The sequence below is a fragment of the Juglans regia genome, chromosome 8, assembly GCF_001411555.2.
Source record: "Juglans regia cultivar Chandler chromosome 8, Walnut 2.0, whole genome shotgun sequence".
In the NCBI taxonomy this organism is placed as follows: domain Eukaryota; kingdom Viridiplantae; phylum Streptophyta; class Magnoliopsida; order Fagales; family Juglandaceae; genus Juglans; species Juglans regia.
In genome coordinates this window covers 23,959,743-24,031,831 of record NC_049908.1, presented here as the reverse complement: position 1 = coordinate 24,031,831, position 72,089 = coordinate 23,959,743, and the positions used below count along the sequence as shown (strand labels likewise).

The window sequence follows — 72,089 nt, the reverse complement described above, 5'->3', positions numbered from 1 at the left end:
GAGGGGCCGAGGGGTGTGTGAAGGATAAGAAATTAAAATTCTGGAAATGGAAATCCTTTCTATAAGATTGTGAGAACTGCCCAATTAGTGGTGATGTCCTTCACATGGTGGAAGATTCTCCATTCGATGGTGATGTGGCTGTGCTAAATGGTCATGATTACATCAAGTGAATCGTCTTCAAGATGATGTTGCCGATCGGATCTCCTTCGAGGATGATGATGTTGATTAGTGGCTAATATCCTCCTCCCTCGTCTACATCTAGCAAGATCTTATTTGGGCAAGCCTTAAGGGCAAATGACAAGGTAAACATACCTCAGCCAAATGGGTACTACATAAACCTCGTCCAACTTTTAAGGTATGGCAGCATTATTCTCCCAAAAGCTGGCATTCCATGATGACAATAATGGTGCTGAGACCCAGTGATAAGGTGGAGTATCTGTCATAGGAATCTCATATATGACTTTCCTGGTCGTCAGGACCATGTAATCCTCCAGAACCAAATACTGCAGTAAATGAATTATGAAATACTTTAAGCAGCCATGTATCGTTATCAGACTACAGTGTGAAGCATTTCAACATACAATATAGTGAGTAGATAGAGATGTGCTGAGATCAGACTATGCCTTACCGATTCAAACCTTCTTCCTCTTTTCTTCTTCTTTTGCCTTCAAAGACAATGTCAACACCCTGATTATCCATCCTTGGCATCAAGAAAGCAATTTTTTTGACTGGTCTACTAATCAATCTTAAGACTTTTTTAGCAGGTCAACAAACGGGTGTTTGACTAATTCAACAATAGACATTTAAAAGTGCAATCAACTTTAAATACACCCCTACCATCTCTTCCTACAATATTTGACCAAATGGACATTTCATTCAGCTAGGTTTGCTAATTCAAGGAGCAAAGGCTGGAGATCCAAAAGGCATATGAAAGTGAAAAAGAAAGTTGAGATTCAAGAACTCACCCTAGGTAGGATGATGCCCAAATGCCTCAACTTGGTCATATTGCAGAGTTTGGACATTCTACCAGACATTACAGCAAAATTATTATTCAGAAATATCATATTATTAAAAGTATATTTAACAAAATAATAGACAAGTAAATTTGTTGATAAAGATCAACCATCTTCACCCATCTATAAAACTTATTAGGAAGTAATCATCTTGCAGAAGAATCTATTTCGGCTTTTATCATCCTATGAGATAAATACCAATGCCCGAAATCAAAACTTTGAAAACAATCAACATCATCTCCAAAAGATGCCACCCACAATACTAGTGATAACCTAATGCTTTTTTATGTTACAATTCAGCTCAACATATATCTTGATGATATGTTCACTTTTTCTGATCATAAAGTAACATGCCTCCTCATTGATGCAACCATGAGAATTGAGACACGAATTGACAAGTCTCCTTTAAAAGAAAGATTGATGCACCATTCATCCACAATTTGAGTTGGGATTTGTTGTCAGACCACCATATGGGAAAGCCTTGCTTAGCCCCACAAGTGCAGACAGAGAGGACGATAGTTTGCAGGTTCTATACATGCAGCTTACATAATTGAAACTAAAGTGGAACCATATGCTTTACAGAACTGAACTACCACGTGAAGCTCAATCTTGGCAGCTGATAGAGCTAACCAAACACATCACAAGAGCTCTGAGAGTTCTCTCTCGTTATAACTAAGATATATCAAACTCTATGTAGAATGAAATAATTCCATACAAGATGATGGTGACATATTCATAATTCATCTTCCCAATGGACCAAGTCTAGTACCCCACCATCCGCATCCATTACCTTACAATTCTCATCCATTTTGTTTTTAGTTAGGAGAATTCTAAGGATACATTCCCTATGAAATATGCAAACTTCATTAAAAAAAAAATAAAAAGTAAAAATATATAATTGTGCTTAGTCAATTAAAGTAGTCACAAGGATATACAATCAATAATAAGAAAATAATTTCTTATGTGATGATATGCAGAAATTGATCAAAGCCATTGAAGCAGCCTTGAAATAGCTCTTAAGCTCTAATACTAAACCCTCATATAATGTAAGCGGGGGAAATCTACAGCTCAGAGCAAAACGTGGCATTGATACATGAAGAACCTGCAGAAAACAGCATATCGATAGTCAAATTGTGGGGAAAGAAGTCAGTAGAGTAACATGTGAACAGTAGATAAGATCAATGACATGTTTATATTATTTATTCTAGCAGTCTCTGTCATCGGCTCAAAATGTTTTAATGTCACTGTAAAAGTTGGACGAGGTTCATAGTGACTGATTAATCCCTCTCAAAGAAAGAAATTACAATTTAAATATCCATCTTTCACTCTAATCTGGCTTTTCCGTATGTCTTTTGGTGGCATTCTACAATCAGTACATAACTCGCTTAATTTGAGAGATTAATTCTTGGCTAATAAAGTGGAAGAAGGCAGACAGTGAAGCTGTCTGCATATATGTAACAAGAGACGTTAAAACCCCACGTTTCACTTGGGAAATTGAACTTTACATGCTTAAAAGCTTGTCAGCAAAGTTGGGAAGTACAAATTCGAACATGGAACTGCTCCTAGTACACTGGATTCCAAAGAGTCTGACCTCATCAAGAAGTCAATCTTCTTATAAAGGAATTAATATCAGATTAAACTATGGAAAGAAGTGATTCTAAGTATACATTGAAGAGGAGAGAGAGAGAGAGAGAGAGAGAGAGAGAGCCTCAACTGTATAAATTGCAAGATGTCCGTCGTAAGTGAAATCAAAATCCTCCACTATTTAAGTTCTAACATTCTGCTACAACCAAATTGTTACAGACATGAATGTTATACCTACAACTGCAGAATCCTAAAGAGCCTGTGCAAATTTCTGAATGCTTTGCTTTAACATGTATCTGAATTGGGTGTGAAGTGAAAGGAATGGAACATCCCTACTTTAGCACAGTATTGGTACTAACTTTCTGCATTATCTGTTAAACTATCTATATGCAATCCACTGTTTTTAGCTAAAATACTACTGAGTAAAGTACATGACTTGCAAGAAAAGTGCTGCAAGCATTGATGTAAATATAAAATGAGGTAGAGATAGCAGTTTTGTTGACTGAGATAGCAGTTTTGCAAGCATTGATGTAAACATCTCACCCACCATCCAAAGCATTGGGGAGAAAAGTAAAAGTTGAACACTGATCAGCTTTTAATTTCGACTTCCAAGCGTAGAAGCTGTCAAAGTAATACCAAGGTAAATCCCAAGATCGAATTCATAGGGACAATGAGAATTTAACAAATTTTTCATATTCGCAAGACAACATATTACCGTTTGTGGTGACAAGAAATTTTAAAATGATAAGAAAACAGTAAACTAAATGATCTAGCAATGAACAAAAAAATAAAAAATGAGAAATAAATTTCAAAAGTTAACCACTAACTATATTGACACCTAAATGGGATTATTTACTAAGGGAGTGTGGAATGAATTAAGAGTGAAATTGTTGGGAAGTTCAAGCACGAGTAAAGCTGAAAATAAAACTGAATCTATTTTTCTAAAATTACTAAGAATCAAGAGATTTAAAGGAAATGTATAGAAGTTAACTTAAACTTGTAAGAAGCAATAAAACAAACACTTGGGATGCAATTTTCACCCACTAATTTGGTGATGGATTTACTTTTCTTTTCATTTTCTCTCAACCATTCTCTCATTCCTAGAAATCATGATCGGATAATATAACAATGAACCACAATTTTTATTCTAATAAAACTACTTGACAAATTATATGACAACCATAAAATAGTGAAAGAAAACCATCAAAGTCATCTTACTTGTTCAAGTCTCAATTGTGTCTTTACGTCTACAACTGACCTAAACCAAGAACAAAGAACTCCAATCTTTTCTAGATGTAAATTGAAATATAATCCATCAAGTTAATCATCAAAAATACTAAATATCAAAGAAAATCTAACTCCAAACAGTAATGGGTTACTCATTGAATCCCAAGCTGAAAATCTAGCCTATCATCTCTAGATTAACAAAATGTCCAAAAAGATTAAATTCCAACATCACTAATTACTGCTTTCAAAGGAAAATTGCCGGTATGGAAATAATATGCTGTAGTCCAAAATCCACTGAAAGAAAAAGCGGAAGAAAAAAATAGACGAAGAAAAAAATCTGAAGAAGTAAAAAAACAAGAGAGACGGCGCACGAAAATTTCTTTTTCTCTTTATACTCTGTGTTTTCCTTCCTTTTCGTGTGTTCTGCTTCTCAGCCCAGCACCAGGTTTTGCTTCAGCCCAGCACAGATTCCTCGTTTCACGTCTCAGCCCCTGCGTTTTCAGCCCCTGCGTTTTCAGCCTCTGCTGTCCGTGCGTGAATGGGTCCTGCAGTTCGCGTGAGTGGTTCTGCGTGCGAGCTGCTCACAGTGAGGCCTTCAGCTGTTCGAGCCAGCCCCTGCGTTGCACGTCTCCAGGTTTGCGTTTCAGACCCCTGCCCACGTGCTGCTCTGCCATGGTTTGAGGCCACGATCCGTGTGTCCTCATCTGCCTCTCAAGCCACTAGCGTTCTGCGTGGGTTTCTAGAGCCTTCTTTGGGAGTTGCCGTGTCAATTGGGTAATTCCAATAATATCCATGTGATTTTAACATCTTTTCCATAATACCTTGCAACATAAATAAGATATGAGAGGAGTAAAATTTTGGGGTATTAGTTTTTGTGTGAACTAACTGCAATACAACTATTTTTAAGTGCAAAATACCAAAATTTAACATTGAGTCAAGAACTAAAAATTATTACATAATTAAGTGCTTAATTCATTTTTTTGATTAAACAAATCATTCACTTTAGCAGCTTAATTATGTAGTTTTTGACACTTTATCACACCCCCGAACTAGCTTTTTGCTAGTCTCTAGCAAATAATGCGATAAAAATATTGTAGGATCCAAGAGTGAGCTACTAAACTCAAAAATCTCTACAAAAGATCAATCATATTGAAATCCTGGGCATTAGAATGTAGTCAAGTCAGGTTTTAGCTCAACACAAAAACTTATAAAATTCTCAAGAGCTCAAACGAGAGAAATGTACTTAAGCTGAAGATCTTTGAGTGCATCAAGTGTGTGAACAGATTTCCATTTGTTAGTTTTAAGATTTCTCACAATAGTTTCAGCCTAGCAACTTTTTCAAGAAAGACCAAAAGGTCTTCACTCCAATTCAAAACCATTACGTTGGCGGCTTTCACGCTATCACACTTTGAAAGACCCATTTTTTTTAACAGATCCTGGTGATAGGCAGCTTTTTCTAATGTACTTGCACCATTTCTTTTTTTTTGTTTTTGCATGATCTCTAGCCTGTCCCTTTTCTCATGTACTTTTACAACCCTTTTTTTTTTTCATCATACTTTTTCTAGGCCATTAAGATATGGTTCATTGTAGTTCTTGCTAGTTGCTTAGAAGAAACCACTGGTTGTCATCAAACAAACCACAAAAAGTATCTACTTGTGTCAATTAAGGTCATCAACCAATATCTTTGAAGTAAATTTTTCAAGTTTGAGTTGATAAGACTTATCATAAGGTTAAGTGTCGAACTTAAACCTAAACTAATGGGAATTAGTGTAGCCCAAAACTGCAACTATTTGATCTTAAGTAGAGAAGTGTGAAAATAGTAGCTTGGTAGCAACAAAAAAAATTCAAACCCCACAATTATTAATCTTGAGAGACTAATGGTAGAAGACTCTCCTTACCCCCAACTAAAAATGGACAGTGTCCTCAATGCAAATCATGAATAAAACAAGGCATGAAAGAAAATAGGGCAAGGGCCGAAGGAAAATACCTGAGATGGCTGAAGGGATCATGAACGTAAAAATGAAACCAGAAAAAAATAAACAATGCTAAACCTGAAAAGATATACTGAAGAAAAAGAAAAAAAAAAAAAAGAAGCAAAGAACAAAACATAGAAATGAAACAAATAAAAGTTGAAAAAGATAATAAGAGAAAAAATAAAAATAAAAATAAAAGCAAAAGCAAAACAAAAATGAGTTAAGGGTCATGACAATAAGTGGGATCTTCTAAAGGAATGGAAGTATCCTCATGTGAAAGTTTTGCCAAAAAATGTTTAAGTCGTTGGCCATTGACTTTGAAAGTATTTCCATTTTGAGGATTAGTAATCTCAACAGCTCCATATGGAAATACAGCCTTAACTATATAAGAACTACTCCACCTCGATCTTAATTTGCCTGGAAATAGATGGAGGCGGGAATTGTAAAGTAAGACTTATTCATTGGGCTCAAAATTCTTTCTTTGGATGTGCTTGTCATGTAACACCTTCATGCGTTCTTTTGACAATTTAGAATTGTCATATGCATTTCGCCTAAGCTCATCCAATTCTAAAATCTGAAATTTTCTCACAGAACCAGCATGGTCAATAGAAAAATTAAATTGTTTAACCGCCCAATATGCCTTATGTTCAAGCTCAACGAGAAGATGACATGCATTTCCATATACCAAGCGATAAGGGGACATGTTAAGAGAGGTTTTAAAGGCTGTCCTATAAGCCCAAAGTGCATCAGTAAGCCTTAAAGACCAATCTTTTCTGTTGGGGTTGACTGTGTTTTTCTAAAATGTGCTTAAGTTCCCTATTAGCTAATTCAGCTTGCCCATTCGTTTGCGGGTGATATGGAGTGGAAACCTTATAGTGTATACCATATTTTTTCATGAGGACAACAAATGGTTTGTTGTAAAAATGGGTTCCATTATCACTAATGAAAGCTCTAGGCATGCCAAATCTAGCAAAAATGTTTTCTTTCAAGAACTTAAGCACAACCTTATGGTCATTTGTTTTACATGGGATGGCTTCAACCTACTTAGAAACATAATCAACAGCCATAAGAATGTACAAATAACCAAAAGAAGATGGAAATGGCCCCATAAAATCAATCCCCCAACAATAAAAAATCTCAATGACCAGAATGGGTTGTAAAGGCATCATGTTTCTCTTAATGACTGTGCCTAGTTTTTGACATGGCTCACAAGTTTTGCAAAAATTATGCGCATCCTTAAACATATGCGGCCAATAAAACCCACTTTGTAAAATTTTTACAACGGTTTTATTTGCAGAAAAATGCCTCCTACAAGCCTCATTATGACAAAAAGAAAGAACAGCTTGTATCTCATAATCAGGCACACATTTTCTTATGATTTGGTCATAACAATATTTAAACAAGTAAGGATCATCATAGAAGAATGACTTTATCTCATGCTTGAATTTTCGTATGTCTTGAGCACTCAAATGGGGTGGAGTTTGTCCTGTCACCAAAAAATTAACTATGTCAGTAAACCAAGACAAATTTTCAACTGACATTAATTGTTCATCAGGAAAAGAGTCAAAGATAGGGATAATGTGCTCATTTTCAGCAAATGTAAGCCGAGACAAGTGGTCAGCGACTACGGTTTCAGTACCCTTCTTGTCTTGGATGATAATGTCGAATTCTTGGAGAAGAAGAATCCATCAGATCAAACATGGTTTAGCATCCTTCTTCGACAATAAGTACTTTAATGCTGCATGGTCAGTGAAAACAACCACAGGAGAACCAATAATATAAGTCTGAAACTTATCTAATGCAAAAACTACAGCAAGCAATTCATTTTCTGTGGTAGAATAATTTCTTTAGGCTCTATTTAGAGTTCTACTTGCATAAGAAATTACATGTGGGAACTTATTTCTACGCTGTCCAAGAACAACTCCTATGGCTACATCGCTAGCATCACACATTATCTCAAAGGGAATAGACCAAACAGGGGGTTGCATGATAGGGGCTGTAATGAGCAAAATTTTTAGCTTATCAAAAGCATCTTGACAAGAAAAGATCCATTCAAAAGCAACATCATGCATAAGTAACGCGCACAAGGGCTTAGAGATAGAACTAAAATTTTGAATGAATCTCCTATAAAACCCAGCATGCTCAAGAAATGATCCGATTTCTTTTACTGTTTTGGGTATAGGAAGCTTGGAGATAAGCTTGATTTTAGCTTTATCAACCTCAATACCTCGTGATGAGACTATATGACCAAGAACTACGCTTTGTTGAACCATAAAATGACATTTTTCCCAATTGAGAAGCAAATGCTTCTCTTCACACCTGGCTAAAATAGCTTGTAAGTTAGTCAGACATGCATCAAAAGAACTACCAAACACTGAAAAATCATCCATGAATACTTCCAAACAGTTTTCAATCATGTCGCTGAAAATACTAAGCATACATCTTTAGAAAATAGCTGGTGCATTACATAGTCCAAAATGCATTCTTCTAAATGCAAAAGTGCCAAACAAGCAATTAAAAGTTGTTTTCTCTTGATCTTCATGTGCTATTTCTATTTGGTAGAAATCAGAGAATCCATCAAGAAAGCAATAGAAATCATGGCCCGCAACTTTTTCTAACACTTGATCAAGAAATGGCAAAGGGAAATGATCTTTCCTAGTGGCGGCATTCAACTTCCTATTATCTATACACATTCGCCAACCAGTAGAAATCCTAGTAGGAATGAGTTCATCTTTCTCATTTTTCACAATGGTAAGCCCAGATTGTTTTGGAATTACATGAATGGGACTTACCCACTTGCTGTCCGCAATAGGGTAGATAATTCCCACGACAAGTAGTTTCAAAACCTCTGTTTTTACCACCTCTTTCATGGTAGGATTTAATCTCATTTGCATCTCCCTAGAGACTTTAGCATTTTCTTCTAAATAAATCCTATGAGTGCACACAAAAGGATTTATACCTTTTATATCTACGATTGTCCACCCAATGGCACCTTTGTGCTGCTTTAAGACTTCCATCAATTTTCCTTCTTGATCATGAGTGAGTTGGGCTGAAATCACCAATGGGAATGTGCTGTCCGGTCCCAAAAATGCATATTTCAGGTCATTCGGCAATGGCTTCAGCTCTAGTGTCGGGATTTCATTTGCTGAAGGCTTCAAACTTGCTGTCAATGGTGGGAGTTGCTCAATCTTTGGCCTCCATTTAGTCTCAAATTTATTTTCTGCATTAAAAACAGGAGAAACATCAATGGGGGTGTCATCAGTGACGAGTTTACAAATATTTTCTAACTCAAACAGCAGGTTAGTGGGCTGGTATGCCAAATAAGTCTCTTCCTCAAGGATGCTTTCCAACAAATTCACTTATTGTACATCTTCCAAGTCTTGAGGTTACCTACAAATATTGAAAATGTTTAGTTCAATGGTCATGTTCCCAAAACTCAGCTTTAAAACACCACTCCTACAATTTGAAGTAGCAAGAAAAGATCTCCCAAGAATCACAAGTGCTTGAAAAGAAGATTTTGATGTCAAGTGAACATCCAACACAACACAATCTACGGGATAAAAGAATTTATCCACTTGAACCAAGACGTCTTCAACAACTCCTCTTGGGATTTTAATAGACCTGTCCGCTAGTTGTAAAATGATAGGAGTTGGTTTTAAGTTCCCCAAACCAAGTTGCTCATAAACATTATAAGGCAGTAAATTCACACTTGAACCTAAATTTAACAGTGCTTGACCAATTTTTGAACTTCCTATAACACAAGCAATTGTTGGTGAACCGGGATCTTTATATTTTGGTGTGGTATTGCTCTGAATTATGGCACTGACTTGCTCAGTAAGAAAAACTTTCTTCTGCACATTTAATTTCCTTTTAACCGTACACAAATCTTTTAGAAACTTAGCATATATAGGAATTTGTTGAATAGCATCCAACAAAGGGATGTTAATCCTAACTTGCTTGAATATTTCTAAAATTTCATATTGGTGTTTGTCTTTGACTTTGTGCAGAGGAACCGATCTTTGAGGAAAAGGAGCAGGTACATGACATGAAATCTTTTCAGTTTCAGTTTTATTTTGTTCAAACTCACCATTTTCAATTTCATTTTGTACAGGTTTAGAGACCTTACTAGCCTTGTCTGAACCTTGAGTTGGAATGTTCACCACCCTATCATTTCTCAAAGTAGTGATTGCCTTCACTTGCCTTACATTTTAACTCTCAACCGCTCTTTGTGGTGGCTGACTTTGTGGATTTGGTTGAGGTTGTGCAGGAAGTTTTCCTTTCTCTTGAGAGCTCCATGCAGTAGTCATCTTTGTAAGTGTGCTTCGAATGTCATTTATCGCTTGAGAGTTTTGATTGTTAATTGTTCCTTGACCTTGCATAAATTGCTGCAAGGTATTTGACAATTGCTGTACCGTCTCCTCAAGTCTCTTCTTTTGCATTGGAGGTGCTTGAATTGTGAGTTAAGAGGGTCCCGGAGCCAAGGTTGTTGGAGCTACTTGTTGGTCATTCCTCCACCCAAAATTTGGGTGGTTTCTCCATCATGGATTGTAAGAATTAGAGTATGGACTAGAATATGGTTTTTGTATCATATTTACAATATTAGATTGGTCCAACAATACCTCTTTGAATGCGGGGATCGTGGGACACTCATTAGTTGAATGCCCATGATCCTCACATATGCTACACTTCTCAGGATTTTTATGGACAGCATGCACTTCATTTACCTTTTTCAATTCCATGGCTTTTATTTTTCTTGACAACAAGGCTAATTTAGCACGCAAATCATCATCTTCTTTTAAAGTATATTTTCCATGACCAGACTCAACTTGCCTAGACCTATCATGCACAGCAGTTGTGTCCCAAGATTGAGCATTTTCAGCAAGGTAATCAAAATATTCAAATGCTTCCTCAAGCTCTTTGTCAAAAAATTCTCCATTACACATGGTTTATACAAATTGGCGCATTTTAAGTGTCAAACTTTCATAAAAAAAACTTATCAAACGCCAGTTTTCATAACCATGATGAGGACAAACATTTAAAAGACCTTTGAACCTTTCCCAACTTTGATAAAAAGTTTCAGAATCTTTTTGGGTAAAGTTCATGATTTGTCTTTTAAGTACATTTGTCCTATGTATTGGAAAAAATTTCTTTAAAAATTCAGTTTGCATTTCCTGCCACGTGCCTATGGTTCTAAGTCTCAATGCATTTAGCCATGTTTTAGCCTTATCTTTCAAGGAAAATGGAAACAACTTTAGTTTAATAACCTTCTCAGTGCATGTCTGGTCCATGAATATAGAACAAACCTATTCAAATTCTTTGATATGAAGGTAAGGATTTTCAGAATCCATGCCATAAAAATGTGGAATTAATGGAATCATTCCAGGTTTGAAATTAAGGGCATTTGCATTCAAAGGTTGGATTATGCATGAGGGTGTGCTAGTTCTGACAGGTTGTAAATAATCTCTAAGTGTCCTATTCTGATTCACTACTTCCCGATCATAATTCTCATTTTCAGCCATGGTACTATTAGTGTCAGAAGATGACTCAAGAAAAAGTGATGCTGACGTAAAATATGCTTGTGATTCTATCCTAACCAACCGAGAAGTTTGGTCCCTAGTCCAACCAGTCATACAAACAAGGACAGAAAATAAAAGAATATGCAAGACAAACAAAAAAATAAAGTAAAATAAAATAAAGAAAAATGTCACCCAAGCTGTGAAGAGGTTCACAATGCTACAAACGTCTTCTCAACAATATGAGAATGCTCTGCTAAACACCAGTTGTCCCCGGCAACGGCGCCAAAAACTTGATCAGCTTTTAATTTCGACTTCCAAGCGTAGAAGATGTCAAAATAATACCAGGGTAAATCCCAAGATCGAATTCACAGGGACAATGAGAATTTAGCAAATTTTTCATATTCGCAAGACAACATATTACTGTTTGTGGTGACAAGAAATTTTAAAATGATAAGAAAACAGTAAACTAAATGATCTAGCAATGAACAAAAAAATAAAAAATAAGAAGTAAATTTCAAAAGTTAACCGCTAACTATATTGACACCTAAATGAGATTATTTAATAAGTGGGTATGGAATGAATTAAGAGTGAAATTGTTGGGAGGTTCAAGCACGAGTAAAGCTGAAAATAAAACTGAATCTATTTTTTTAAAATTACTAAGAATCAAGAGATTTAAAGGAAATGTATAGAAGTTAACTTAAACTTGTAAGAAGCAATAAAACAAACACTTGTGATGCAATTTTCACCCACTAATTTGGTGATGGATTTACTTCTCTTTTCATCTTCTCTCAACCATTCTCTCATTCCTAGAAATCATGATCAGATAATATAGTAATGAACCACAATTTTTATTCTAATAAAACTACTTGAAAAATTATATGACAACCATAAAATAGTGAAAGAAAACCATCAAAGTCATGTTACTTGTTTAAGTATCAATTGTGCCTTTACGTCTACAACTGATCTAAACCAAGAACAAAGAACTCCAATTTTTTCTAGATGCAAATTGAAATATAATCCATCACGTTAATCATCAAAAGCACTAAATATCAAAGAAAATCCAATCCCAAACAGTAATGAGTTACTCATTGAATCCCAAGCTGAAAATCTAGCGTATCATCTCTAGATTAACAAAATGTCCAAAAAGATTAAATTCCAACATTACTAATTACTGCTTTCAAAGAAAAATTGCCAGTATGGAAATAATATGTTGTAGTCCAAAATCTACTGAAAGAAAAAGCGGAAGAAAAAAATAGACGAAGAAAAATATTCGAAGAAGTAAAAAAACAAGAGAGACATCGCACGAAAATTTCTTTTTCTCTTTATACTCTGTGTTTTCCTTCCTTTTCGTGCGCTTTGCTTCTCAGCCCAGCACCAGGTTCTGCTTTAGCCCAACACAAATTTCGCGTTTCACGTCTCAGCCCCTGCATTTTCAGCCTCTGCTGTCTGTGCGTGAATGGGTCTTGCAGTTCGTGTGAGTGGTTCTGTGTGCGAGCTGCTCGCAGTGAGGCCTTTAGCTGTTCGAGCTAGCCCTTGCGTTACACATCTCCAGGTCTGCGTTTAGACACCTGCCCGCGTGTTGCTTTGCCATGGTTTGAAGCCACAATTTGTGTGTCCTCATCTACCTCTCAAGCCACTAGCGTTCTGCGTGGGTTTCTAGAGCCTTCTTTGGGAGTTACCGTGTCAGTTGTGTAATTCCAATAATATCCATGTGATTTTAACATCTTACCCATAATGTCCTGCAACATAAATAAGATATGAGAGGAGTAAAATTTTGGGATATTAATTTTGGTGTGAACTAACTGCGATACCACTATTTTTAAGTGCAAAATACCAAAATTTAACATTGAGTCAAGAACTAAAAATTACTACATAATTAAGTGCTTAATTTATTTTTTATTAAACAAATCATTCACTTTAGCAGCTTAATCATGTAGTTTTTGACACTTTATCAAACACACAAATGATTACCATAAACAAAAGAATAACTAGAATAATTTAAAAAAACTCATAATAATACTTGAATCGAACATTATAAGATCATGGCATTGATGTAAATATAAAATGAGGTAGAGATAGCAGTTTTGTTGACTGAAATGGGTTGGAATCGCTTTCTTCTAAATATCTTTAATGGTTAAACCGCAGCAAATCTAAATACAATACAAATTAAAAGATGTTATAGGTATAGGCACCGGACTATCATTCATATCTTTCACAAATAAACATTATGAAAGAAAGGGTTTAAAACAAGTAGAAATGAGAATTGATGGGCATAATTAAGAATGGATATATATATATATATATATAAATATATTGATTCAAGAATGTTGTCTTTCTCTAATCCCTCTGTAACGCCCCATACTCAGAGGGGTCGGAGAGTTAGATTCTGTCACCTACAATCATATCTCCCAAATACAAATATCATTCTCAAAGACTCCAAAACACGAAAACATTAATTCATTTGCTTTAACTTAAAGCATAAATTTATCCAAAAGATCATCAATACGAAAATCCAAGAAACACAAATCTGCGTTTTCACAATCTCTAGTAACCCCAACCATAACATTCAATTAATTATATAAATCTCAATATTCCAAAACAAGTAGAGAGCAGTTTTGTACGGTGGGATAGAATAGCTTTTTCCTAAATATATTTTTGGCCTAAGTTGCAATATACCTAAATAAAATACCAATTAGAAGATAACGTAGGCATAGCCAAAACCACTAGACTATCCTTAAATCTCACATATGATAACATTCAAAATTCAAATGAGAAGAAGTCTGATATAAAATCATGCATAGAAGATATGGAGCCCGATTATTTTGCAAAGAGATTATATGCCAACTTATCAGAATCTCATCAATAGTCATAGTGCTGATTGTTTTCCTTTTATTTTGCGATATGTTACCTTGTATAACGCACATTTTTGCCTTGTATAACTAGACATATTGTATGCAAGTTTAATATATATACAATATGACTCCCACATTTTTCTGTGTGGTGAGATTTCTCATTCCATCGATATCTTACTTTCTTCTTGGTATTAGAGAATCCAAAACTGTGAGGAGGGCTCTCTCTTTGTTTTTTTTTTAACCTGCAAACATGTATTCCGCTTCGTTAAATGTTGGCAACTTTGTCACATTGAGACTCAAGTATGAGATTTATCCTCTCTGGCGCGAGCAAGTTCTTGCTTTAGCCGAGAGTCAATAGATTGTTGCCTATCTTGTGGATGGTGCTATTGCCACTACTGCTGTACTTCCAGTTTCAGAGGGTTCAACTTCTCAACCCGTGCCTAACCCAGAGTTCCAGAAATGGAAAACAACCGATTGCTTACTTAGAGGCTAGATCATTAGGACTTTATCTAAAGAAACTCTTAGAATTGTCATTGGGTTGGATACCTCGGCACAAGCATGGAATGCTCTCAAGAAAGCTTATGCTCAAGCTTCTCAAGAGCTCCAATTTCAACTCACACAACAACTTACCTATATGAAGAAAGATCCTGACATGTCCTTGAATGATTGTCTCCGCAAATTCAAGGGTTTGTGTTAGCTTGTCTACCATTGGTTACCCTATTGCTAATAAAATCAAGGTGTTCTCTCTGCTCAATGGCTTAGGTGTGTGGTATGAGCCTTTCACAACTTCAAAGCTCAAACCTCCCATACCGAGCTATGTTGAAGTTGTTCCTTATTGCAAAGCTATAAGACACGTATCAACTTGCACTCTCCTGAATCAGCAGCTTATATTGCATTTTATGGTCAAAGAAACAATTCAAAAATCAACAATAGGGGGCCTCGGCAATTAGGTGGTATTCCATCAAAAGGTAAAGGGTTTTCTCCTGCTAATTAAGCTATTGTGAAGCCAAATACTCAGGGTTCTGCTGCTGTGCCTACTAACAATCCTCGTGGATACAACCGTGATCTTCTGTGTCAAATTTGTGACAAACGTGGGCATACTGCAATTCGTTGTTGGCAAAGGTTTAATCACTCAATTCAGCCTGACAATCTACCAAAGGCATTTGTAGTTCTCAACCTTGATTCAAAGGCCAATAATGAAAAATGGTCTTCGGATACAGGAGCTTCTGCCCACATGACCTCTCAAGAAGGTATTTTGCACAACTTACGTCCTTATGTTGGATCTGATCATGTTCTAATAGGTAATGGTGATTTTTTACACATTACACATATTGGTGATGCAACCATTGGTTCTGGTTCTTGAAAAATGGTTTTACCTGATGTCCTTTTAGTTCCGGATTTAGAGAGAAATCTTTTATCCGTTGGTCAATTAACTACTGATTATCCAGTAAACTGTGATTTTTCTGATGAAGATTTTGTGATAAAGGACTGGGTGACACAAAGGGTTCTAATGAAAGGCATCAAGCAAGGTAATCTCTATACCATTCGTGTTTCACCAACTGCCTTCTTCTCCACCAGATTTCGAGCAATGATAGAGGAATTGTGGCATCAAAGGCTCGAGCATTCTCAAGCAGCTGTTGTATCCAATCTCCGAAGTACTGGCCTAATTAAAGTTTTATCCAATAAGTTAGACACTATCATTTGTGAAATTTGTCAATTAGGGAAGATGTCTAAACTCCCTTTCTCAGTTTCATCTTCTACTACTTTTGAACCTTTTGATAAGCTTCACATTGATTTATGGGGACTTGATCCTGTTTCCTCTGTTAATCATTTTTGTTATTATGTTGCTATTGTGGATGACTTTAAAAATTTTATTTGGCTCATTCCCTTAAAGCTAAAGTCTGAACTTTTTGCTCAATATTTGTTGTTTGAGAAATATGTGTCACGGCAGTATGGCAAACTTATTAAAGTGGTGCAAACAGAGGGAGGGGGAGAATTTATAAATCATGCTTTTCTCACCCATTTGCAAAATTCTGGTATAATACATCAAGTGTCATGTCCTTATACACCTGAGTAGAATGGGGCTGTTGAGAGGAGGCACCGAAATATTAGAGAATTGGGGCTTACTGTGATGATCCATGCCAATATTCCTAAGTGTTTTTAGGTCGAAGCATTCACTACAACTGTGTTTTTAATTAACAAGCTTCCCATTGTTACACTTCAATGAGAGTCACCATACTATATGCTTTACTACAAAAAACCAGATTATGGATCATTACATGTGCTGGGTTCAAGATGTTATCCATATGTGGGGGATAAAAAAACAAGCAAGTTTGATACTAAATCACTCCCTTATGTATTTTTGGGATATAGTGATCGCCATAAGGGATACCGATATTACAATCCACCTACACGATGATATTTCATTTCATGCCATGTAGTATTTGATGAGGGAGTCCTTCCATTTAAATCATCGGTCTAGAATCACCAACCACAGCTAGAACTTAGGGTGACCACGTTTTAAGAGTGAGGTTCACAGAGTTCTTCTCCAAGTTCACTACATTCCACATCAGCCAATCAACAACAAGAGATTCCAACTCCAAATGCTCCATTAAGCAAATCAATTATTTTATCTAATTTTTTATCTAAAGTAGAAAATTCAGACCTGACTCCCACACCAGATTTGGTAACTGAAACTCCAACTCTCCCAGCTGAATTTGAGGCATTTTCCAACTCCAATTGAAGTCTCTCATGTTTCAGATGGTATTATTCTACACCAGTCCAAATATGCCATTGATCTATTGGAACGTGCCTTGATGGATGAATTCAAACCAATCCCTACTCCAATGACTCTGGAATTCAAGACAGTCTAGGACTCTACTGCATATCATGATCCTCATTGTTATTATTCTTTAGTTGGTGCATTACAATATTTAACACTAACGCGACCTGACATTTCTTTTAATGTTAATTATGTCTCATAGTTTACGCATGCCCAACACAAGATCATTTCACCATGGTACGAAGGATTTTACGCTATGTTAAAGGGATTATCAATCATGACTTTCATGTCCAAAATTTCAGCACACTGGATTTGTATGCCTTCTCATATGTTGATTGGGCTGGATTTCCACAAACAACTGGTTTTGGCACCTATCTTGGCAGTAACATTATTTCTTGGAGTGCAAAAAAAAAAACCCATTGTCTCATGCTCAAGCTCTAAAGCTTAATAAAGGACAATGGCAGAAACTACTGTGGAGCTCAAATGGGTCACCTTTATTCTTCTTGATCTTCATGTTCCCTTACTGACACCGCCACTTTTATTTTTTGATAATCTAAGTTCCTTGTTCATGACTGTCAATCCTGTGTTTCATGCTTGCAGCAAACACATTGAACTAGACTATAACTATATCAGGGAACGAGTTTCTCTTGGGTTGTTGGTTACTCTTCATGTGTCAACCTCTTCTCAGATTGCAGATGTATTCACCAAGCCCCAGATTAAAGTTGATTTAGAACAGCTCAAACACAAACTCTGCCTTGTTGCCACGCAATCTTCATTGTCTTTTCACTAAATCTACTATTTAACTCTTGCAATTAAGAGTCTATAGTGGCAATGGATATTTCCACTCTATAATGATACTTAAATGTCATTTCTTGTAGATTACGATGATTGTGACCAATAGTGAAACGAGCATTTATATTAGGAATCTCAATTTCGTGACCGAAATAACAACACACTTTCAAATAATGTATCCCAACCATTGTCTCTCAATTTTTGAATAAGTTCTTGTACTTGAGACCAAAATCACATCGTCCTTAACATGCACAAGTTAATCAACCCTTCTCGAATAAATCCTTCTCTATCAACAAATTTTAAAACAATAGTTTTTTTTTTTAGTCATCACAAGCTTCATCAATAATAATACAAATTTTGTATCTCGAATATCACCAACCATTACATTTCAAACCTTTCTTGCAAAAGTAGACAATATCTCTTTCTAAATTTTGATGAGATATATTTAGCATTTGTGGGGCATTTTTCAAGACAACTTCATCAAGATATTTATTATATGAGGTTAAATGTTTCGACATTTCAATAAAATTACCTCGATTTTTGGAATTTAAGCTTTCATCCAGATCTCTAAGGGGATGAAAGCTTAATACTTAACTCAAAACTCAATAAATACTTAACTCAAACTATCTTACTACTATTCACAAACCATCTTAGTAATATTCACAAAATTCTCATGTCATCTCATTTTCCAAGCATTCCTTAAAATCACATGTTTGAAAAGTGAGCTATCGAATAGCATCTATTGAAACTTTAAGCCGAAATTGATTCTTCAAAATTTGTTGTATTGTTTGTCGATAGATCACTTTGTCAATATGTTGCGATTAGTTTATCAAATCTTCACAACCTTCGATAGCAATATTATATGATGAATTGAAGTCTTCACTCACATGACACAAAAATGCAAAATTTTTCAATGTTAACTTTTTTCCAATTGCGAAAACCATCTACCGAAAACACATTTGAACCGTGGCATCCAGTTGTTTTCTTATTAAAAAGATAACATAGAAGACAAAACCAATGTCTTTTGTTGGTGAAATTGAAATCGACGAGGATGGTCAGCTTTTTTAGAATATGAATATTTTTTTCATATGAAATTGATATGGGTTAGATTTGATATATGCTTGCTTTTTTTCATTACGGTGATTTATATGATAATCTCATATTGGAGGATGTAAACCAAGATCATGTACTGATATGAACCTCCCCATGTCCCTACAGACCTCTCATAATTTCTCCTCATATTGGTCACTGACTGATCCCACTAAATAATAGCATAATCAGTGGACTCAATCACCGCTAACTTCACTTTCTTCTCCTCAAAGTAATTATGACAATCAAACACAAACTCTATTTTTTTTCCCACTCTAGATAAACCTCAGGGTCAGTTCTACCTTGGAAAGATTATATTTTCATTTTGATGCTCCTAAGATCTCTATCTACACCATCCCGACCCCCTAGGTTCCCCTCAAGTCCTCTTTCACGCCTGAGTGTCTACCTGACCCAATTTCAGATGTTAGGTCTTCCTATCCTCACCATCTTCTTTATTCTCATACTCATTTTCAACCCTAGGCTGAGGTCGCCTCCTGTCTCTCTCAGTTTGCAAATTTCTAATTGCTGCTTCTTGGTGATCCATCATATCTCTCACTTCACCCAACATAAAGTTATACCGTTCAAACTATTGTTGCATGACTTGCAATATAAAGGATGAATTATCTGCCTTTCCCTTTGGTGATGAGTCACTCCTATGAGACATCGTAATATGCTGCACGAAAAGAATGTTAGTGGAAAACCTCACACACTCTCTTACGTGTTTACACTAGAATAATGATACTCCACTCGTGTTTTACTCTTAAGTGACTTTTTTCAAGATAATAGTCTCATACTCTCTTATCTTTTACCTCAAGAGTATTCCCACTCAAGTTCTTTAAGAACTAATTGAACTCAATCAAGACAATGCAATCTTGTTTTATCCCAACTAGTAATTAGGTCTAAGAAATAAGAACAAGAGAAACACGGAAGAAATACAATGACACAAGAATCAAGAAAATTATACGAATGAAATAAGATACCAACTATAATGAAGTACGCAGCCCCTTTGATGATAAGGCTCAAGAAAAAAAAAATTATGATTTCAATATTTTTTTTTTTGACGATTTTTTTTCTTTTCACCAACTGATTTGGTCACAATCAAAAGAATAAGCAATTGACAAAATCCTAACAATAACTCAAAACCCTAGAATAAGTGATATATACGACATATCTTTTTTTTTTTTAGTTTTCGTTTTTTCAACCCTAATCAAAGAATAAGGTAACCATAATCAAAGAATAAGAAAACCCTAGAAAACAATGAGAAATTCAACAACCTTAGGATGAAGGAAACTTCTGCACTTTTTTTTTTTTGCAACCCTAATCAAAGAATAAGGTAACGCTAATCAAAGAACAAGGAAACCCTAGAAAACAATGAGAAATTCGGCAGCCCTAGGATGAAGGAAATTTCTGCACTTTCTTTTTTTTTTTTTATAAGTAATGCAAGAATTAAAAAATAGAAGACCTGATTGGAAACCGAACTCTAAATACCAAATTATATGAACCCATGAGAGTGGAATCCCTTGAACCCACAATCAATTTGAAAAATCACCCAAGAAAGAAGAAAATCAAGTCAATAGATGGAGAATCTAGACCCATGGAGAACTCGTTTTAAGAACCTAGATTATATTAAAATCTAATCCCGTTGAATAACCTATCTCAAGAACCCAGATTAAAAGGAGAAACACTACAAAAGTTGTGAGTTACCTTTGATAAGTTTAAAAGTTCAATTAAGAACAAGAGCAGTAAACTCAACTCACAATGAAAGTTCAATATTGTGTAAAGAGCTTGTATTGAACGACTACAAGGTATTTAAATACCTAAACCCCAATTAACCCTAGGCTAAACAAAGCTACTTTTATCCAAAATGCCCATGGATTAATAGTGCTGCGGCTATAGTAACTTTTTTTATTTTTTATTTTTTTTATAGAAAGTATAGTAACTCTTGAAACCCTAGTTCAACAAAATAAAATATATGTGAGCCAAACATCCTCAAGTCTGATTATTCTAGACTAATTCTTATAATTAATAAAATAAATCCTTTAAATGATTTAAACAAATTGAAAGCCTTCAATAACAATAGACCCAAATAATAAGTCTAAGTCATGTCTTCCATAGCTTGTATCAAGTGGATCAAAACTGATTCTCCTTCTTTCAAACTCATCTTGAGTGTTGGGCTTTTGCTGGCTTCATCCTAAGTGGATTGCACCAATCTTTGCATTGTTTCTTTGATCTTCTTCGTTCTTGATCTTGTAATTAGTCCATCTGAAACTTGCAAAGGATCTTTAAGACTAGATCCACTTTGATTCCCATCATATACTGATCTAGAAATATCTATTTCTTCCTGCCGAACTATGGTTATTTTTGGAGAAAGTTGCATGAAGTTGAAGTGTCAAACATTGATAGTAAAAGCAGGTGCAACTTGTGAAGTATCTACATCTTTTTTCTTAGAAAAATGATTTAATAGTTTTTTGTTTGCCCATACCTTTAAGCCTAAATTCCTCAAAGTAAAATAAATAAAAACAACCCATTAACAAGAAATAGATAATGAAATACCAATCAATAATTACAATGAAATAGACGTTTTGGATGTTCTATTTGGCATAGGTTAATTAAATGAGCAACAAAAATAATTGAATTAGGTAAAGACATTAACATATTTAAAATAAAATTATATAACCATTGATAAATAATATTAAATATAGACAAGAAATATCAATTCAATAGTAATAACTTTTGAGAATACAAACAAAATTCATAAAAATAGTGTTGTCAACTAATAAAATATAGAAAAAAAAAAGAATATTTATAATTAGAATTTATTTGTATTCTTATTTATGATTGATTCACAATTGAAAAGAATAAAATATTAAACAGTGAGTTCCTTCTAGTAGAAAAGAGTGCGGCGCATAAAATCTAAAGACACTAATCTCGGTGCAAGAAAATATAAACGGTAAGGGTTTGGGTTGGTTACGTAGAATCAAATTATTTTATTTTAAAATAATTACTATAATTTTTTTAAAATTTTTATATAAAATATAATAAATAATTTATTTTTTTAAAATTTTTAAATAAAAATAATATTAAAAATTTATATTATAATAATATTTTATTCAACTTTTAATAAAATATTTCATATCATCTCATCTCATCTTAACCGCGTAACCAAATCAGTACTAATATCTTTCTTGCTACTTATTTTTAAAATTTTACACTTTTTTTTGAAGCTGTATGTAAAAGTTGGACCCAATTGTACATCCCATTCTATATTCAGACACCCCCACGTTCAAAGGGTGGTGCCCACATGTCATGGTGGTTACCTTTTATTGTTAAGACATTGTGGTTATACCAATACCCACGTAACATAAAGTTGATTACTTTCTGTCTAAAGAAGTTTTTTAATCACATTTTTGGGAGGCCTTGGCCTACGTATCTTTGTCAAGATATTTACTTAGGGTATGCAAATATCTAGCCACTTGTATGGAATATATGGCTTTAAGATTGCAATTTTGGAGATATTGGAATAGATTGAAGTTGACAATGAAAAGCTAAGGGGATTTTGAAATCAATAGTTGCTCCCAAATCACTTTCATGCGATTTGATCTGTAATCCTTTTTCTCTATTATATTAATTAGGGGTGTAATCAGTCCGAATTGATTTAGTTTTAAACATTTTTATAAGAAATTTAAGAACCAATAACCGATTCACTCGACTAGAAATCAGAACTTCTGGTTTTTCTAATTTTTCAAATAAACAAAATCAGACTCCAACAAAATTTTAGTAAGTGATTAACCTATATCACTCATTTTATGTTGTATTAATGTTATAATCATCTTATGTTATAAGATAAATAGACATGAATCATAAAATTTTAAAATTCCACGTTATATTAATTAACAATTTAACATATAATATATAAAATCATATGAAAAATTAAAAATAATATATATAATATATGTACCGGTTCGGTTCATCGATTTCTCGATTTTTTTACAACCCTAATATTATTAATGACCTATTATATTATATTTATATATAAAATCGGTTTAGGCACTAGACAAGCTTCAAAATATCTCACAAATTGAAAGATATTACAATTGGCAGAGGCAACAAATTATTATCCTCGCGTTTTAACTATAAACAATATGAAGAGAAGCGTTTATTCTATGATGGTAAAAGAAAGAGTTTGCCCATAATAAAAATGAGAATTGATGGATATAAGAATTAAGGTCTATACTACAACAATAACACTATCTATATTGGTTCACTTTCTCAAATTTGCAGGAACAAAATGAGTTAAAGAGAGGAGTTTTGTTAAATGAAATAGAATAAAACAACTTCGAAATATATTTGAGGCTTAAATCACAAAACTACCTACATACAACACAAACTAAAATATAAAATCATGTTAGATACTAGACAATCATCAACATATCTCACATAGCAGCATCATAGAAAAAATGGTTAATTATACTTTACCTCCTCGAACTTTCACTCAATTCACAATGTGTTTTCGAAACTAATAATTGCATTAAAGTGGACCCTCGAACTTTCAAAACTTTCCAATCCTCCCATTCCGTCTACCAGCAGCATTAAATTTAATAGAAATTCATGGCACGTGCTGCTCATGTGCTAACATTCACTGTAAAGATGTAATTTTCATCTAATTTATTATCATTGACCATATAAAATATAAAATAACATATGCTATCAATTAATAATAAATCATAAATCATTAAATAATTTTTTTATTAATTTATATTTGGTTAATGAATATCAAATTATTTCATTGTGTGCATAGATTATTCTTACTTGCTTACAATTTAGGTATAAAATAATTTTATAAATGGTTAATGATTAATGATTTATCATTAATTGATAATATATATTATTTTATATTTTATATGGTTAATAATAATAAATTAGATGAAAATGATATCTTTACAATGAATTTTCGTTAAATTTGACGCTGCTAGTAGACAGAAGGGAGATTATATGGTTAATGAGTTTTTCCACTGAAGTTCTTTAAGAACTAATTGAACTCAATCAAGACAATGAAACCTTATTTTATCCCAACTAGTAATTAGGTCTAAGAAACAAGAACAAGAGAAATATAAAAGGAATACAATGATACGAGAATCAAGGAAATTATACGAATGAAACAAGATACAAACTATAATGTAGTATGCAACCCCTTTGATGATAAGGCTCAAGGAAAAAGAAATTCATATTTCTATTTTTTTTTTACTATTTTTTTTCTTTTTTTTTCCACAAATTAATTTGATCACAATCAAAAGAATAAGCAATTGAAAAAATCCTAACAATAACTCAAAATCCTAGAATAAGTGATATACGGCAGCCCCTTTCTCTCTCTCTCTCTCTTTTTTTTTTTTGCAACCCTAATCAAAGAACAAGGTAACCGTAATAAAAGAATAAGGAAACCCTAGAAAACAATGAGAAATTTGGCAGCCCTAGGATGAAGGAAACTTTTGCACTTTCTTTTTGAAACCCTAATCAAAGAACAAGGTAACCCTAATCAAAAAATAAGGAAACCCTAGAAAACAATGAGAAATTCGGCAGCCTTAGGATGAAGGAAATTTCTGCACTTTTTTTTTTTTTTTTGATAAGTAATGTAACAATTTAAAGATAGAATCAGACCTGATTGGAAATCGAGCTCTGAATACCAAATGATATGAACCCGTGGGAATGGAATCCCTTGAACCTATAATTAATTTGAAAACTCACCCAAGAAAACTAAAAATCAAGTCAATAAATAGAGAATCTAAACCCGTTGAGAACTCGTTACAAGAACCTAGATTATATTAAAATCTATACCCGTTGAATAACCTGTCTCAAGAACCCAGATTACAATGAGGAATGTCACAAAAGTTGTGATTTACTTTTGATAAGTTTAAAAGTTCAATAAAAAACAAGAGTAAACTCAACTCACAATAAAAATTCAATATTTTCTAAAGAGTTTGTGTTGGACGGCTACAAGGTATTTAAATAACTAAATCCCAATTAACCTTAGGCCAAAACAAGGCCCCATTTACCCAAAATGCCTCTAGATGAATAGTGTCGCGGCTATAGTAATGCGCCTACAGTAACTCTTGAAATCCTAGTTCAACAAAATAAAACCTATGTGGGCCAAACATCCTCAAGCCTGATTATTCTAGATTAATTCCTTTAACTAATAAAATAAATCATTTAAATGATTTAATTAAACTGAAAGCCTTCAAAAACAATAGGCACAAACAATAAGTCTAAGTCATGTCTTCCACAACTTGTATCAAGTGGATCAAAATTGGTTCTCATTCTTTCAAGTCCATTTTGAGTGTTGGGCTCTTGTTAGCTTCAACCCAAGTAGATTGCACCAATCCTTATATTGCTTTCTTGATCTTATTGACTCTTGATCTTGTAATTGACTCATCTAGAACTTGCGAAGGATATTTAAAACTAGTCTCACCTTGATTCCTATCATATACTGATCTAGAAATATTAATTTATTCAGGTTGAACTATGGTTATTTTTGGAGAAAGTTGTATAGGACTTGAAGTGTCAAACATTGATAGTAAAAGCAGGTGCAACTTGTGAAGTATCTACATCTTTTTTCTTAGAAAAATGATTTAATAGTTTTTTGTTTGCCCATACCTTTAAGCCTAAATTCCTCAAAGTAAAATAAATAAAAACAACCCATTAACAAGAAATAGATAATGAAATACCAATCAATAATTACAATGAAATAGATGTTTTGGATGTTCTATTTGGCATAGGTTAATTAAATAAGCAACAAAAATAATTGAATTAGCTAAAGACATTAACATATTTAAAATAAAATTATATAACCATTGATAAATAATATTAAATATAGACAAGAAATATCAATTCAAAAGTTATAACTTTTGAGAATACAAACAAAATCCATAAAAAAAAGTGTTGTCAACTAATAAAATATAGAAAAAAAAAATTTATAATTAGAATTTCTTTGTATTCTTATTTATGATTGATTCACATTGAAAAGAATAAAATATTAAACAGTGAGTTCCTTCTGGTAGAAAAGAGTGCAGCGCATAAAATCTAAAGACACTAATCTCGGTGCGAGAAAATATAATCAGTAAGGGTTTGGTTATATAAAATTAAATTATTTCATCTCATATAATTATTATAATTTTTTTGAATTTTTACATAAAATATAATAAATAATTTAACTTTTTTTAAATCTAAAAATAAAAATAATATTAAAATTTTATATTATAATAATATTTTATTCAACTTTTAATAAAATATTTCATATAATCTCATCTGAACCGTGTAACCAAATCAGCACTAATGTCTTTCTTGCTACTTATTTTTAAAATTTTACACTTTTTTTTTTAAGCTGTATGTAAAAATTGAGCCAAATTGTTCATCCCATTCTATATTCAGACACCCCCACGTTCAAAGGTTGGTGCCCACATGTCATGGTGGTTACCTTTTATTGTTAAGACATTGTGGTTATGCCAATACCCACGTAACATAAAGTTGATTACTTTCTGTCTAAAGAAGTTTTTTAATCACATTTTTGGGAGGCCTTGGCCTACGTATCTTTGTCAAGATATTTACTTAGGGTATGCAAATATCTAGCCACTTGTATGGAATATATGGCTTTAAGATTGCAATTTTGGAGATATTGGAATAGATTGAAGTTGACAATGAAAAGCTAAGGGGATTTTGAAATCAATAGTTGCTCCCAAATCACTTTCATGCGATTTGATCTGTAATCCTTTTTCTCTATTATATTAATTAGGGGTGTAATCAGTCCGAATTGATTTAGTTTTAAACATTTTTATAAGAAATTTAAGAACCAATAACCGATTCACTCGACTAGAAATCAGAACTTCTGGTTTTTCTAATTTTTCAAATAAACAAAATCAGACTCCAACAAAATTTTAGTAAGTGATTAACCTATATCACTCATTTTATGTTGTATTAATGTTATAATCATCTTATGTTATAAGATAAATAGACATGAATCATAAAATTTTAAAATTCCACGTTATATTAATTAACAATTTAACATATAATATATAAAATCATATGAAAAATTAAAAATAATATATATAATATATGTACCGGTTCGGTTCATCGATTTCTCGATTTTTTTACAACCCTAATATTATTAATGACCTATTATATTATATTTATATATAAAATCGGTTTAGGCACTAGACAATCTTCAAAATATCTCACAAATTGAAAGATATTACAATTGGCAGAGGCACCAAATTATTATCCTCGCGTTTTAACTATAAACAATATGAAGAGAAGCGTTTATTCTATGATGGTAAAAGAAAGAGTTTGCCCATAATAAAAATGAGAATTGATGGATATAAGAATTAAGGTCTATACTACAACAATAACACTATCTATATTGGTTCACTTTCTCAAATTTGCAGGAACAAAATGAGTTAAAGAGAGGAGTTTTGTTAAATGAAATAGAATAAAACAACTTCGAAATATATTTGAGGCTTAAATCACAAAACTACCTACATACAACACAAACTAAAATATAAAATCATGTTAGATACTAGACAATCATCAACATATCTCACATAGCAGCATCATAGAAAAAATGGTTAATTATACTTTACCTCCTCGAACTTTCACTCAATTCACAATGTGTTTTCGAAACTAATAATTGTATTAAAGTGGACCCTCGAACTTTCAAAACTTTCCAATCCTCCCATTCCGTCTACCAGCAGCATTAAATTTAATAGAAATTCATTGCACGTGCTGCTCATGTGCTAACATTCACTGTAAAGATGTAATTTTCATCTAATTTATTATCATTGACCATATAAAATATAAAATAACATATGCTATCAATTAATAATAAATCATAAATCATTAAATAATTTTTTTATTAATTTATATTTGGTTAATGAATATCAAATTATTTCATTGTGTGCATAGATTATTCTTACTTGCTTACAATTTAGGTATAAAATAATTTTATAAATGGTTAATGATTAATGATTTATCATTAATTGATAATATATATTATTTTATATTTTATATGGTTAATAATAATAAATTAGATGAAAATGATATCTTTACAATGAATTTTCGTTAAATTTGACGCTGCTAGTAGACAGAAGGGAGATTGAGAAGTTTTGAAGGTTCGAGGGTTTACTTTAATGTAATTATTAGTTTCAGATGTATATTATGAATTGAGTAAAAATTTAAAAGGATAAAATGTAATTAACTCTAGAAAAAAATATATGGTCAATCCCTAATAGAAATGGGAATTGATGGAGACAAAATTGAAATTTATGCTACACCATCGTTCTCTACTCTCTTAGCTTTGTAAGATCAAAATGAGGTAAAAAGAGAAGTTCTATTTAATGAGATTGGACTTATTATTTTTTTTCTAAATATATTTTAGGGTCAAACCTTAGCAATAACGCAATATTACCATCATTAAAAGAAAAAGCTGACGTAGGCCGCTAGACAATCATTCGCATATCTCACGTATAAGCATCATAAAAGCCACCGCTTCCAGTCCCGTGGAGGCTACCGTTAGTATAAAATGTTATATTTTTTATTTTATATATATATATATATATATTTTTAATATTGTAAAATATTTGTTAAAAAGATAAAAAAAAATAAAAAAATAATTTAAAAATATTTATTTAATTAAAAATATATATATATTAAAAATATATATATATAGAGAAAATATACTTACAACCGTGAATTGCGTAACCGCCGCGTAATCGCTTTGAAAAAAATGAATAAAACATAGGATCCACATGAAAAGAATTAATTTTTTAATAGTGGACCCTACTCTTTTTCAAAGCGATTACGCGGCGGTTATGTACTTCACGGTTGTATGTAGAATTACTCATATATATATAGTGGTAACTTCCAACAAAACTAGAAACGGTGAAAATAACTTTACCCTAAAAGAAATGTTCTATCCCTAATAGAAATTAATGAGAATTGATGAAGATAAGAAACTTACTCTATGGTACAACAACAATAACAAGTATAAAATGGTTACGACCAAATGAAGGAAATCATTAACTTCATGTCTCCTTCAGCTCTATGCGGCAAATATTCACTACATACACTTTATGCTAAACTTATGTTGTATATAGATATATACAATAGCACAATGGTCCTTCATAGTCCATATACATCACATGTATTTATCGATATTCGTTTTTTTAATAACGTGATTTGCATTGTTAAATGTGTTTAATTTAGAGATAATGTGTTATTTTAATATTTTTCCTTTTTACAAAGTATATTAAAGACAGAGTAAGTGGAGCCTATGAGGCTGTAGGATTGTGTAGATTGTACTGTTGTAATTGACATATGAGTTATGAACAGAGTACTGGTTTCGAATTTGAGATCTAAAAAATATTTTAAATAGGATAATTTTTTTTCTTTTTTTTATGTATTTTTTTAATCATCATAAATATTTTTAAAAAAATAAAAAATTCATAATATCATTAAAAAATATTTTTTTAATCATTCGATAAAAAAAAAAAAATCCCATTCTAGACTTTTTTTGGATCCCGAATTCATTTCTCTTCTGAATAATTGGCAAGTATACGCACGTATAAGGAAAAATTATTGAATAAAACCCTTATATAGCAGAGGTGGATTTTCTTTGAAAAAAGATAATAAAAATATTACTCAACTATATTGTTTAATTCCATATATAACGTGCACAATGTAGTCATGTAAGTCGAGTACAAAACATTTAAATGATCTAATTACTGATCCCGAGTGCCTCGACTATTATAAGTTCTTTTTCATAAACCCATGCCATTGGTTGAAGTTTGGAAGTTTGGACTTTTTGTCTCTTTAAATCTTGCGGTAGTAAAAAGTTAATATTTTTCTATTTGGTAATTGTGTGAGACAGTTAAAGCAAGAAATTCTCATAATTTCTTAAAATGATGAATTTTATGACAACCAATTTAGAAATTAAAACCTACATTTGGTGCCAATATGTCACATATAAACACACGAGGAAAGGGTTTATACCAAATACAAATCGGAATTGGTGAATGCAAGCATTGAACTTAATATTATAACAAAGAGAAAAGCTCAGAAACGATTGGGTGCAATACTCATATTCACACCGGCCAATAGGATTTCAACATGTATGAGATGTATTTGTCTTACAATGAACCACATGACCTTATTGAATCAACTTTACTTTCACTCTTCTCTACCCGATTCTCCCTCTCCCCTTTCAATTCTCCTTTCCCCGATTCTCCCTCTCCCCTTTTGGTTCTGCTCTTCATCTCCCCTCCTGGTTCTTCTTTTTCTCCTCTCCCGCTCTCTATTTCTCTCTTCTCTCCCCCGCGCCCTATGCTCAGAAACAGTCCATCGAGTGCTTTGGGATAAACCGAAGCAATGAACCAACTGTAAATTTGTTTTGTTTATTATACAATATGGATTTAGGGTTGGTGGCTTGGTCGATTTATTTAGGTCATATGCATTCCAGATTTAGGGTCAATTTATTTGGTAATAATTTGGATTTTTTGTTTAGGGTCGATTCAAGTTAGGTCATAAACACTTTGTTCTCACTTTCTTGGCTATAGCAATAGAAAACTGCGTAAGGGTATGGCATGGTGTGACATGATACCATCTTGGGAGCAGGAATTTCCTCTGGGATTTTTAGGAAAGTGTAGTTATGGAGACAGGTGGTTGACTTGGTGAGGTGGGAAGTTGTCAAAACTCGAAGGTGGCACAGAACTTGGTCTTTCATTTAACAAGTTCATTCTCACATTGTCTAAGTGTATCTTCCATAGCTTTGGCCTGGGGAGAGTCTCGGGAGAAAGAGAAGAATTCAAGAAGGTGTGGGAGTTCCTTTGATGAGAAGGGAGCTGCTTCAACTTCTTCTCTAGGCAACAAGTGAGGAGAAGTTGAAGGATCCCTTTTCAGAAAATGTACATCCTCATTGTAAAAGAAACAAAAATATACAAAATTGGGGAGATCAAATTGGATACACACCCATCGAACCTAGTTTCTCAAATTTGTTGTTGCACTAGTATAGGACAATGGTTCTAAAATGTTGTTGCACTAGGTGGTGGTTGTTGTTGTTGTTTTTTTTTTTTTTGCACTAGTATGGGCCAATGGTTTATAAAATGTTGTTGAACTAGGTTGTGTTTTTTTTTGTTGCACTAGTTTATAAAATGTTGTTACATTAGGTTGGGTTTTTTTTTGTTGTTGTACCAGTATGGGCCAATGGTTTTAAAAATATTGTTGCACTGGGTTGTATTTTTTTGCTGCTGCTTGGTTGTTTCTTTTGTAATGATATAACTTATAGTTGAGCAGACAATTGCGACGAACATGCGGCACAGTAAAAATCAAATCCGGCGATTTTAGAGGTTATTTTCGGTGATTTTTAACGTTGATAAAAACTATTTTTCTTGTAGTGTTTGGTAGAATATGCTTAGGTTCATGTCTTGCACATCCACTTATGAATGCATTTCTATCATGCATTTCTATGGTCATCTTGTTAATCTTAATTTTCTTTTACATTTGATTATATGAAAGTTTACGTGTCTTATGCAACGTAAATCCATGACATATATAATACATAAATAACTATAAAATTTAGGATTAACCACAATCATATATTATGATGAATTACGTGCTTGCATATATCATGATATGTGTGGTACATGTAGCGCTACTCCAAATTCTCACTTCATAGCTCATCACATATATGAGATATCGTACGTCACTAAATTTTCTAAAAGATGTTTCATAATATTCTATTTAATTAAATACATATTACACAAAATAACTTAATAATTATTCCATTTCATACATAAATAATAAATACTAATGTCATATAAATATCCTTAGAGAGGCCCTCCAGATCCAATGTGGTGCAAAAATAGGGTTTACATACTCCAATGAGAGGGTGACACGTTTGCAACCTAGCATAATTACAATAGTAACGATTACATCAAAAGTCTTAAAACATAGCCCACAATAAAGTAAGTTGAATATAAATCGAGCCCAACATAAAGTAAGTCCAAATAAAGCCCAATTCAACGCAAAGAAAACTAAGTCCAAAATATATTCAACCATGGATTACAAATAAAGGCAATAATGTAATTGAGTTCAAGGTTGCAGTTGTTTTTGCTTCCATGACAAATTTTCATTGGAAAAATGGAAAAGCAAATTATGATTGTTGGATTAGTTTGTTTTCAGAGATAAGATGGGATGAATTGACATTAAAATTAAAAAATTAAATAAAATATTATTAAAATATATTTTTTAATATTATTTTTATTTTAAAATTTGAAAAAATTGAGTTGTTTATTTTATTTTATGTGAGAATTTAAAAAAATTATAATAATGAAATAAAAGGTTTTCAAAATTTTCAAAATTTTGAATTTTAATCTTGAAAGCAAACCAGGCGTTAATCATACTTTCATATATTTGAGTGACATAACAATACCTAAATATATATAACAAAAATTAAATCATAAAATTGGAATTGTTTTCAATATATATATATTAGAATTGTTATATTTTGAAGTTTGAACAACTATGTGGCTCTTAGTATATAGTTTTTCGCTTCAGTTGATTAATCAGGATTCAAGTTGTTACATGAATTCTAGGATTTAAGGTGTGAGTAGACGCATAGTTCAAGCCTTATACAATATTTATAGGAGCCTTGCTAGGTACAAGTGATTTTGTACACCAAACTGCGCACCATGCCGACGTAGTTTTTTTATTAAAAAGAAAAATAAAAGAAAAAAATTTTGAGAGAAAAAGAAAGTCTTTTGTCTTACGAAAATTATTTTCGTCTTTAATTCATACATTTCTATTAAACGGATGCCTTATATGTCAGCATTGGTGTGCGGGTTGGTGCGTAAACTTGTTTGCAAGAAGATTTTTCCTATTTAAAAGCATAATTTATTGGTCAGCATTAAATGCTAAATAAATAATTATATATAAGATATATTTTACATTTCAACTCTAAAATTTAGATAAAAATTTTAGATAATTAGAATCCAATTAAATAACTTACCATAAACTTTAAACATTAATATTGATCAAGGAAAGTGATAATGACAAAGTGAGCCAAAACGCCACTATGATAGTTCGCTTGTGCTTTTATTTGCATTAAAACTTATCAGTTATGATATCTATGAATTATTTATTCCTAGTTAGTAACAAGATTCATTGATAGCAACAGACCAATTTCATTGATAACATAATAATAACATATAACTCATTGTAGAAATAAAAATAAATAAACATAACCAGGCCAATATTTTTCTCTCATTTTTCTTTTTTCTATCTATTTTACAAATCTTAATACAAAACATATTTGAAAAAAACAAAGTATTATCTAAATTTTCCTATCTACTTTTGCAAAGGAGTAGTGTTACGGCTACCGAAAAGGATCTTGAATTTAGGTCTCAAAGGGTGCGTTTTTTTTTCCATGTATTTTTTTAATCATCATAAACATTTAAAAAAATAAAAAAAATTCATAACATCATTAAAAAATACCTTCTTAATCACTAAGTAAAAAAAAAAATGTCATTTGGGATACAAATTTGGATCCCGAATAAGCATTTCTCTTTGCAAAGACCTAATAATAATGAGTCATTTAATTTGCTAGCCGGTATATATAATACATTATTTATATTACCTATATGGTAAGATTGAATTATTTTTTCTAAGATTCAAATTTTTAAAAATCCTATTGCAAATTAAATCATGCAAAATATAAAAGATATACAAGGTGTACTATGTGTTATCCATACTGAACTGCAAATAGAAGTACTTTTTAACTAGATCTAATAAAAATTATCTTCAAACAAAAACAAAATTATTCTAAAATATTCTCAAAATTTTTCTAAACCAAACGTACCTGTGTTTGATTAGTGAGCAAAAAAACTAATAGATAATTAAGGTCTCGTTTGTTTTTAGAAAATATTTCATCTCTCATCTAATCATTATAACTTTTCTAACTTCTAGTACAAAATAAAATAAACAATTTAATTTTTTCAAATTTCAAAACAAAAATAATATTAAAAAATATATTTTTACAATATTTTATTCAACTTTTTAATTTTAATCTCATTTAATCTCATTTCATCTCTAAAAACAAACGAGCCCTAAGAGTATAGATGATCTCAATCCATCTCATCTCAATATTTAAATACCATTTAAATATAAATATTTTTTAATTTTTTAATTTTTTATCTAATAATTACCTAATTATTATAATTTTTTTAAATTTTTAAACAAAAAAAATCAATTTTATTAAATCTCTAAATAAAAATGATAATAAAAATTTATAATCTAATAATATTTTAATTTTATAATTTTTTTATTCAATTTTTATAATTTTTTACCTTAAAGTCAGTAAAATATCTCAAATCAAATCATGCAAATAAAAAATTTCTTTATTATTATTTATAAATTTTTTATCTCATGAATTTGATGTAAATATTCAATTTTGAATGATATTGTCGTATCCCTACACCGAAATTATCTACCGGAGCAAGGACTCGGTCTTGAAAGATCGGAGGCGAGAAAGCTCGCTCATTGGAGAATTATGATTATACAAGGACTGTACGCTTATCTTCATTTTATCTTTGTTCCTTCACTTTTCTATTCGGAATTTCATGCGTACTGGTTTGGGGTTGAAGTTTGACCCAATGGCGGAAGAGAAGTCGAGCGGCGTGGTGCGTTGGTTCAACGACGTCAAGGGTTTTGGGTTCATCACGCCCGACGACGGAGGAGAAGATCTGTTTGTCCATCAGTCTGTTATCAAGTCCGATGGCCGAGGGCGAGCGTGTCGAGTTCCAGATCGAGCTCGGCGTTGAAGAGAGGACTAAGGCCGTGAACGTCACCGGTCCTGACGGATCTCCTCTGCAGGGCGACAAGAAGGACAATTACGTGAGGTCCGGACGCGGCGGCGGGGGTTGGAGAATCGGCAGTGGAGGAGATAGGCGTAACGGAGGCGGTGGGGCCGGCGGTACTGGTTGTTACAATTTTGGCGATCCTAGGCATCCGGCCAGGGATTGTTATAAAGGGAACATCGGAGGCGGAGGCGGCGGTTGTTTCAGTTGTGGTGACGTTGGGCACATGGCTAGGGACTGTCCTCAAGGAAACAATGGCGGTGGCGGTGGTGGCGCATGTTACAACTCTGGTGGGTACGGGCACTTGGCCAGGGACTGTAGAGGTGGCGGTAGCGGTGGTCCATGCTTTACTTGCGGGGAATTCGGTCATCTGGCTAGGGATTGCCGCAACATTGGCGTTTCCGGGAGGTTCAGCGGTGGCAGTGGCGGTCCCGGAGGAAGAAGCGGCTGTTTCAACTGTGGGAAGCAAGGGCACCTTGCCAAAGAGTGCCCTGACGCCACTTGAATAAGAAGAAAAGAGTGTAAAAGTACATATTCTCTTTTATCTTTTACCCTCTTTTCACCCTTAGTCGCTTAGTCGTTACTTTTTGAATTCGGGGGTTATACATAGGATTTTTTTTTTTTTTTTTTTTAAATATGGTGATCTGCTGTTTGATCAGCAATTTTTCTCGCCTGCCTAACAAGCAGATATGTGATGTCTGATAAGAATTAGGGTTTTTGTTATCAATTACTGACTGCGGCATAAGTTTATCTAATAGAGCAGTTCGCATGTTGAAGTGTGAATTAATCATCTTCAATATCTAGCTGGTTGATATATGAATCTAGTAATTATGTTTGCATCATCATTAGTTCTCGTGTGGTAATTATTTGTTATTATCATTTCATGTCGTTGTGGTACTTTTTTATTGGTACTTCAGACTCTCAATTTAGTTGTGATGAGATGTTCTGGATCTCGCATTGGGTCCATGTTCAGATCGTGTGCATTGTTAATAGTTAAGCACTACACTTCACCATTCAATTCTAAGACATTGCCTATTTTCCAAGGTTGTCTTGTTCTGGCATTGATCTAGAGCCTATACAATTGTGTTGTTAAGATGGATATACAATCATAGGTCATTAGAAATTGCGGCAGCGGCAATGGTTAGAGACGTGTATCCAAGCATCTTTGAAACATGAGCGAGCTACACAAGCAATGGGATTTGTGAGGAATCTGTGGTATAAGTCATGGGATTTGTGAGGAATCTCTGGTATAAGTCTGTTGATTGTTGAAGGCATTATGGCATGTTCTCTCAGAAGGAATTGGTTAAATTTAAACATTTTTTAAGCAACTACACAAGCCAGAATCATCGGAAGCTTATATGAAAGAAAGTATGTACAAGTGTTAAGTAGGGTGCATGGAATGAGAAGCATATTGTTAACCAAACAAATTTTAGACTTTCTGTATCCGAATTAAATTTAAACATAATCTGCATATGTCCCCTCATTATCTATTTTTTTTAGATGTCATTATTTTTAGTAGTTTCTCCACTCTTTTCATTGTTATATATTCGTTGTTTCGTTTGTGTGTATCTCAACTCAAGTTTATGATTTTTTTTAATATTATCTTTTACCACCAATATTTTTACCTTCTTTTTTTAATAATGTTTTCAACACACACATATATATATATATATTATATGAGAAAAACTTGACACAGGTTATTCCGTTTTTCTCTAAATACTAGAGTCCAATTCAAACATGCCACATAGACCACACACCCAAATTTTTTGGTTGCAAGTGAAGTTCACGCTGTATTAAGCCCAACATCAGATATATATATATATATATATATATCTGTATATATTTGGAGGGTTTGCATAGCCTTAGCTTGTTCCAGGCATCGAGTTAGTAATGCCTGCACTATGATATCAATAGCACAGATACAATGGTCTTGGTTGAATGTTCTTCTCCTTCTTCAGGCTTTTTGTCCCCGCCTTTTATTTTCTGAATCGTGTTAGGTTGATATTGCTTTAGAACATTAGAGCTTGTAGACTTATTGGTTGATGACAGAAAGAGGGTTTTTCAATATACTTAAACTTTAAGACCATTGCATCATTTGATAGTTGTCCCCTGTTATTAGGAGGCTATCCTGTGTGGATGTTGCATCTGTTCAGAAGTAAGTTCTGAGATTGGCTTCTGGCTCTTGATTGGTATTCCCTTTAGTTTGTGAAATCTTTTACCTTTATACATTTCTTCTTGGATGTTTAGATGAGTTGAATTGAGTTGTAAGTAGTATTTTGTGGGTCCCATTGAGATGGGTTTAACTTTTTAAGGTTGAGATGCGTTTAATTTTTTAGATTGAAATGTATTAAGTAGGTTGAGATGGGTTAACTTTTTTATGAGAAATTGAAAAAATAGTGGGTCCCATCAATGATTGGTTTGAAATGAGTTTAGTTGGGTTCATCTTCCAAACTCTTCTTTCACAACCAGTCTAATCGAACTCAACTCAAAATGGACATCTGGTTTCTTTTTGACCTAAACTTGTTACCTTGAATATATGGGGATTTTAATCATGGTATGGGTTAGGATACTCTGGTTATATGCTGAATGCACAAGTCATTCAACAAGGTTAAAATATCAAGCTACGAAGTAATAACCAGGAGCAACAGGATTTCTTGGCATGCAATGAGCAGGTGAAATTCCTGGACTCTGCACATGCAACATGGTTACATTACAGGTAAGAAAAAGTACTTCTCTAGCCTGGGCTTGGATTTTTTTTTTTTTTTAATAACCGTGGGTGTTTGGGCCAGCTTGCGCGCACCTCGATTAATCTCATGGAGCTCTGAAGTTAACGACCTGGTAAACTTCCAGTAGCCTTAAGGGGACTTGAACTGGTGACCATTGGAGAGCAAACGTGGCAATTTATTGGATTTACATGTTATGTTCTAATTTAACGAGTTTATGAATTTTGGATTGAAGTTAATAGATTTCATTGGGAATCAATTTATGTCATTTGGCATCAAATGAACAAATTGGGGCACTGTCTTTGCCAAAGATATTTTATTGAAGCAACCAAAATATGGCTTGCTGTCTCTGATTTTGTGTACTCCTTTCCATTGGAAAAAAAAAAAAAAAGGCCATCTCACTGCTGTGATTATGATCAACTTAGTTTCTAACCAGAGGTTTGTTTTGTTAAAAATGCAGATATTCCATCTCCTAATACTTATCCCTATCCCTGCAGGAGCTCCTCTGCAGGTAATCCTTTTCGACTCTTCCTTCAGCTTTAGCATCTTTGACTTGGGCAACAAGCCGGGGGTTGCAGACTGCAGAGTTGTCTGCATTATGGAGTTCTCCAGGTTTATCCGGCTGGACCCTTTGGTTACATAAAAGGACACATTAATCCACCATTTAACGTCAGCCCACGACTGGGTTGATCAGGACCCGTTTAACAAAAAAGATTGTCACGTTGGTTGCTTCCAGTTTTGGTTCATGATCCTACATATATTTAATATATCATTAACATAAAACTTGAGGGGGAAACCAAAACCAACGTAAGCAGCCTCTTCCATTCCTCCAAAGGGCAGGAGACACAGTTTCAAGAATTATTACTATTAACTTTGCCGTCTCTTACATATTTATCACTATTGAATAATTTTTTATCAAATGTAATAAATGTATCACATTTTATATAATAAAGTAAAAATGAGTTAAAAGTATGATGCATAACATTACTCGTTCTCGAAGAAGTAACCCGACGTGGGCTGGAGCTTTAAGAACACGGGTCATCAAGTAAATGGACATGTAGTGGACTGCAATGTCCTTGCTGTGTATTATGGCCTGCCCTGGTTTTAATTAACTTAGAATTCTGGGAATTGCGAGGGAGAGAGAATATTATAAATAGTTTAGAACCACCCAATAGATCACTAACTCGAGTATCTAAATTTGTAACCGTCCAGACCGACGAGAGGTCGGAAGAGATTAGGGTAATCTTTAGAATAGAGAATCTCAATGTCAACCTTTCAGCAACACTACCACTTGTAAAATCAAATTCATATTTTTTATTAATATTCTGGCTTTTGGGCCAGAAGCATCTTTTGAACACCTCCAGCTGCAACCTTCAGACTACCAACACAGGAAAACATATGCCATTCAAGTATAAATTATATATATAAATGCACTTCAGTATTGACAGGATCGACAACGTCACAACACCATGCCCCTTCACATACCCTATAACTTTCTATAAATGCACTTCATCCTTCTGCCAACCTGTTTACAAATTCCTCCCACTCCCAGCATAGGTTTTAAACTATTGTTTACCCAAATACCCAAGTTTTAGCATTCCAAGCTCTTTTCGTTTACTATCCACAATGGTCTCCTTCAAACTTTCTATCATTCTGCTCTCTCTGTCTCTGCTCCAAATTCTATCAGGTAAGACGAATCTTGTTTAGCTTCTGCGTAGTTATATAAAGATCAGATCAAGCTTCTGAGATATAAAGTACTCCGAGTTAACACTAAATATATTATAAGGGTCGTTTTGATCTTCTCTCTGTTTTTTAAGTTTGGTTACAACTGTTTGATATTCTCGCAGGTGTGTATTCAGCAACATTCACGATAATAAACAAGTGCAGCTACACAGTTTGGCCGGGCATTCTATCTGGCGCAGGGACCCCACAGCTCTCCACCACCGGCTTCGCCCTCCAACATGACGAATCCAACACACTCGATGTACCGACCTCGTGGTCAGGCCGTTTTTGGGGTCGAACACGTTGCACTCAGGACCCCACCGGTAAATTCTCATGCGTCACGGGAGATTGCGGTTCCTCAACAATAGAATGTGCCGGAAGTGGAGCGGCGCCTCCAGCCACCTTGGCCGAGTTCACGCTGAATGGAGCCGGTGGGCTCGACTTCTACGACGTCAGCCTCGTGGACGGATACAACCTCGCCATGGCCGTTGTGCCCCAGGGTGGAACCGGAGGAAACTGTACATCGACGGGGTGCGTGGCGGACCTGAACAGTGCGTGTCCGACGGAGCTGAAATTGATGAGCGGCGGTGAGGAGGGCGAGAGCGTGGCTTGCAAGAGCGCGTGCGAGGCGTTCGGGGACCCGCAGTACTGCTGCAGTGGGGACTACGGGACGCCAGCAACATGCAAGCCTAGTTCTTACTCGGAGTTGTTCAAGGCTGCGTGCCCCCGCGCTTACAGCTACGCCTACGACGATGGTACCAGCACCTTCACCTGCGCATCTGCGAATTACGTAATCACTTTCTGCCCTTCACCATCCGCCAGGTATTTATTTGTTAATTTATGCTATATGTATTAAGGGGCTTTATTTGTATTCCCGGATGAGATGCTCCTCACGTTGTATTTTTCCAATTAAAAAAATTGTTACTCTTATCATCTGCCATACAAATTAATTAAGGTGGTAACTGTGATATTGGCGGTGTAATGCAGTCTCAAGTCCACGAATGGAGAATTTCCATCTGCTGTCCAAGTCTCAGCTGGCACACGTGAAACATCGACAAGGTTCATTGGCTGTTTCCTCGCAGTTATGGCGGTTATGGCAGCTGCTTGGACTCTGGCAGGACACTAATCAATGCTTTCCAGGCCGCACTAACTTGGAATTAGCAAAGTTACCTTTGTGGCCGGACTGAACCTTCGGCGGGACCTGGTGTAGCCGTGTAGGGTCTGAAGTTTTGGCAGAGAGAGAGAGAGAAGGTTGAAATTTTGGTACTTTGTGTTGGGGGGTTAAAATTAGCATTGTGGCCCAAAGGTTGGTCCTCGTCGTTGGTCTGCTGCTGCTGTTTTGTTTGGTCCAGTGTCTTTTCCCGACATCGAGAACCCAACTTTCAGATACATGCAGAGATGGATGGATGATGGGGAGTTTTCAGGAATGATGACCGAAAATTTGTGTACATATTTTTTATGGAATCTTATTTTAATTATTTTTATTTAATATTTAAAGAAGTGTTTTTTTAATAATTTAATAATTTTTTATTCTTAAAATTATTTAAAAGAATTTAAAAAATGATTTTAAAAAATTAAACAATTTATGTGGGCTAGTACTGCCATTTCATTTGTAAACCTGCTTTGATTTTGGGTAACTAGCGAATTTTAAATAATGGTGGAGAGAATTCATTATAATAATATATATTTTATATTTATTACATAATTATTTTTAATTGTTTATTTTTAACATTTATTTAGAGAGGTATGATCTATATGATGTCATATTATGTATACAAAATAGATATTCTTAATAATAATTTTGATCTATATTTATTCAGAATTTTTAGATGTTGTGTAAATAATAATATTGAATAAAATATTTTTAGATATTATAAATAATAATGTATAAAATGAATGTATTTTGATAAAATAATATTATTTTTATAAAATATTTTATAAAAATACGTTTTATTTAAAATATAATTGTATAAAGTGACGTAGAAAATAAAATGTTTAAATGATTTTCCTAACACAAATTCTTTCTTTGGATGGTTGTGAAAACGGTTTTACTCACCTGTAAACAGTACTACAAGCTGACAGAAATCGACTACGTCAAATCGCTTTTCTTTTTTTCTTTTTTCTTTTAAATAAAAAGTAAAAGATCAAAGATTCAAAAGGCATTAACATCTTCTTGACGTGTTAATACAGAGTCAAAAAGCCACTGATCAGTAATAAAAGATCAAGCTGCTGCTTCTTCTATTTCTCCCATACATGCAGCATGCTGCATATCTTATAATTATATTGCAACTTAGATCTCGTTTAGAAAATAATTTAGGAATATAGGGAAATTATTTAAGGTAAAATATTTTATTGTATTTTAAAAAATAATAAAGAAAAAATTACATAAAAATATTATTAAGTGAAAATATTGATAGAATATCATTTTTTATTATTATTAATTTTGTTTTAAAATTTAAAAAAATAATATTATTTTTTATATTTTATTTAGAAGTTAAAGAAAGTTATAATAATTAGATAATGATTAGATGAAAAAATTAAAAATTAAAAATTAAAAAATGTTTATATTTGAGTGACATTTGTGAATGAATTTATGAAAATTTATTAGATAGATGAGATAAGATAATTTGCACTCTTAGAATTAACAGCCATTAATCTCGAATCAAGAACCCTAATAATCTTGTTGTTTTCCTTTCCTTTTCTTTCAATAATAACAACAACCAATTAATTAATTAATTAATTAATTAAATTAGACTGCATGCATGCATGTCATCGTTTTATGCAAACCTCAATACTTTCCTAGCTTGTCTTTTTTCCACCAGTATTATATAATATGCCATGAGTATCTTATAAGAAACTCAATATTTTTTTTAAGGACTCGTTTGTTCATAAATTCATCTCAATTCATTATTATAATTTTTTTAAATTTTAACATAAAATATAATAAATAATTCAACTTTTTCAAATCTCAAAATAATAATAATATTAAAAAATAATATTTTAACAATATTTTATTATCTCTACTCAATTCAGTTCAACATTCAAACACAGCCAAGTTTCTTATTAAGCTCCTAGTCCTTTTTAACAGTACAAAGTGAACCATATATGCAAACATGATGACATACATACAAGTGATATTAATTGGTCTATATTATGCTTTCACATCTTAATCTAATTAGTCCCAGTTTAATTGGTGTATGTGTCGGATTTCACATCATCAACATGCAGCATGCTGCATGTATCCTTCAAATATGCAGATTCTCCATTTGTGACTACAAATCGCCTAACGTACTAGAAGATGAAATGCCTGTTTCAATGATGACTGCAGCCATTATATATATATATATATATATATATATATCATGTAGTAATCCTGGCCATATATAATTTTGTGGATAAGATAATCATGATCATCATATATATATATATGCATGCTGTACTGATATTGCTGATGATGATCAGGCTAAGGCGCTCAGGACCATCCAGTACTAGTAGTAAAACAAGTACATCAATCGGGTTGGGTGGCCATGAGCATCGAAAGTTATAACATGTAGATATATATATATAGTAACGTCAATTCATAAAACTTTAGTACTTTTTATGAAATCTCTTTCAAACTAATTAACATTTCCCTTGAAATATATATATATATATATATATATATTTATATAAGTTGCTAATAGACAAGTTTTTTCTCCTTTTTTACAAGAGTATATATCCAAAGTAATTTGCATGTCCAACCAATGAATTCGAATATCGATGGGTCCAGCTGGCCTTATATATGCTAGACATAGAGGATTCCATGCCAAAAGGATTATATTAGATATTGATGAGCAAGCAGATCAGTTTAGCTCTTGTATATATATTATAAGAAGCTGAGGGTGAATGGATATTGGATTCTACGTACGTGTACACATTTCTTGAGATTGAGAAATTCTGATTTTTCAGAACTTAGATCCATACAGTACTGGAGACTACTTTACTAGCTAATGGAGAGCTGTTATATTAATCAGTTTACGTGGATTAGCAACGGATGGTCGACTTAATTAATGGAAGTTTTCATGATCAATTAATGTAGTCAACAAAGTTTCCCAAGTGCTGCTGGCATGGCTTGCTTTACCTGATGATGACGATGAATTCGTTCTTAGCCAATATTCTACTTTACTGAAGACCATTTCGTTTTTGAGAATCATATAATATAGGCCGGCCAAAGTGCCTTTTTCTTGATCTCCAGCTATACGTACATAGACACCCCAGCTAGATACCTTACTCATGTCAACGACGGCTAGGGCTAAATCCTCATGACTATCTATCGTCAGGTCATTATCTAGATCATCCTGACTCTGTACGTCCACAGTGGATTTCCAACTCATCGCAAATAACCTTATCATAGCTAGTAGATCAAGTAGTGCACCTCAGCAAGCTGCTAGCAAAGCTTTGATTCTGATCTGATCTCTCGATGATCATCTGGTATGTATAGTACGTACGCGGTACGTAGGTGGTGTTGTTTTTTGGACACTCGATCGCATGTGTCATGCATGTTTTTTTAAGACATGATTTGCAAAACCCATATCGAGACGACAGTACTCTTTATAGTTTGTGGAGTTTGTTTATATATATGTACTAGATTGTATCAGGTGTATTGATCATGATGATCTACATGCACATGAATGATGTGATCATCATGCGCGTGATCAAAATGATCTTGTGCTTGAAAACAAAGAATTAGACATGCAGTTTTGTTAATGCGATAATCAAAAGGGCTAGGCTTCTGAATATTAAGAACAAAAGCACAAATTAAGAAGGTACATGCATATATACTTTCAACAAATTAACCATATGATCTTGATAAGTTAAAATATAAAGCTAGCTAGCTAGCCATTCCAGCCATTTTGCTAGCTTTTCCTTCTCCTGCATGCATGTTTGTTTGCTCTTCCACCTCATGTACTACTTTAATTTACCAGCTTTTCCTTTCCTTTGACCTCCTTTTCTTACCCTCTGTCATATACATACATAAATAAATTTTATATATATATATATATATATATATATATATATATATATATATCCTTTTTCATAATAAAGTCCCCCGAATTCTTCCCGTATATATTTTGTCTCTTTCGTTATGCCAAACGTCCTAATTAATGTGATCAGACCCTCTTTTCATCATTAATTATATAATATAAACCCTTAATTTTGCCTTGAAAAACAAGTACTAACCCTCCCGAAAAAAGCTTAAGAAACAAAAGGTTTTCAAGGCCTAGCCCTTTTCACAAAGAATTATATATATATATATATATATATGTATAAAGAAAAAAAAAAGAACGGTCATATGGAAAAAATGGAAAATTAATGATGGAGAGGTCGATGCTCATGCAAAAGCTATATAAAGTCATAAATGTTATCCATATGAGTACTTTACACGGCCATATACACTATACAGCATCAATTGTCATTGCGATGTTGATGGGAGTATAAGCCTTTAGAAGAGATAAAAAGTCTTGATAATAGGATCATCACTTTACCCATACGTACGTACTCGCAAGTTACAACTAATTTAATGGGAACTTTTTTATATTTTTTTGTAGTTATCATCATCATTTTCTTGGATAAATTATCATTTATTGTATCATAATAAAATAACAAATTTCTACCGCACGTTAAGTACTATCGATCATTTTTATTAATTTGATCTTTAATTGTTGATGTAATTATTTGTTGATATATTCATGTGAGGGGAGTAATCCCTAGGGCAGGGCCCTAGGAGTAGGTCCGGCCCACAAGGCCCGAGGTGAATGTCTGGGTTGGGCCAAGTTGACCCAGGAAGTGGAGCAATCAGGTATGACACATTGACAAAAGGATGGAAGGCAAGACAACCCGACACCACTTTCGGCTGACATTAAGGGATATACATTGTCCTTGAACCTTGGCATCTGGACAATGCAAAGAGATGGACGTGCTTGACCAGAACCACGTCGCATTGATGGGATGGGGGCGAGCACGCCATGACAGGGAGCCACGCTGCATTTAATGCGTCCCGGGGCTCAGTACGCCATGACGTGACCCTGGGGCGTCAGTAATGGCCGACTACTAGGTCTGGCAAGCCTGCAGCACAACAGGAAGCTGGCAGGGACACCCAACCTCAGTACGAAGCTGCATACCGACTACCTCAACCTCAGTAATCTCCCCGACTAGGTATAAATACCCCAGCTCTCAGCCAGGGGAGGGTTCACACTCTTGAATACTTCAGCTCTCATTCTCCTTGACTGAATATTTTTCTCTCTCCTTCCCAATCACTAACTTAAGCATCGGAGCTATAACGGCCCCGAGCCCCCCATTCTCTATCTCAACAAGAACCAAGTCCCGAACTCAACAGCGTGGAGTTGCCTAGACCGCGAAACACGTCATCAATAGTGACGTTGTCTATGGGATCTCTTTATGTATGTTTCATCGAAATAAATCTTAAACCCGTTTGAGAGTTTTCAATCTGAATGAACAGTTGATTGATAACTCTTGAATTGTCCAGAGTGGACAGTTTGAGATTGTAAGATCAATCTCGCAAACTATATAATTGTATCTGTTAGCATCCAATATTATGATTTTGGTACAGTTATCCCTTCTTGTTCTCTGGATATGCAGTTTCGGTGATGGTGCCTCAAGGTGTTACTTGTCGGTGTACACTACCAAACGAACATATTTGGAGAATTATGGGGAGATGCTGTCGAGATTTCGTTGGACGTGACAGATAATAGTTGATAGGTTGGTGACTATGATTTTTCCATCCCTAATGGGATAGGACCAACTACTCGATGAAAGGAAGAAATCGAATAATATTATGTTAGATACATGCAGTTTGCTTGTTGATGTCGTTGTTGCAATTGCGAATAGTCAATGTGGGGTTTTATGCATAGTTTTAAATTTCGTATCATACCGGCCGGTACAGGTACTATATCTATTTCATACCGGCCGTACCGGCCTCAATTTCGGCCTATACCAGCCGATGTTTCGGCCAGTGTGTTTTTTTTTTTTTTTCGTTTTTTCAAACTACAAGCTTATTTTTTAACCCACAATTCAGACTACTATTTATAATTTATATGTATGTATTTATATATAATTTATTTATATATCGAGTATTCCGAAATGTTATCCCGAAACGCTATCCCGAAATGGTACCGGTACTGAAATATTTTCTTCCAGTGCCTTGACCGGTACAGCATCAAGTACGGTATTCAAAATATTGGTTTTATGTACTCAAATTTCAAATTTATATCATATATATATATGATCATCAATATTGTATATATGGATTTGGAAGATTTAGGTTGTGTTTGGATGTTGAAGTGAGTTGAATTGAGTTGAGTTGAGATAATAAAATATTGTTAGAATATTATTTATTATTATTATTATTATTTTGAGATTTGAAAAAGTTGAATTGTTTATTATATTTTGTGTTGAGATTTGAAAAAGTTGTAATGATGAGTTGAGATGAGTTGAGAGAAATTGTGATTCCAAACGAAGCCTACAGTTTATAACGTGGCATTCATATTGAGATCGATCACTTAGGGGGACAGATCGACACATGAATGTCCCACTGAAAAAGTTTGTACGTAGGAGAATCCGACCCAAGGAGCAACGAACTTAATTGGATATGTAGAAGTTGCACATGATGCAAATCATGTCATGTGTTATCTAGTACGTACCCTATGATCACTACTTTGTATATATAAAGTATATTAATTCTGCCATAAAATTGAGACATTTGCATGATATAAGCGCGCGCTGTGCCATTATTAGTAATTCAGACATCAACCACATGGTTTTGTTCACTCCCGGCCCATTGATCTACGACTCTTTCTTCCCAATGTTCTGGGAAAGGAAATCTTTTAGAATATTCATATAGATTTGTGAACATGATCAGTAATATATATATATATATATATATATATATATATATTTAAACATACAATTATTAGCAAATTAGACCTATTCTCATGTTGATGATCATGACTGTAAATTCAAAATTTGTATGTAGGACGTACGACGTTCCGGCCAATTAATTCTGATGAAACTTAATTTTCTATTTGCAAAGTTTAAGATATAATGACTTATACAGTCACAAAGAGATTTCACAAAAAGTAAATCTATAAATTGACGTAATTTGATGTGATACATTATATCTATTTTACAATAAAAATAAATTTATAATCTAATGTATCACATCATGACACATATCATTAATTTATAGGTTTATTTTCGTACATGTGATCTCTTTGTACGTACATGATTAAAGCATCTATATATAATATATATATATAGTAAGTCATGATAATGTGGATCAACACTCTCAAGGAAAGAATATATAACTATCTTTTGATTTTCTAATGCCAAAACGTATCATGTACGTAGCTTGCTTTGGGATTTTGAAAGATAGAATATGATCAGGCATCATGTGATGCCCATGTTTGGAATCTTTTGATATTGATCTGATCAATAACTCCCGAGCTCCCATCATGTTCACCTACAATTCTTTTTGGATTTTTTAAAAAGCGACACTTGTAATTCCATTAGCTAAAGTTGATGCTATCAATCACAATATATATTATTATATATTAATTATCATGTATTAATCGGCAAAAACGAAGAAATTAGTACTATATGGTGTTCGTGCGATAACAAATAAAGATTCCAATTTGATTAATACTTAAAATCGTTAATTTCTTTATATAATATTGTTAGGTCCAAATTTATAATTTTAAAAAATTCATATAAAAAAATATCTTGTTTTCTTTTATGAACTAAAATCCCCTATTTAATTGTGACCATATATATATATATATGTATATCTAGTTTAGGACTATAAGATTTTTGGTCCGGAAATAACCGATCGGACTGGACCAATTACACCTCTAATCTAGCTAGCTATTGAGAGAGAGAGATCTACTCATAGCGATGATGATCTAGTCAAATTAATCCAAGATTTTTATACGCTCTATGGAGACAAATCGAACCCCTCCAATCTCACCAAAATATATCATAGCCGGCCATAGAAATGAGTTGGAATATCCATCAATCCATGTCTCAAAATATATATATATATATATTCACTCCATGCATGCTTATATTCAAAGAGGACCCCAAGTCGACCCATGTTGATCAGTACATATGTAGTACATGATGATCAGTTAATAGCATTAATGATAATTTAATTAGTTTCACATGACTTTGCATGGATTATTCGAGGCCGGCAACCTCAATTAATAATGGTTAAGCTAAGATCATAACGCGCGTTGTCTTCTATCAACACTCCTCGATCGTAACATGACTCAAGAAAATGTACACCACTCATCTTCATCATCATTCATGTATATATAATGAACCGTACTGTCATGATCACCAACATGTCGACCAGATCAAGTGGCCGGTGCTGACCAACGGTCGGATTTGAGTTTTCTAACAATTAATGCAAGTGATGATCATCCCATTTTTAAAAGGAATTAATCCTAACGTAGTACATATGGTGAAAAAATTTGTTATATATGTATGATATCGAGTAAATGAATAGACAAAATTAACTATAGTTTGCAGTAAATAAATAAATAGATTTCATCATCCCTCTAATTTTTAAATCATACATCCAATGAATTCTTTTTTTCATCGGGAGACCCGGCGTTCCTAGTACTATCAAGTTAAAATACTTAATCCGTAATAAATAAATATACAGATTTCGTCAATTTATTTTTGTAATGTGGGATGTCATACACTACATACATTTAACATTTATACTCAGTCATGCTAGAGAAATTCTATTTGCAGTCCCCAAATGAGGATTGCATGTACAAACCCTTCATTAAATAGAAAAAAGTACCATTTTGATAAGGATATTATTGTAATTTTAAAAAAAATTTAAAGATTAAATTAACTAGGCTTGCAATGTAATCCCTATTTAGAGACTGTACGTAGCATTGCTCTATATATATATATATATATATATATATAGAGTCCTGCTACAGCCCCCTTTCCCTCTCCCGCTCTCGGTCCCGCTCAGTGTAAAATGTAGTGTTTTTTTATTTTACTTTTTTATATATGTATTTTTTAACATTATAAAATATTTTTAAAAAAAATAAAAAAAATTATAATATCATTAAAAAACACTTAATCATTAAGTAAAAAAAAAATATATTAAAAAAATAATTTTACACTGAGCGGGACCAAAAGCGGGACCGGGAGTGGTAAGAGTAGCATTATTCATATATATATATATATATATATATATATATATATAGACACACATCATTGTGCATGGTTAGAGACGGATACAAATAGGTTACAATCCAAAATTGCCGCCCTAATATATATTTGGGTACCACTAGAGATGTGATTCTTCGCAAATAAACTTGTGTGGCCGGGAGCGCACCATGCAGACATGACCTGCAAGCAACAACACAAACACAAGAAACAAAACTACTTTTCTTGATGATCTTTAAGATAAGAGTATGACTTCGATCCATTTTTTGTGGTTCTTTTTCATTACCACTTTTGTAGGATATTTTAACGGATCATGTACCAAAAAATAAAACGATAGAATGCGAACCGAATGTGTACAACATAAAGGTGTTAAAAAAGAAAAAAGAAAAAAGAGAGAGACTCTGGGAAAAAAGAACACAAGCAAACAACCTTGAAAAACAAAAGGTTAATTCAGAATGAAACCAAGAATATGTAATATATATTCTAAAGAAATTACAAAAATACACAAAAACTAAAGATTTATTTCAGGCTTCTAAATTTTGGTATTGTTTAATGAGAATTAATATTTAGTCTACACAAAAATCTTACATGAAAAAGTTTACATACCATCAAATGAAAAATATAGCTTAATATATGAGAAATGTAGTTTAATATAATCCATCAAATTGCAGAACTATTTTTATTATAAAATCGATTTAACATATTACATTAAGCAACATCAGTGTATAAACAAAGATTTCCTTGTTTAATACATCTACTAACCAAAAAGAAATGATCTTGACATCCTCGTCATACCGGACATGATCCTACACTCTATATATGTAGTATAAAGGAAGCTAATAATTAGGGGTGACAATATATGACACGACTTATGAACCCAACACAAACATGATATGAAATTAGCAGGTTTGGATTTGATGTTAACGGGTTCAGGTCAAAATGGGTTGATCCGTTAAAACACGATTTATTAACGAGTCAACTCGCTTAACACGAAATCAACCCGTTTTAAACCATTTAGATTTTATTTCAACATTAAAATTTTATAATTATTAAGTTGTAATATTGGTATTCCCCAGCTTATGTTTTTATTGTTTTTATTGTTGGGATAGTAATTTTAGACCTATGCTCATATTTGCTATTGTATGGTTTGGAATATTTGTTTTATTATATGTTAAAATTTGAAAAATATTGATATTATATATTTTTTAAGATATTGTTGTTATTAATAAATATAGATTTTAATTTTTATGTGAAATTATATTAATCAAGTCAAATGAATTATGCGTATTAATTCAACCCATTTATATGAAATGAGTTTAAATGGATCATGTTGTGTTAATTTATTTTTAATTAAGTATTAAACAGGTCTAAACAAGTGACACGACACTACTTATTATCTAAATAGATTGGATTAGAACTTGAAAGTTTGACATGTTTAGCTTAACGGGTCGAGTTCGAGTTGACTTATATAATCGAATATTCATGACTTGACATGACACAAACACAATCTAAAAACACGATTTGCAACCCTGCTAATAATAACATGTCGCATGCAAGTTCCCATTTTATTCCAAGGCAACACGGGAAGATATATAAAGGTGATATGTTAAGCGTTTCATTATCAAAACTCGGGAAAAAAGAAATTCCCTCGATTTGGGAGGAAAAATATGGTTACAAAGGGACTGCTATATATTGCTATTACAAATACAAAATCCTGCAATCTTGTCGTATGTGCCAATTGTAGAAATTGGTCTAAAGTCCAAAAATATAAAGTAATTACTTTATGATTTATCATGCTTTTTTTTTTTTTTTAATGGAACGCTAATAATGGCTAAAACCAAATGCCAAAAATCCAATAAACTAATTGATCAGCGCTAGTGTTATATCTGGTGTGGCTAATGAGTTTCTAGTATTATAGGGTGTGCATCCGGATTCAGATCCGTACTCAAATTTTTAAAACCGGGCAAATACCTGCCCTAGTAAACCATATTACAATCAGGGAGACATTATGTTTTAGAACTGGATTCCCAGATTGTAACCGGTATTCAATTTTTAAATCCACTTTTTTTTAATTCTAATTTTTGTACATGCATGTACAAAAACAATGTCATTTTGAAATAAAAGTTTTGTTTATGAGAAAAACATCCGATTACGGATAACCTGTTAATTAACCGGATCTAAGTAGATAACCGCCCGGATTCACCTGGATGTCCGAGTTCCGGACCAGACCGAAAAAATCAAGTCTAGATGCACACCCCCTACATATTGTATTTGATTCAGTCATGTATATGTGTATTCCAGAGTGGAACTTGGATATATTCACCAAAACGATGCATGTTTATGATCAATGATATCCTACATTAATCATTTTGAAAACGAGAAGCTCGTCCTTTATAATAATTCCAAACAATTCAAATTAGAACATTTCCTACTCCTTTTAATGTACAGGCCTAGATACGACTTGAACTTTCAGTTTCATCAACATATATATATATATATATATATATATATATATATATGCATGACTGGAAGCTTAGCAACACACTGAGTGCAGGGAAATAATTATTTACATTTCGTAAAAGAGAAGAATTGAAGCCAGCCAAGACATGTTCATATATTTTCACCATGGAAGTGACACGTTCTATAACATACATATAGTTTAATTGATCCACGTAGTATCTGATAGCTTTAGCCTTTTGACATTGTCCTGCACCCATCCTGTGGGTGGAGAAGAGTCTTTGTTTAATCATGGACGGCTGGCTGTATATATCTAAAAGCTTTTTGGTTTCTAACTTTGATGCCTATATGAAGATGAGGAATCTTATACTCCGAAAGTGTATGCACTCCCCTATTTTTATGTCCCAAGATAACAACACCAATATAAATTACATCAATCAGAAGCAGTATCTGTTTTGCTTTCGTTTCCAATTGGCAAACACCAAATCAGCGAGGACCCCACAAGTGTGCAAAAGAAAAAGAAAAAAGAGAACAAAACAGTGTAATTGGAAGGTGTCTGTAATGGGAAATTTCAAAAGTTAAAACAAGAGTTGACGAAAGAAGTTCATACTGTAATTCTGATCATTAAGGGCTAGCAGGGATCTTTATCATAGCTGGGCCAGGGAGCCTTTGCCATGTGCATGAACGCTTGATGACGTTTGTTTTAATTGTCTCAAAAAACTTGTCCAATGAATCGCCTCTTTTAGGACTGAAAAATATAAAGCTTCAGAGGGCCCTCTGCTTTCTTCAGAAACACTGATGAATTCCATAAAGAAAGTGTTGTAAGAATGACATCAAATTAATAAATGTTAAAAGAAGACAAACTTGACATGAATAAGAGTTCCATGTTTGCAAGTGTTCACGCATTACGTACTAATGCCCTTTCTGTCAATCAATGAAGGAAACTTAGCTATCTAAACATCTGCAGGTAATTAGAAATTGTAAGCAACCAAATTTGGAAGGAAAGAGGCATCCACCAGATATATAGATAGATGTGGAAGCTGTGCGAGTGTCATGCACTCTCAAAAGTGGGACCCACAAATTACTATCACAGGCATCAGAAATTCAAACCCTTGTAGTAGGGGGTGCTGAAAGTATTGTACTGTCACAAGGCATCAGAAAGTACTTGAAACGCACTTAATAGCAATTAGAAAATATAAAATCACCTCAACCTCTTTTGATGATTATCCTATCTCTTAAATGGTGGAAATCGAATCGAGTTAAATACTTTAGAGACATCAAACTTCTTTTAAACTTACCAGTCACTTGCAAATATGACATCAAAAGAACTAGAGATATTTTATATACCTTCTTGATTCCAATGCAATGTCATAGAGTTCACTATTGTAGCACCAAATGCTCCAGATCAGTTTCTATGTCACGCTGAATATCTGGATGTCAAGGAACAAGCACTCTGAATCCTGATAAAAACAAGAAAGGAGAACGAACAAAAAAGGGACGAAACCGAGGGGAGGCAGGTTGCTTGTAGAAATATTATTGCACAATAGGTAGAAGAGCAAAAAAGTAAGAAACAAAGGAAAGAAAAAACTAAAAAATAAAGGAGGAGATGTTACTGACAACAGCTTGATAACAGACACTATGCAAATGCAGAAAATTTGAAAAATTGAAGGACTTGGCGGCAGTAACAACTACAAATATATTGGAAAAACTGAGCTAGTAGCTTTTGTGAGTTGAGGCAGTCCATGCCCACCCACAGACCAACTCTTGAGCAGGCCCGAGTCTATTCTAGGACCACTATTTAAAATCAGGCCCAAACAACTTATAAGCTTAACAGTTTCCTGTCCAGAAAACTCGCATCATTCATGATTATCCTCTAACAAACCCCTTAAGCAGATACAAACAAGCCACAGTGCCTCACACAGAAAGTACTTTTCCTACACCAGCATCAAAATTTCCCACCGGGACAATAACCTTCCCATGTGTCCCCAAGTTTTCCTACCCAATCATTCTATCTGTCTAGGCAATTTGTGTAATTAGTCCACAGCTAAGTTGAAAGAGATGTTTTGAAGATATTCTCTAGACTTTGACAAGAATTACATGGTAGACAATAACAGCATCTATTAACCCAAAAATGCCATTAGACTAGATAACATAATCAGAATTTCCCCCGTGCAAAAACCAGTAGCATGACAAAACCAAAAGGGTAAAATAAACAAACCCATGACCAAAATTAAAGGATACAATCAACTCCATGAGGATTTCCATCCCGTATTATAATTTCTGACACCTCAGTAATGGCTGCAATAGCCAGATCCAAACGTCAATTCTCACTTTTATGCCTGGAAAATTAGGGAAACTGCAGATGAGTTTGAAAGAAAAAATACACTAAAATGTTCAAAAAACATGCAAGCAACTGACAGAAAATGTGTATAGATTCATTACTGATGCATACATCTTGCTATTGGCTGCATGAAAATGATAAAGCTAAAAATTGATGTGATATCATTTTACAAACCTTAACATGTCTGCATGTGACGAGCAAAATAAGCCAGGGTATCTTCTGAAGGCCAATCATCAGTACAAGAATTGTCAAAATTATAAATACAAATGGAAAACATTATTTTAAGTAGAAATAATGAAAAGAAAAATATAGCAACCGAAACAAAATAAAGTCAATGACCGAGTATATCAGTGGATGTTATCAAGCAAAACCCATGGTAGCATAAGTCACGAAACTTGTGGAGTTAAACAGAGCAGGAAAGATTATGAAGAATCAAAGCTAGGAAAATTTCAGTGTAAATTCCACTATACTTGTATTGTACTTTACATTTCTGCACTAATGGCAAAGATAAATACAATTCCTATTCTGCTGCTGTTGTTGCTGCTTCTTCTTTTGGTTAAGCTACTATTAATACAGGAACAAATACACTCACAGAAGTGGGCAGCCGTCCACTATGACCCCTCCAACCGTTGGACAAGAAGCCAGTGGACATCCATCTGAATCACTGCCCCACCAGTTGAGACCAATATGTTCCATCCCAAAACAAAAGTATAATAATACTCCCATGAAGGCTAATCCAGCATCAAGTGCCCCGGATAGCACGTAGTTGTGGCGGCTCCACCACTCACGGTAGTATCTGTAAGCAATAAAGCCCGACGTGAAACCAATAAGAATCCAGCTGGTGTAATTGACAGCAGTGGCAGGGGGCATGTTCAGTGTTGCCCCTAAGAGCACAGGCATAGTGATGAGTCTAATCCACTGTCTGTCAGGGAAGGCCTTGTGTGCAAGCCAAACTAGGACAGGAGCTATAGCCCCAGCCAGAAAAAACCAGTTGATGGCAGAGTAGTGCCCAAGATCTCCAAAAATTCTTCGAGTCCCAATCAGGCCCCATATAACAGAAGCATCATAGAATACATGATCGCCTGGGCAAGTCCATGGGCTGCCAGCTGGAAGCAATTCCCTATCACATATGTTTGGAATGCTATCCATAAGCCACCATGCTGTTCCTAAATGCACCAATGCTGCTACTACAGTACCTACAACCTGAAAAAGAATCGTTGCTATTGTGATTAAGGGATCAGAAGGACGATTATAAATCCTGCTGTACAGTAATTGATGAAACACTTCCATTTCTATATGGGAAGTAGAATGCACAGGATAGTTACCTGCACCACAAACATGAATCTTGGAGGAATCTTCATATAATGACCAAGCTTGAAGTCTTCCAGAAAGGTGATTCCCTGTTTCACACTTATGTTGCCATACACTTTGAAGCATATGTTGGCAACAGGATATCCTGGATATAGATACCCGATAATATACTCTGTGATCACATTCAAGGTCAGCATCTGCTCCCAAGTGAAAGATTTAATCGTGTTAGAAGACTAATAACTGTATGCAGGAGATTTTGTTCTCTCAAACAAGAATTAAAACAATGCATGTCATGCTCATAAGTTTACATTTAGGATGAGTGCATGGACCACAGTTAAACCTTTTCATGACTTATAGCTAGACTTGATGATAGAAAGATAACCCCCAAGTCTGCACTTAAATGTGAAATGTGCTTGAGGGAGAGTGCATATTGTCCAGAGACGTACCTGATTTGTTGTGGCCTTGATGACTCCAACAGGAAGAGTGAAAAATAAGGCAATACAGCAAGCTAGCAAGACGCCCCACCATGGCAATTGGAGTTGATCGTTGTAGTACTGGCAAGTAAATATGGAAGCCACAATGTTGATCACAAGGATGCACATGAACCACCATTGAGGAACTTGCTTATATTTTCTCATGAGCTTTGTGTGCACATCCATCTTCTTCTCTTGGATGGCAGACTTGCTTAGCTGCCACATTTCCCTACATCCTTTAAATTGTAAGTGCAACATACTGAATATAATTCAATGTAAATGCTAGTTCATCGTTGCCTCTCTTTGATTGCACAACGTTGATGTGAAAATTAGAGGTAGCTTGAGTTACAAGCAGAAAAAATTAAATTTAACTTTATTGAGGGCTGGAACCGATACTTGAAAGTGGTTAACATGACATAATTATACAGTTTTCTTGAAGATAATTATGAGTTGACTCCTGGTATAGATGGGTACTTTCTACGAAACAATTTAAGAAGGGCCATATGTCACATACATGTACAGACGTGCATGGATTTAGTCTTCAATTGTACAGACAACCCGACGGGTTGTGCAACACCCGGGTCTTAAAATCCCGACGATTGGGGCGAATTTGACTTTAGGCCGGCTGGCCCATGATTTATGTAAAATCTTTTATGGACAATTCCATTTGGAAAAGCCCACATTTATGGTGGAATGAAATTTTATGAGCCCATATATTATAATTATTTCAAATTTATAAGATTCTATTATTATTTTGAAATTACTTTCAATTCAGCCAATTTTAAAATTATCCGATCATCCAAATCATCTGGCTATTTAAAATTCATTCAAACTCCACTTGCAGACTCTCTCATAGCTCAGTCAAACACCTGCAGCCCTCTCACTTTCAAACTCCTACCCACGTCTGCCGAAAAACCAAATTCTCTCCCTCGTTTCTTATTTACATCCAGGGTCATTGGGTAAAACTACACCAATTACACTCCTACTTCAAACTGACCTCTAGAGTTCTCTATCCCTACCTCTCCTTCTTTGCCTCTCTCTCTCTACAGTCCCCACTCTAAATATCACGCTTACCACGACATCCATGTTACGGAAAGCTCTCACTCTCTCTCTCTCTCTGACTTCTACCTAACCACACATCATAGATACCAAAGACTGCACGCACTCTTATCTTTAAAAAGTGTTCATGCACAAAACTCTCTAACTTTCACATATTAAGTTCTCATTCCTTCTCTCACACAATCTTCCCTCCCATTGCCCCTATTTTTCTACCAACCACAGACTCTGTGTCTATGTGTGTGTACCCTTGGTAACTCATGATCATCATCTCTGTATCACCGAAAAACCAAATTCAGTCCATGCACACCAGCTCTCATAGCTCCACCACGGCCTCCTCTGCACCACCATGAAGACCAGGTGTGCTCGGTTATTCCTCCTCCCTCTTCTCCTTTTCTCCTTTGTTTTTTTTTCTCTCTAGCCCAATTTTCCTACTAGGAGTGGCAATACATAACACGACCCATAAATCCGACACGAATATGACACAAAATTAGCAGGTCTAGATTTTATATAAATGGGTTTTGGTCAATAAGGGTTGACCCGAGAAGACACAATTAATAAATAGGCCAATTGCGGGTCAACCAGCGAAACCCGCAATCAACCTGTATAACATGAATTAATTTATTTTTAAATTTTATAAATATCTAGGGAGGGTGTATACTTGGTCTACCAGTAGAGGGTGGTCAATGGTGGATATATGCATCAATGTCATGTCGTGTTATGTTTACTGTATGATGTGCTATTCATTGAGTCTTTGACTCATTTTGTTGGTTTTAGGGTTTTAACTTCCCGAGTGAAGAGAATGAGGAAGATGAACAACCAGGTCAGGCTTGGACAACCAAATCTGGCATCCATGAATAAATGTCAAACACATAGATTACTTTATTAAATATTTATGTTACTCTTTTTAATTCTGTTTTCAAGATACTCTGTTATATTTAATTCTATAACTCTTATAAAATGTAATAGTTTTCTTTTTGTGGATCTCTCACCAGGTGTGATATCACACTTTACGAGCATCCCTAACCTACAGGAACATGGTGTTACAGTTACCACTAAGCATTATTTTTTGGAAAAAGGAGTAGAAGTCACCAGTTGGTGTGCAAGTCTGGGGACAAATGAGTAACATTTATCTGTAATGTACAATATGCAACTAAGTGATGCCCATCTAACCGCAATCAAGAAAATGTGAGTTAGAATTATCTAAAATTTACAATGTGAAACCAAGTGCTGCCCATCTAACCAAAATCAGAGAAAGTGAGTTACAGGTTTCAAACAAGCAATTCAACCAGAAAACCTTGGTTTACCTTCCTTGGAAGAGGAACACATGAACAACAGTGGCAGCAAGGCAGGCAAAATTGATACCATAGTATAAAGCAAAGAAGACGCTGAGATAAAGACGGCCTTTATGCTTATATGCATCAATGTCAAGGCGAAAGTTGGCATCTATTATAGCTGAGATATTGTAGCTTTGGCCACTAGAAGTGAAAAGCCCATCTGAGAATATGGGAAACGTCTTGGCTTTATAGATATTAAGCCAATAAGCTATGGGGGTAATAACATACGTGATGAGCACAAAACCAGCAGCAATGTTGGCAGTAGCAAACCATGGACTGGCAAGTGGGCTTCCAAGGTAAGAGGATATACTGGACCAATCAAAACCCAAAGCACCAATGCCAAGACCGTGAAGTCCTGAGCCTAGCTGTTGGGCAAGGATGGAAGTAGGGAAAACCCAACAAATCCAGGAAACGGACGTTAACATTGGGAATAGGTAGCCTGGAAAGACATAGTAAGCAAAGGAGCAGAAGAAGGCGATGAGGAAGAATTGATTCCGTGTTAACCCATCCTTGGGCCTCTTCTCTTTCTCATGTAATGCCCTGTGAATTCATAATACATACGTCAAAGATGGCATCACTGACTACAGCAACTTCGAACTGTCAAAAAAAAAAATTTGATAACAAACAATAACAGTTTTAATCAGAAATTATATTCAAACAGAGCCAGAACTTCTTATTCTCCAAATGGGATTGGGAGGTACAATCTATTATCCCATTTGATGTCAGGGAAAAAAAAAAAACCGCATTTATTAAATCTACTTTTTTGGTGAAATGTTTCATCTTTTGAGACGAAATTGTTATATAGTTTCTCCTTACAATTTTCCAAAATTTATTAAAGAGATTATAAACAGAATCAACTCACATTTAAGGAGGTCATATCCACTTGTATCAAGCAGCAATCAGAACAAAACATTCCCACAACTCATTTGAGAATTTTAAGAGATGCAGAGACCGATTCTTTTTTTTTGTATAATTTATAAAAATAAATAGATTGTAAGTTAAACATGCTGAGTTTTTCTAAAAGCTCACCAACTATAGGAAGATGAATTTTAATTCTAATGAGGTCAAATTCAATTTTTTTTTTCATTTATATATACAATTAACAATATTTATAAATAATTGTTTTTTAAAAAAATAATGACCAAGGGACCATGGTCCTTATGTTAAATTAGTCAAGAAATATTAGGTTGTCTTTTAAATTTTGATAAACAAGAAATATCATGAATAGAAAGAAAATTATGAAAAATAAATTTATAAATAACTCATTTGTTAACAGTTATAAAAAAAATTATAAATATCAAGTGTCAAGATGACATCATTGACTACAAAATTATTTTTTATTATAAAATAAATACCATACAAAAATTTCTTATAATTTTCGACTTAAAACATTTAAATTTTGCAACTTTGACTGCTAAAATAATAAAGTTTCAGAGTTAAATGAGAATCTACGAGCTCATTCATGAGATATAATTTAGATTGTACACTTTAACTCCAATTTTTCACTTTCTACATATATCTGGGGTTTGGGCCACTAGATGTTTTGATAAATACCTTGGTTTGCCACCAATTGTTGGAAGGGATCGTATGAGGACTTTCAAGGGATTTCAAATAGAGTTTGGGGAAGAATCAATAACTGGAAATCAATTTTCTATCCTAGGCAGGAAAAGAGGTTCTACCTAAGGCCGTGATTCAAGTAATTCCAACTTATTGTACAAGCAATTTCCTACTCCCAAAGGCATTGTGCTCTCAAATAAATAGGATGATCCAGAGGTTTTACTGGGTGCATCAGGATAATGAACAGAGAATTCATTGGATGAGTTAGGATAAGTTGGGAAGAACAAAGAAAACTAGTGATCTAGGGTTCCAAGATCATATAAGCTTCAACAGAGCTTTGTTAGCCAAACAATTGTGGAGAATAGTTGTTCAAGGAAGAATATTTGTGGAGACCAAGGCTAGATGGTTTGTCTTTTGATGCAATTGATCAAGAAAGTGCAGCATGGATGGAGAGAGTTTTTGAAGAAGAAGAAGTGCTTGATGTTGTCAAAGGAATGGCTAAAGACAAGGCTCCGGGTCCAAACGGGTTTTCTATGGCTTTCTTCCAAGCATGTTGCGACATTGTGAAGGAAGACATTATGAAGGTATTTCTGGAATTTCATGCTTTGATGAAATTCGAGAAAAGTATCAATGCTACTTTATAGCTTTGATTCCTAAAAAGGTGGGGGCAGCAACTATGCGGGGATTTCAGGCCAATTAGTTTGTTTAATGGGGTTTACAAGATAATTTCTAAGGTGCTGGCCAATCGGATGAGTGCAGTAATGGGAAGAATTATATTGAAGTCAAAAAATGCTTTTGTGAGAGGAAGACAAATATTAGATTCATTTTTTAACAGCTAATGAATGTTGGGATCACAGAATTAAAATGGGCAAATCTGGAGTTTTGGTTAAATTGGATATGGAAAAGGCATTTGATCATGTTTGCTGAGATTTTCTATTGTATTTACTTGGTCAATATGGTTTTGGTGAGAGGTGGTGTATGTGGATAAAGCATTGTATTTCTACGCCAAGATTCTCTATTTTGGTGAATGATACCCGGTTGGTTTCTTTAATAGTTCATGTGGTTTGAGACAAGGAGATCCGATATCTCCGTTTCTCTTTATTCTTGTTATGGATGCATTGAGTAGAATGATTGAAGCAACGGTGGGAGGTAGCTTTTTGTCGGGTTTTGAAGTGGGTCGGAGTAGTGTGATTGTTTCTCATCTACTTTTTTTTTGGATAGGTAAGTTTCTCATCTATTTTTCATCGATGACACATCAATTTTCAGTGAAGCCAATCAAGAAAAACTTTGGTCCTTAAGAGCTCTTTTGTTATGTTTTGAAGCTGAGTCGGGATTGAGAATTAACTTTACCAAGTCTGAAATAGTACCGGTGGGCTTAGTGTCAAATATTTCAGATCTGGCTAATATTTTGGGGTGTAAAATATCATCGCTGCCTATGACGTATCTTGGTCTTCCCCTGAGTGCCTCACATAAATCTGTTTCGATTTGGGAAGGAGTGATTGAGAAGATTGAGAGGAGGTTAGCCAGCTGGAAAAAATTATATTTGTCTAAAGGGGGTAGAATCACTTTAATCATGAGTACGCTGTCCAATCTTCCAACATATTTCCTTTCTCTCTTTCCTTTACTGGTTGGGGTTTCTATGAAAAACGAAAAGATCTATAGGAATTTCTTGTGGGGAGATAAAGGGGAGGAAAAGAAATATCATTGATGAGTTGGGATAAGGTATGTCAACTGATTTCAAATGGTGGTTTGGGTGTGCGTAACTTGAGGCTTTTTAATAAAGCTCTTTGTGGGAAATGGTTATGGAGATATCATTTAGAAAGAGATGCATCATGGAAAAATGTGATAGATGTTAAATATGGGGGTATGTGGGGTAGTTGGTGTTCAAATGAAGTAAAAGGAGCTTATGGGATGGGATTATGGAAGTCAATTCAAATGGGTTGAAGGGAGTTTGTTAAACATGTCAAATTTAAGGTGGGGGATGGATCAAGAAGTCACTTTTGGCATGATAATTGGTGTGGAGAGTTAACTCTCAAGAATGAATTTCCTTCACTTTTTCAGATTGCAAGGCAGCAAGATGCAACAGTGGCTGATTCATTCTCATTTTTGAATAATAGCATTCAATGAACTGTTGACTTCGTGAGAAATGTAAATGACTGGTAAGTTAATGTAATTTCAGATTTTCTCAGCAGATTATATGAGTTGAAGATTGTCCAAGGAAGTGTAGACAGATTGTTGTGGATTCATAAAAGAAATTTCAGATTCTTAGTACACTCCTATAATAATGTTTAAACCTGCCAAGGTGTATGTGATTACCCCTGGAAAATTATTTGGATAGTTAAAGTGCCGAGTAAGGTAGCTTTCTTCTGTTGGCTGGTGTCTCATGATAAAATTCTGACTACAGAAAATCTAAGAAAGCATGGTCTTTGTATTGTTGATTGGTGTTCTATGTGCAAGAAAGATGGCGAATCAGTTAATCACTTGTTTCTCCATTGTGAGGTGGCTAATAGTTTGTGGAATGTCATTTTTGGAAGGATGGGTATTTCTTGGGTGATGCCAAAGCATGTGGTAAATTTACTAGCTTGTTGAAGGTATGCTGGACGGAGTCTACCTATTGCAGCCATTTGGAAAATGATTCCTTCGTGCTTGATGTGTGGTGTTTATGGCTAGAAAGGAATGGGAGATGTTTTGAAGACAAAGAACGATCGTTGAAGAAATTAGGGAATTTTTCTTTAAAACTCTATGTCTATGGGCTAAGGCTAATGTAAGGAATGGTGATGATGTGTCGGAGTTAATCAGGTGTTTTCTATCTTTTTAGTCGCTGTGTGTAGGTATTTCCTCTTGTATACTTCCTGTGTACTCGGGCTATGCTCATTCATGGTAATAAAATTCTTATTAATTATCAAAAAAAAAAAAATGCGTAGAATAGTGCAGCACCCTTCTTCCTTGTCAGCTAACATTCTCAGAGCTAAGTATTCCCCAAATGGAGAGACATGAAAGAGGCAACACTAAGCAGGAATGCTTCATATGCTTAGAAGAGTATTTGGCCAGTACTGACCTTTTCTGTGAAGAGTTATTTTGGAGGGTAGGATATGGTAAGAGTATTCAAATTTGGAAAGACAAATGGCCTCCAGAACATTCTACCTACTCTACTTGGTCTTCAGTTACTGTTTTGGATAGAAATGCAAAGGTGGAAAGTAGATTGATCAGGATAAGGGGGGATGGAATTTAGACCTGATAAAGAAAATTATCAACCAAGAGGATGCAAAAGCCATTCTAAACCTCTCTTTAAGTCTCAAAACAGAGATAATAAACAAATATGGAGATGTACAGCTAATGGAGATTTTTCAATAAGGAGTGCCAATCACCTTCAAAAGAAGATCTTTAGCAAAACAGGTGGGAGTCCTTCAGATTCTTGTGATAGAGATTGAAATTGGTATGTGATATGGAACTCAAATGTTCCCAATGTTGTTAAAAATTTATGTAGAAGGCTTCTAATGATATCTGATTCAACTCGATCTAATCTATGTAGGAAGTTGCCACAAAATTCTATGTGCCCGATACATGAGTTTGAGGAAGAAACCACAAAACATATCTTATGGGAGTTTCCCTCGTCAAAAGATGCATGAGAACTATACTGTAAAACAATCCAGAAGAGCAGAATAGAAAGGATAAGGTTCCAGGATGCCTGTTTTAATCTAGTGGACATACTGGAATCAGAATAAGCTGAATTGCTGATGGTTATGCTAGGACCTTATGGTTACGTAGAAACAACTATATTTTCAGAAATAACTTTCAGCATCCTCCATCTCTACTGTTTCATGCAAAGGAGTCACTAAAGGAGCATCAGGCAGTCAAACAGAAAGATCGTGATGAGAGGAAACTACCAAGAAAGTCTATACAATGTTGGCAGCCACCTGGGATAGGTTAAGTGAAAGCAAATTGGGATATAGCTCTGGACCAGAAACAACGAGAATTGGAGTGGAGTTATAATTCGGGATGATCATGGTGAGGTGCTAACATCCATGCAGATACCAAGAGAGGTTTATCTTTCACCAAAGATTGCTGACGTATGGGGAGCATACATGGCTGTCCAATTCTCTTTAGAGCTAGGCTTTCTCAGAGTGGAATTTGAGGGTGATGCAAAGCAGGTGGTGGACTCTTTACATAAGAAAGCTGAAGATATTAGCAATAGTGGACATACTGTAATGGACACCAAAAGTTTATTAGGAAGGCTGGAGCTTTGGAAGATAAGTCATGTTAAACGAGTGGCTACCCAAGTTGATCACTGCCTAGCTGACGAAGCTTTTAGAGTTGAATTTGAGTTATAATGGAGGATGAACAACAGCCTATTGTAACTGTTGCTTATATTCCTTATTTTCAACAAAATTTCATTTTTTCAAAAAAACCAAAAAACAAACAAACTTTGACCAACGGGACTCTCTGGATAAAGATGATTGTCCGATAAGACATTAAAGAAACTTTATCGAGCGATCAGAAACATACCTGAATAGCGAGACTTGCACGAGATTTTGGGGCCACCACATGGCAGCGGGCTCCACCAAGTAACGCCGAAACAGCCCGGCCCACCCGAACCCCAGCACCTGCGTCGTTATAACGACAAGAAACGCCACCAGGAACGACATATTCTTTTTGTAGAATATCTTGACGGCGCTAACGAGGTGAATCGCGTACACGTTACCCGCCCCGGAGTTGGCGAAGATCGTGATCAGCACGTGCTCCTTCACGTTGAACGGGCCGGGATTCAGCGTGAACTCCCACCATCGCCCCCTGAAGAACACCCGGTCTGTAATCGTCGAGGCCATCAAGTGGCCGAGCGGGACCACCGCGATCTGAGCCGAGATCGACGTGATTGACAAAGGCTCCCTCCGATACCAGAAGAACTGGTTGAGGAAGGAGAGAAGGACGCATGCTAGTGTTCCGAGAATCCACGTCCTGAAGGTGAAACTCGGGAGAGAGGGTTCGTCGGTGACCGGAACCGTGAGAGCTACCTGCTCGATAGGAGAGTTCTCAACGCCGGAACCATCCTCCGTTAAGCCCGAATCGGAGGCTTGAGGTTGGAAGGTCTGACTCTTCTGGACTGTGAAAGAGTTGGCGGTTAGCTCAGCGTTTGGAGCGTTGGAAAGATGAAGAGAAAGCTAAAGAAAGCAGTGGAAACATAGAAAGGAAATCAAGAGAAGAAAAGAGAGTGGAAATGGAAATTCTTACTGAGAGGAGCTTCGATTTCTTGATCTCTGTTCATCTTCCTGACCCACTGAATCTTAAAAACGTGGGCTTTTCCCGAGGTCCACGCTTAATTATCTAATCTGTGTCACACCCATACTTATATTCTTGATACAGAATTCTATCATATTTTATTATTTTCTTTAAAGTGTTATCTATACAAGAAATTATTAAAAATTAAATTTATAAATTAATATAAATTTATAAAATTTATTATTTTAAAATAAAAATAATTTTATAATATGACGTATCGTATTAAATTATATAAATTTATTTTTATATAACATCTTTATAACTAAAATATTTTAAGAAGCGGTGAAAAGTTTAATTGACGTCAAAAGTTCATAAATTTCGGACAGTTTTCTTTTTAATTGTTCAGGAAACATTTGAAGTTTTGTACATGCTTGTTTGGATTCGCAAGTCATCTCAGCTCATCTCAACTCATCTCACTATTATTCATTACTATTCAGCAACTTTAACTCACAAATCTCACTATTATTCACAACTCATCTCATTACTATTCACAATTCATCTCAACTCATCTCAGCTCATCTCAAGTCATCTTCGAATCCAAACATTTGGTATAATTGAGTTGGAACAGTAATTAAGTTTTATTGATTTAATTTTTATTTGAATGTAAGTTAGGTCAAGTTTTTCATGTAGTTCGAATTTTATGAACTTGTACAAAAAATATTTTTATTTTGATAAAATAAATTATTTAAATTATATTTATGATTTTATCTATATATTTTAGCTCTTTACTCACATCTTTATAAAATTTATGTATATATAAATGGTTATATTTATAAGGATACAAGTAGCATGTTTAGTATTAAGAATATGATGATTTCCTCTATTTTTTTTAAATATTAAAAATATTTTTATTATAAATATAAAAATAATACTATATAATAAATAAAAAAGTTCTTCTCATCAATCACTATTCATTATCTCACACTCTACATTCTATAAAAAATACTCTTACATCTTATGAAAAAAAAATTATAAATATAAAGTGTAAAAGTAAATAGTAACTGATGTATAAAATTTCACTAACAAATAATAAATATGAAAATTATTAGAATACAATGAACAAATTTGATATGAATTGGATTGTATCTTTTAATAATGTATCAAAATCTAGTATTTACGAAATATAACTCATTCAATAAATGAATTGAACTAAATTTAATTTTTTATCGAGTTCATATCGAGTGATTTATCGAGTAATCTTATTTATTAACAACATCAATAGTATTTAATAAAAAAACAATTTCAAAAACACTTGAAAAGGTTAAAAAGAAAAACTTCTAAAGCAAGCAAATCATAAATAAAATGCCTAACAACATTTGGTCAAGAGGAAGAGGTGATCCGGCAGTGGTATTTTTTTTAAGAAAAATCCGTAAGTTTTTTTTTTAATAATTAAGTAATTATTTTTTCATTTATTTTGTTTAAGAGAAACTCTACTCCCACCGAATTTGTTTACCAATTTTTTTTCTATCAAATTTTATTTTATTTTATTTTTTAATTTCCTCTTTTACTTAATGATTAATGAAGTATTTTTTAATAAATTTAAAATTTTTTTAAAAAAATTATTTAAGAAAAAAAAAAGCAAAAAACAAATTTGCACTCTACAGTTCCCATACCCATTTTTTGATGCTCTTTTTTAAAGAATAGTGAGGCCTCGTTTGAATTTAAAATACATCTCAATTCATCTCAACTCATTATTATAACTTTTTTAATTTTTTATATAAAATATAATAAACAATTCAACTTTTCAAATCTCAAAATAATTTTTTTAAGAGAAAGTCTATACTTAGTCCGGTTCTTTCACCAACACCACACACCGTGATATGGCGAACCCGGTTTGACCGCCATGTCACGGTTTTGCAACGAAACGGCTCGAATCCAAATCCACCCACGCCCTTCTCCTTAGCACAGAAACTAAACACACCCACGCCCTTCGTCTTCTCTTTTCTTCTCCTTTAGAGCATAAACCAAACTCACGACGAAGCTTCGTCTTCTCCTTTAACACAGAAACCAAAACCAAACCCAAACCCATGCCCTTCGTCTTCTCCATCGTCTTCTCCTTTAGCGCAGAAACCAAACCCACGACGAAAGTTCATCTTCTCCTTTAGCGTCTTCTCCTTTAGCGCAAAAACCAAACCCAAACCCACACCCTTCGTCTTCTCCTTTTGCGCAGAAACCAAACCCACGTCCTTCGTCTTCTCCTTAGCACAAAAACCCTAAACACCACGCAGAAACCCATGAGTCTTCCGAGTCCTCTCCGAAGCTCCGAATCATCTCAGACGGCACGGCAGTGAATCATTTCAGGTTGTGTAGATTTTTTAATGGCTTGTATTTTTTTTTTCTGAGGATATACAAAGTGGAGGAACTTGAGGTAATGGGGGAAGAGAACCCTGGTAATGGATGATTTGAATGAACAAAGTTGCAGAATTCGGTGACGGATGGACAGTTAATCTGGGGAATTTGATTAGCTGATTTAGATCTCTAATTAGTAGGGTGGATGATACTTTTGGACCTTAGATCATCTGATAATTAGGGTGTAAAATGTTTTCGAAGATGAGTGTAATTGTTTTTCTTGTACAAATAGTAGTCAAATGATACGAACTCTGTAAAAAAAGTTGATTTTGCTGGAGTTTTATATCCTCCAATGGACATTTGTAAATGCTCATCTTCTCTTTTAGCTACACTCTGTTCAGCCACGCCATCCACTACAATGTTCAGTTGGTGTTGGTAAAGAAACGGCGGAAGGGCGAATCCGAAGGGAAGATTTGGGCGAGAAGGTTGAAAACGTGAGGAGAAGGTCGAAAACGTGAAGTAGTCTTCCAAAACGAATCGTTTTGAAAAAAAAACCAGCGCAGTTGGTGTGTGGTGTTGGAGATTTAAGTGGGCCTATGAGTAGAATTACTCTTTTTTTAAATTTATACAAAAAATATAATAAACAATTTAATTTTTATTTTATTATTTATAAAACATCTCAACTTATCTCTAATTCAAACCACTCCTGAGTCTTTCAACATATTCATAATTTATAATTAATTTTAAATAAAATAATATTTTTTATTAAATTTAAACGTATCAAATCAAAAGTAAATATCAAAATAAAAGTTAAAATAATATTATTTTATTATATAATTATAAACAAGTTGTTATATAATAGTAAATCTATCATTTCTCCTTTTTTTTCTTTTTTTAAATTCTCCACATTAAATCATCAGTTTTAATAGGATTTATTAATTTTTAAGTCTTACCCAAAATGATTGCATGTAAAGTTGATGTCATGGTCCTATTAAAAATTGTGACAGTTGGGGACCATGCAAGCTGAACTTCCCAAACATCTGGAATTTCTCCGTTGCCACAGAAATTTTAATGAGTAATGATATTTGTAATAAGGGCGTAAGTGTAATTATTTTAAAAAAATAAAAAAATATATTATTTATATAAAAATTAATTAGTTTTTTAAAAATAAATTTTATTTTATTTTTAAATAATTACACAATATTTCTACACTCCAAAACTATACATAGTATTACTCAGTTTTAATTTAGGCGGAGCGAATTTAGGGCACTTGCAGTTGCAATTGTAGATATTTTTTCGTACGAGTATGGAGAATGATATCACCCAATATATTTTATAATAAATATTTTTAAATGAATATATTTTATAATGTGATATTATATTATTTATTTTAAAATATAATTACATAATATTTTATAAAAAAAAATAATGTTAATCATCATTTTAATTTTCATCATCTTATAATATGATATTAAGTGATTAGAGATTATTTATTACATTTCACTTATGAATTTATTATTTAATATCACATCATAGAATAATAAGAGTATGATAGGAATTGAGATGATGAATAAATTTTTTTTATAAAAAAAAAAAAGAAAATGATAGGATTACTATCATTCTATAATCTATTTACTATTCTTTTTATACTTGATTTTTTTAATTTTTAATTGTTTAATAGTTAATGAAGTGACTATTAGTAAAATTATATATTTTTTTAATTTTTTCTAAAAGGATGTTAAAAAAATACTTAAAATAAAATGATAAAAAAAGCTTTAAATACACTATAAATAGTAAATGAATAGTAAAAAAGGTAGTAATCCCATCCAGTATTTTTAATCTCGTACCATATCGGCCACTGGACTAGTACATATATCATATATGTTTCATACCGGCCGGTATTGGGCCTGTACCAACCTGTATTTCGTCCTGTACCGATCGATATTTCGATCTTTATTTTTTATTTTTTTTTATTTTTTAAAATACAAGCTTATTTTTTTACCTCTAATTCAAACTAGACTATTTATAATTTATATATATATTTATATATAATTTATTCATATATAGATTATTATTTTAAAATATAATTTATATATATAATTTATTCTTATATTGATTTTCTCGAAACAATACACAAAACAGTATTGATATCAAAATATTTCGTTCCAATACTTTGACCGATATGACATTCAGTACGATATTCAAAACACTAATCTCATAACTATCTAAAAAATAATGTATATATAATTTTATAATAAAAATATCTTTACAATCAAATAAAAACCGGAAGCAGGAGGAACAGATTCGAGTAGAACGATGAGAACTTACAATCTGACATAAAAATATATTTACAACCTAATAAAAATATTTTTTAATTTTTTACTTAGGTAATAAAAAACATGAAAATTGTTTTTTAAAGAATATTGTTTTTGTTCCGTACTTTTTCTATGAATATGTAATGAGTTCATGTGTCTTTAGGAATAAAAATTATACCATTTTGCGAATCAAACCGTATATGCCTTTAGGATTAATGAAAACAGAAGTTTCATTTTTATCATTTGGGTTTGGCAAAATGATGTCGTTTATGTTTATCAGCGCATTAATGTTATTTGCTTCAACACTAGCTTGGTCATTAAATAAGATTCAAATTTTAAAATTTATCTTTTAAATTAAATTATGTACTTACGTAAGTGGATATATGGCATGTAGTACTTCAAATAAAATATTATTCCATTAATTTACCTGCAGGCAATTAATTATTAGGCTCTTCAAAATCTTGGTTATGGCTTTTAAATTGAGTTAATTTGCCAAGTCAATATTTAAATTTATTTTTAAAATTCAAGTTTGATGCTAAATATGATATGAAGAATACTGAAATTTGATTAATGTGATATCACTAGAAATAAACTCGTCGATCGATCCTAGCTAGCTTCATTAGAGTGCGTTTGGATGTTGAATTGAGTTGAGTTTAATTGAGTTGAGATAATAAAATATTATTAGAATATTATTTTTATTATTATTATTATTTTGAAATTTAAAAAAGTTGAATTGTTTATTATATTTTGTATTGGAATTTGAAAAAATTGTAATGATGAGTTGAGATGAATTTATTTCCAAACGAAACCTAAGAAGTTATGTTACTAATTAATGGAATATTGTTATAAATATATTAAACGACTAGCTTCTTGATTAATCTAGACACTATACCTAATTTGATAAAAAATAAAATATAATATAAAAGAAGATGAATAATACTCGAGAAAGAGGAAAAGAGGTTTTGAGGGCTACATCTTTGTTTTCTCAATTGTTATTGAATACAAGGCATATATCTCCTATTTATAAGAAAATTACATTGAGATAAGATAAGGTAAACATTATAAAAATCAAATTAAAATTATATCAAATCAAAATAATTTGATAACTATGAAAATCAAATCAAATTATTGATTTGATATTATCTTCGATACAATTATATATACTAAGTACCTTAATTTCTCAAATATTCATGAATCATGGCCACAAAAACCATTGCATTTCGTTTGGCTATGTTCTCATTGGTATTTGCTGCCCTCTTTGCTCTTCATGAATGTGCGTACGTACCACGTCTATCCTGCTTATTTTTCATGCATGTCACAGTTTATCGATCACGTTGCTCTTTATATATACATAATTGTTATAACTAAATTCTTTCAGCCTTAGATTTGGTGAGTGAATCCCAACTACTGTTTCTTTCTTCTTTGATATATATCAAATGCTTAAAATTTTATCAAATCACCATTCATATATTGTGAATTCAATCAATCTTTATTTGTGTGATTATAATTATGTCATTGAATTCTTCTGGAAAACATTAACGTACGGTTGTTTTAGCTCATGATCATGATCTATGTATTAATTAATGATGTTTTAATTGTATGGGAACAGTACTGGGAATATTGATGTTGGCGATCATGTAGATGAGAGATCAAGCATTGATGTGATTAACGGAAGCAAAATAAATGTTCCATTCTGCTTTCGATCTCACTGTGATGGGGGCAGAACCTGTTGGTGTTGCATGTACATCTGTCATCCAACCAAAACGAATCCCTGCTGCTGGTTCGACCAAGCAAAATGCGAACGACGTTGCCATACTGTCTCTACAAATATGGGTCTCCCTCCCCCTTAAAGCTAGCTTGATATTCCTCCACCGTTTGAGAACGTATTGCATTATAGTGTGCGTGCGTGTGTGTATCGGTGACTATGAATAAAGAACACATGCAAACAATGCATCCGTTAGGGTAAAAGAGAGCATTTGATGTTGTTAGTAGGCCTGTGCAAAAAACCCGTTAAACCGAGCAACCCGTCCGACCCGATCAGATCCGTCCGACAAATATATGGTTTTGGTTAGTGTCGGGTTGAACCCGATAGATGACGGGGCAAACCAACTCTCAACATTCTTCAAGTGTTTCAGTAAAAACCCTAGGGCAACCAACTGCTCTTTTTTCTGTACAGAGAACATATATCTAAGATTAAACAGAAGAAGACAACTGTTGCCTTTCATATATGTTTTAGTAACCTGTTGATCACATTCTTTTCCTTTT

At 33.7% G+C, this 72,089-nt stretch overlaps 2 protein-coding genes, 1 non-coding gene and 1 pseudogene across 4 annotated transcripts; 3 read left to right on the top strand and 1 right to left on the bottom strand.

The window, feature by feature from the left end:
* Positions 1-10,810: 10,810 nt before the first annotated feature.
* On the top strand, positions 10,811-10,917 carry LOC118349352. Its single transcript, XR_004802322.1, has one exon. It is a non-coding gene; the product is annotated as a small nucleolar RNA R71 (small nucleolar RNA).
* A 23,430-nt stretch (positions 10,918-34,347) lies between these two features.
* Positions 34,348-37,479, top strand: LOC109018538 (annotated as a pseudogene).
* A 1,097-nt stretch (positions 37,480-38,576) lies between these two features.
* On the top strand, positions 38,577-40,648 carry LOC109004112 (thaumatin-like protein 1b). The gene is made up of 3 exons (XM_035693414.1): positions 38,577-39,131; positions 39,292-39,988; positions 40,154-40,648. The coding sequence occupies exons 1-3, from the start codon at positions 39,071-39,073 to the stop codon at positions 40,290-40,292; spliced, it is 897 nt and encodes a 298-aa protein (XP_035549307.1). The 5' UTR covers positions 38,577-39,070; the 3' UTR covers positions 40,293-40,648.
* An 11,630-nt stretch (positions 40,649-52,278) lies between these two features.
* On the bottom strand, positions 52,279-65,275 carry LOC108989096 (oligopeptide transporter 7-like). 2 transcript variants are annotated; one of them, XM_035693177.1, is made up of 10 exons: positions 65,173-65,275; positions 64,450-65,044; positions 58,357-58,926; positions 55,967-56,222; positions 55,535-55,717; positions 54,802-55,412; positions 54,384-54,443; positions 54,110-54,207; positions 53,216-53,298; positions 52,279-52,663 (listed from the first exon to the last, which is right to left on the bottom strand). In XM_035693177.1, exons 1-7 carry the CDS (start codon positions 65,204-65,206, stop codon positions 54,440-54,442), a joined length of 2,253 nt encoding a protein of 750 aa, XP_035549070.1. In that variant the 5' UTR covers positions 65,207-65,275; the 3' UTR covers positions 52,279-52,663; positions 53,216-53,298; positions 54,110-54,207; positions 54,384-54,439. The 2 variants fall into 2 exon arrangements, with proteins under 2 accessions (XP_035549070.1, XP_035549071.1); XM_035693178.1 differs by having other exon boundaries at positions 53,216-53,290.
* Between the last annotated feature and the right edge of the window lie 6,814 nt (positions 65,276-72,089).

What these genes read in the sequence shown, in the direction of transcription:
- LOC108989096 (XM_035693177.1), bottom strand. Translation starts at nt 65,206, where the DNA reads ATGAACAGAGATCAAGAAATCGAAGCTCCTCTCA. An exon ending in GTGTTCCTCTTCCAAGGAAG is followed by an intron (nt 56,223 to 58,356) that starts GTAAACCAAGGT and finishes TAAAGGATGTAG; the next exon opens with GGAAATGTGGCAGCTAAGCA. An exon ending in GATTCATGTTTGTGGTGCAG is followed by an intron (nt 55,413 to 55,534) that starts GTAACTATCCTG and finishes ATTCTTTTTCAG; the next exon opens with GTTGTAGGTACTGTAGTAGC.
- LOC109004112 (XM_035693414.1), top strand. Translation starts at nt 39,071, where the DNA reads ATGGTCTCCTTCAAACTTTCTATCATTCTGCTCTCTCTGTCTCTGCTC. An exon ending in TCTGCTCCAAATTCTATCAG is followed by an intron (nt 39,132 to 39,291) that starts GTAAGACGAATC and finishes ATATTCTCGCAG; the next exon opens with GTGTGTATTCAGCAACATTC. An exon ending in TGCCCTTCACCATCCGCCAG is followed by an intron (nt 39,989 to 40,153) that starts GTATTTATTTGT and finishes GGTGTAATGCAG; the next exon opens with TCTCAAGTCCACGAATGGAG.